The 72,089-nt window shown below is 43.4% G+C and overlaps 1 protein-coding gene across 4 annotated transcripts; it reads right to left on the bottom strand.

The window, feature by feature from the left end:
• Positions 1-35,954: 35,954 nt before the first annotated feature.
• Positions 35,955-69,365, bottom strand: LOC121586855 (KH domain-containing, RNA-binding, signal transduction-associated protein 1). Of its 4 annotated transcripts, none has more exons than XR_006003980.2 (11): positions 68,972-69,365; positions 60,501-60,625; positions 57,772-57,888; positions 53,021-53,167; positions 49,965-50,113; positions 49,543-49,768; positions 43,435-43,502; positions 41,866-41,924; positions 41,297-41,518; positions 38,760-38,863; positions 35,955-36,390 (listed from the first exon to the last, which is right to left on the bottom strand). XR_006003980.2 is itself a non-coding variant. In XM_041903862.2 (9 exons), exons 1-9 carry the CDS (start codon positions 69,066-69,068, stop codon positions 41,412-41,414), a joined length of 1,095 nt encoding a protein of 364 aa, XP_041759796.1. In that variant the 5' UTR covers positions 69,069-69,365; the 3' UTR covers positions 39,840-41,411. The 4 variants fall into 4 exon arrangements, 1 of the variants encoding a protein (XP_041759796.1); XR_006003979.2 differs by having other exon boundaries at positions 35,955-36,381; XR_006003981.2 differs by having other exon boundaries at positions 35,955-36,378.
• Between the last annotated feature and the right edge of the window lie 2,724 nt (positions 69,366-72,089).

The raw sequence follows: 72,089 nt of genomic DNA, 5'->3' as shown, positions 1-72,089 counted from the left end.
CCTATCAGAAGCTTCTAAAGCCATGACATCATTGTCTGGAATTTTCCAAGCTGTTTAAAGGCACCTTCAACTTAGTGTATGTAAACTTCTGATCCACTGGAATTGTGATACAGTGAATTATAAGTGAAATAATCTGTCTGTAAACAATTGTTGGAAAACTTACTTGTGTCATGCACAAAGTAAATGTCCTAACCGACTTACCAAAACTATAGTTTGTTAAGAAGAAATTTGTGGAGTGGTTGAAAAACGAGTTTTAATGACTCCAACCTAAGTGTATGTAAACTTCCGACTTCAACTGTATATTAGAATGCAAAGATGAAATAAATAGATTTTCCTTTTTTTCACTAACCGCAAATGATTGCATCTTGTTATTATATTTAGCTACTTGTTTTTTTTTGTTCTGAATAAGAGTGTCTGTCTTCATACTCCTCATTTTCACAAGGCTACAACTACTTTTGCCATCTTGTAATGCAATACTTCAAGCACAAGCCACTGTGCCTACGCATGAGCTGTGTTCGAATACCCATACCAACATACTGTATACTCAATTCTTAATGAGTATACTGTATACTATATACTATTCGTTTATTTTAGTATACTGTAAACGAACGGTATCATTTCAGTTGAGCGTACTAGTGCTTCGCCTGTCTACCGGAAATTGATGCTGTTGCTATGCAACCCCTTGCTAGCTTGCTAGCGTAACAAATTACTAGCTAGACATTTTACGACTTCGGGTGTGTTCTTAAATTCAATCTGGAGTGCCAGAGTGCACTCAGAGTGCGCTCTGGGCATTCGTAAATTCAGAGCGTTGTCAGATTATTTGTTTGTAAAATTCAGAGTGTTTCGCTCTCAGAGCGCACACTGGACGCTCTGGCTGAGGAGGAGGGTTGATTCGAGCGTTCTGACCACACAACCGCAGTCAAGCACCCACGCTAACTGGCTAACGTTTGCTAGCTTGTTAGCTACTTCCAGACACAAATGAGAGAACACCTCACTGACCATTTTACTCGCCCTAGCAGTGCTGGAAAAGGCTGTTTTCATGTTATCCAGAGCGTTGGTGACTGTAACTGTGCTCCTGGCAACAATTTAATTACGCTTTTTTGCCGACGTTTACTGACACCGGCCATATTCAACGGGTGTTGAGCATTCGTAAATTAATCAGTTATTCTGCGCTCTGGTACACTCAGACGAGAGTGCTCTGAAATCGGAGTAGATAGCCAGAGCGAATGGGCCCTAAAAGTACAGTGTCCACTGCTTGTATACTTCGTATTCTGGCGAATGTAGTACGATATCCGGGAGCTGTTCTCTCTCTATATAGACACACTCACTGTTCTCTCTCTATATAGACACACTCACTGTTCTCTCTCTATATAGACACACTCACTGTTCTCTCTCTATACAGACACACTCACTGTTCTCTCTCTATATAGACACACTCACTGTTCTCTCTATATATAGACACACTCACTGTTCTCTCTCTATATAGACACACTCACTGTTCTCTCTCTATATAGACACACTCACTGTTCTCTCTCTATAGACACACTCACTGTTCTCTCTCTATATAGACACACTCACTGTTCTCTCTCTCTATAGACACACTCACTGTTCTCTCTCTATAGACACACTCACTGTTCTCTCTCTATAGACACACTCACTGTTCTCTCTCTATAGACACACTCACTGTTCTCTCTCTATAGACACACTCACTGTTCTCTCTCTATAGACACACTCACTGTTCTCTCTCTATATATACAAACTCACTGTTCTCTCTCTATATAGACACACTCACTGTTCTCTCTCTATAGACACACTCACTGTTCTCTCTCTATATAGACACACTCACTGTTCTCTCTCTATATAGACACACTCACTGTTCTCTCTCTATAGACACACTCACTGTTCTCTCTCTATATAGACACACTCACTGTTCTCTCTCTATATAGACACACTCACTGTTCTCTCTCTCTATAGACACACTCACTGTTCTCTCTCTATAGACACACTCACTGTTCTCTCTCTATAGACACACTCACTGTTCTCTCTCTATAGACACACTCACTGTTCTCTCTATATATACACACTCACTGTTCTATCTCTCTATAGACACACTCACTGTTCTCTCTCTATAGACACACTCACTGTTCTCTCTCTATAGACACACTCACTGTTCTCTCTCTATAGACACACTCACTGTTCTCTCTCTATAGACACACTCACTGTTCTCTCTCTATAGACACACTCACTGTTCTATCTCTCTATAGACACACTCACTGTTCTCTCTCTCTATAGACACACTCACTGTTCTCTCTTTATATAGACACACTCACTGTTCTCTCTCTATAGACACACTCACTGTTCTCTCTCTCTATAGACACACTCACTGTTCTCTCTCTATTTAGACACACTCAATGTTCTCTCTCTCTATAGACACACTCACTGTTCTCTCTCTATAGACACACTCACTGTTCTCTCTCTATAGACACACTCACTGTTCTCTCTCAATATATACACACTCACTGTTCTCTCTCTCTATAGACACACTCACTGTTCTCTCTCTATAGACACACTCACTGTTCTATCTCTCTATAGACACACTCACTGTTCTCTCTCTATAGACACACTCACTGTTCTCTCTCTATAGACACACTCACTGTTCTCTCTCTATAGACACACTCACTGTTCTCTCTCTATAGACACACTCACTGTTCTCTCTCTATAGACACACTCACTGTTCTATCTCTCTATAGACACACACACTGTTCTCTCTCTATAGACACACTCACTGTTCTCTCTCTATATAGACACACTCACTGTTCTATCTCTCTATAGACACACTCACTGTTCTCTCTCTATAGACACACTCACTGTTCTCTCTCTATAGACACACTCAATGTTCTCTCTCTATAGACACACTCACTGTTCTCTCTCTCTATAGACACACTCACTGTTCTCTCTCTATATAGATACACTCACTGTTCTCTCTCTATATAGACACACTCACTGTTCTCTCTCTCTATAGACACACACACTGTTCTCTCTCTATAGACACACTCACTGTTCTCTCTCTATAGACATGCACTGTTTGCTCACGGTCGCTCTCTCTCTCTCTCTCTCTCTCTCTCTCTCTCTCTCTCTCTCTCTCTCTCTCTCTCTCTCTCTCTCTCTCTCTCTCTCTCTCTCTCTCTCTCTCTCTCTCTCTCTCTCTCTCTCTCTCTCTCTCTCTCTCTCTCTCTCTCTCTCTCTCGCATGCTCAATTCAATTTAAGGGGCTTTTTTGGCAACATATGTTTACATAACCAAAGTAAGTGAAGTAGATAATAAACAAAAGTGAAATAAATATTAAAAAATGTACAGTAAATGTTACACTCACAAAGTTTCCAAATGAAGAAGACATTTCAAATGTCACATGATGTCTACATACAGTGTTGAAATGATGTGCAAATAGTTAAAATACAAATGGGAAAATAAATAAACATAAATATGGGTTGTATTTACAATGGGGTTTGTTCTTCCCTGGCTGCCCTTTTCTTGTGGCAACAGGTCACAAATCTTGCTGCTGTGATGGCACACTGTAGTATTTCACCCAATATATCTGGGAGTTTATCAAAATTGGATTTGTTTTTCGAATTCTTTGTGGGTCTGTGTAATCAAAGGGAAATATGTGTCTCTAATATGCTCATACATTTGGCAGGAGGTTAGGAAGTGCAGCTCAGATTCCACCTCATTTTGTGGGCAGTGTGCACATAGCCTGTCTTCTCTTGAGAGCCAGGTCTACCTACAGCGGCCTTTCTCAATAGCAAGGCTATGCTCACTGAGTCTGTACATAGTCAAAGCTTTCCTTAAGTTTGGGTCAGTCACAGTGGTCAGGTATTCTGCCACTGTGTACTCTCTGTTTAGGGCCAAATAGCATTCTAGTTTGCTCTGTTTTTAATTTTTTTATTCTTTCCCCAATCTGTCAAGTAATTCTCTTTTTGTTTTCTCATGATTTGGTTGGGTCTAATTGTGCTGCTGGCCTGGGGCTCTGTGGGGTCTGTTTGTGAACAGAGCCCCAGGACCAGCTTGCTTAGGGGACTCTTCTCCAGGTTGTATCTTTCTGTAGGTGATGGCTTTGTTATGGAAGGTTTGGGAATCGCTTCCTTTTAGGTGGATGTAGAATTTAATGGCTCTTTTCTGGATTTTGATAATTAGCAGATATCGGCCTAATTCTGCTCTGCATGTGTTATTTGGTGTTTTACATTGTACATGGAGGATGTTTTTGTAGAATTCTGCATGCAGAGTTTCAATTTGGTGTTTGTCCCATTTTGTGAATTCTTGGTGTGTGAGCGGACCCCAGACCTCACAACCATGAAGGGCAATGGGTTCTATAACTGATTCAATTATTTTTAGCCAGATCCTAATTGGTATATCAAATGTTATGTTCCTTTTGATGGCATAGAAGGCCTTTCTTAGCTTGTCTCTCAGATCGTTCACAGCTTGTGGAAGTTACCTGTGGCGCTGATGTTTAGGCCGTGGTACGTATAGTTTCTTCTGTGCTCTAGGGCAATGGTGTGTAAAAGTTATTTGTATTTTTGTTATTGAAAAACTGGACCTTTTTGGAACACCATTATTTTTGTTCTACTGTGATTTACTGTCAGTGCCCAGGTCTTACATAATCTGTGCAGAAGATCTAGGTGCTGCTGTAGGCCCTCCTTGGTTTGGGACAAAAGCACCAGATCATCAGCAAACAGTAGACATTTGACTTCAGATTCTAGTAGGGTGAGGCTAGGTGCTGCAGACTGTTCTAGTGCCCTCGCCAATTCGTTGATAAATAATTTGAAGAGGGTAGGGCTCAAGCTGCATCCCTGTCTCACCCCACGGCCCTGTGGAAAGAAATGTGTTTTTTGCCCATTTTAACCGCACACTTGTTGTTTGTGTACATGGATTATATAATGTCGTATGTTTTTCCCCCAACACCGCTTTCCATCAGTTTGTATAGCAGACCCTGACGCCAAATTGAGTCAAAAGCTTTTTTGAAATAAACAAAGCATGTGAAGAATTTGCCTTTGTTTTGGTTTGTTTGTCAATTAGGGTGTGCAGGGTGAATACATGGTCTGTCGTATGGTAATTTGGTAAAAAGCCAATTTCACATCTGCTCAGTACATTGTTTTCACTGAGGAAATATACAAGTCTGCTGTTAATGATAATGCAGAGGATTTTCTCAAGGTTGCTGTTGACGCATATCCCACGGTAGTTATTGGGGTCAAACTTGTCTCCACTTTTGTGGATTGGGATGATCAGTCCTTGGTTCCAAATATCGGGGAAGATGCTAGAGCTAAGGATGATGTTAAGGAGTTTAAGTATAGCCAATTGGAATTTGTAATTTCATTTATTTTCAATTCTCTGTCTCTCTCTGTCTCTCTCTGTCTCTCTCTGTCTCTCTCTCTGCGTCTCTCTCTCTCTCTCTCTCTCTCTCTCTCTCTCTCTCTCTCTCTGTGTCTCTGTCTCTCGCTCTGCGTGTCTCTCTCTCAGTCTCTCTCTGCGTGTCTCTCTCTCTCTCTCTCTCTCTCTCTGTGTCTCTGTCTCTCTCTCGCTCTCTCTCACTGTGTGTGTCTCTCTCTCTCTCTCTGTGTCTCTGTCTCTCTCTCTGTGTCTCTCTGTCTCTCTCTCTGTCTCTCTCTCTGCGTGTCTCTCTCTCTCTCTCTCTGTGTGTCTCTGTCTCTCTGTCTCTCTCTCTCTCTCGCTCTCTCTCTCTCTCTCTCTCTCTCTCTCTCTCTCTCTCTCTCTCTCTCTCTCTCTCTCTCTCTCTCTCTCTCTCTCTCTCTCTCTCTCTCTCTCTCTCTCACTGTGTGTGTGTCTCTCTCTCTCTCTCTGTCTGATGAAGTCTTCTGGGCTGTGATATGATAAGAATACAGTCTCAGTAGCACAACACACACATAGCTGTAGGGCCAGGTTTTTGACCAGCCCCCAGCTGCACACACACACACACACACACACACACACACACACACACACACACACACACACACACACACACACACACACACACACACACACACACACACCTCTTCATAGGCACCAGTCCTGTCTTTCCATAGAAACAGCCCTTTCTTTCCATAGAAACAACACTGTCCTTCCGTAGAAACAAACCCTGTCCTCCAACGCTTACCTGGTTAAATAAAGGTGAAATAAAAAAATAAAATAAAAAACACCAGTTCGGGCCAAGATCCAACACCTTTATACAGCTGGCCTACTTTTACCGCTGGAGCGTCAATGGAGACTAGGCCTAAGTCCCAAATAGCACCCTATTCCCTAAATGGTGTATATAGGCCCGTAGCCCATGATAAAGGACACATATTCACAGTGTCTCTGACTATGATGAGGACAGATAGGATCAGACCCCCTCTAGCATGTCATCTTATTTATTATGATCTAAAAGAAAAAGAAAGATGATCCTAGATCAGCACTCCTACTCTGATGAGTAGGCAGCCCAACAGAGAGCGCCGTCTTTTACAGTCAATAACAGTAAGTACAGTTGTTTTAACAGTAACGTTCCGTCTTTCGGGCATTACATTGGAGAAGATGTATGTCAGTGTTTGCGCGAACACACGCTCTGTTCTACTTCCTGTCTGCGGCAGCACGGTGCTCATACTGCGAGGCTGAGTAGCTAGGACAGACAGGTGTGAAACACAGACAAAGCGAGAAAACAACATGTAATCCGTGTTTGGTTTTGCTTTGCAGGGGGTTGTGCTTCTAACAATTTGGATTGAATTATTTCCTGGGCACCTCTTGGCGACTCAAACGACAACCTCCTAATCAGAACCATCTACCGATTATGGATATACTGTACCTTGGGAAGTGGGAAAAGGCACGGGACGGCAAATAACTTGGGAAGGTGGGTACCTTTTCACACTTGTCCAATAAGAAAAATATCATTTGAAAACGATTTTTTGCCATTTGCAACAAATGAACACAGCCCTGGCAAGGTGGCACAGCCTAATAGCCATTAAACCACTAAGAAAATAAAGAGCCAAACACCACCCTCTTTGTCTTTCCCTCAGGCAGTGGTTAATCTTCTCAATTGGTAGAGCATGGTGCTTGTAACGCCAGGGTAGTGGGTTCGATCCCCGGGACCACCCATACGTAAAAATGTATGCACGCATGACTGTAAGTCGCTTTGGATAAAAGCGTCTGCTAAATGGCATATTATATTATTATTATATTATGATGTTTCTACATGGCTCTAAGGAGTCAGCGCATAGCATAGCATGGCTCTAAGGAGACAGCGCATAGCATAGCATGGCTCTAAGGAGACAGCGCATAGCATAGCATGGCTCTAAGGAGCCGGCGCATAGCATAGCATGGCTCTAAGGAGACAGCGCATAGCATAGCATGGCTCTAAGGAGACAGCGCATAGCATAGCATGGCTCTAAGGAGACAGCGCATAGCATAGCATGGCTCTAAGGAGACAGCGCATAGCATAGCATGGCTCTAAGGAGACAGCGCATAGCATAGCATGGCTCTAAGGAGACAGCGCATAGCATAGCATGGCTCTAAGGAGACAGCGCATAGCATAGCATGGCTCTAAGGAGACAGCGCATAGCATAGCATGGCTCTAAGGAGACAGCGCATAGCATAGCATGGCTCTAAGGAGCCGGCGCATAGCATAGCATGGCTCTAAGGAGACAGCGCATAGCATAGCATGGCTCTAAGGAGACGGCGCATAGCATAGCATGGCTCTAAGGAGACAGCGCATAGCATAGCATGGCTCTAAGGAGACAGCGCATAGCATAGCATGGCTCTAAGGAGACAGCGCATAGCATAGCATGGCTCTAAGGAGACAGCGCATAGCATAGCATGGCTCTAAGGAGACAGCGCATAGCATAGCATGGCTCTAAGGAGACAGCGCATAGCATAGCATGGCTCTAAGGAGACAGCGCATAGCATAGCATGGCTCTAAGGAGCCGGCGCATAGCATAGCATGGCTCTAAGGAGACAGCGCATAGCATAGCATGGCTCTAAGGAGACGGCGCATAGCATAGCATGGCTCTAAGGAGACGGCGCATAGCATAGCATGGCTCTAAGGAGACAGCGCATAGCATAGCATGGCTCTAAGGAGACAGCGCATAGCATAGCATGGCTCTAAGGAGACAGCGCATAGCATAGCATGGCTCTAAGGAGACTGATGACATGTTTGTGGGCTTTAACAGTAGAACAACAGCAATATTGCCTCTTAAGAGCACTTCATGTGTATACTGAAGAGATGACTTTATGTGTGTATACTGTAGAGATGACTTTATGTGTGTATACAGTAGAGATGACTTTATGTGTGTATACTGTAGAGATGACTTTATGTGTGTATACTGGAGAGAGAACTTTATGTGTGTATACTGTAGAGAGATGACTTTATGTGTGTATACTTTAGTGATGACTTTATGTGTGTATACTTTAGAGATGACGTTATGTGTGTATACTTTAGAGATGACTTTATGTGTGTATACTTTAGAGATGACGTTATGTGTGTATACTGTAGAGATGACTTTATGTGTGTATACTGTAGAGAGATGACTTTATGTGTGTATACTGTAGAGAGATGACTTTATGTGTGTATACTTTAGAGATGACTTTATGTGTGTATACTTTAGAGATGACGTTATGTGTGTATACTGTAGAGATGACTTTATGTGTGTATACTGTAGAGAGATGACTTTATGTGTGTATACTGTAGAGAGATGACTTTATGTGTGTATACTTTAGAGAAGACTTTATGTGTGTATACTTTAGAGATGACGTTATGTGTGTATACTGTAGAGATGACTTTATGTGTGTATACTGTAGAGATGACTTTATGTGTGTATACTGTAGAGAGATGACTTTATGTGTGTATACTGTAGAGAGATGACTTTATGTGTGTATACTTTAGAGATGACTTTATGTGTGTATACTGTAGAGATGACTTTATGTGTGTATACTGTAGAGATGACTTTATGTGTGTATACTGTAGAGATGACTTTATGTGTGTATACTGTAGAGAGATGACTTTATGTGTGTATACTGTAGAGATGACTTTATGTGTGTATACTGTAGAGAGATGACTGTATGTGTGTATACTGTAGAGATGACTTTATGTGTGTATACTGTAGAGAGATGACTTTATGTGTGTATACTGTAGAGAGATGACTTTATGTGTGTATACTGTAGAGATGACTTTATGTGTGTATACTGTAGAGAGATGACTGTATGTGTGTATACTGTAGAGATGACTTTATGTGTGTATACTGAAGAGAGGTGACTTTATGTGTGTATACTGTAGAGATGACTTTATGTGTGTATACTGTAGAGAGATGACTTTATGTGTGTATACTGTAGAGAGATGACTTTATGTGTGTATACTGTAGAGATGACTTTATGTGTGTATACTATAGAGATGACTTTATGTGTGTATACTATAGAGATGACTTTATGTGTGTATACTGTAGAGATGACTTTATGTGTGTATACTGTAGAGAGATGACTTTATGTGTGTATACTTTAGAGATGACTTTATGTGTGTATACTGTAGAGATGACTTTATGTGTGTATACTGTAGAGATGACTTTATGTGTGTATACTGTAGAGATGACTTTATGTGTGTATACTGTAGAGAGATGACTTTATGTGTGTATACTGTAGAGAGATGACTTTATGTGTGTATACATTAGAGATGACTTTATGTGTGTATACTTTAGAGATGACGTTATGTGTGTATACTTTAGAGATGACTTTATGTGTGTATACTTTAGAGATGACGTTATGTGTGTATACTTTAGAGATGACTTTATGTGTGTATACTTTAGAGATGACGTTATGTGTGTATACTGTAGAGATGACGTTATGTGTTTATACTGTAGAGATGACTTTATGTGTGTATACTTTAGAGATGTCTGTGTATATTGTAGAGATGACTTTATGTGTGTATATTGTAGAGATGACTTTATGTGTGTATACTGTAGAGATGACTTTATGTGTGTATACTGTAGAGATGACTTTATGTGTGTACTGTAGAGATGACTTTATGTGTGTATACTGTAGAGATGACTTTATGTGTGTATATTGTAGAGATGACTTTATGTGTGTATACTGTAGAGATGACTTGATGTGTGTACTGTAGAAATGACTTTATGTCTATATACTGTAGAGATGACTTTATGTGTGTATACTGTAGAGATGACTTTATGTGTGTATACTGTAGAGAGATGACTTTATGTGTGTATACTTTAGAGATGACTTTATGTGTGTATACTGTAGAGATGACTTTATGTGTGTATACTGTAGAGATGACTTTATGTGTGTATACTGTAGAGATGACTTTATGTGTGTATACTGTAGAGAGATGACTTTATGTGTGTATACTGTAGAGAGATGACTTTATGTGTGTATACATTAGAGATGACTTTATGTGTGTATACTTTAGAGATGACGTTATGTGTGTATACTTTAGAGATGACTTTATGTGTGTATACTTTAGAGATGACGTTATGTGTGTATACTGTAGAGATGACGTTATGTGTTTATACTGTAGAGATGACTTTATGTGTGTATACTTTAGAGATGTCTGTGTATATTGTAGAGATGACTTTATGTGTGTATATTGTAGAGATGACTTTATGTGTGTATACTGTAGAGATGACTTTATGTGTGTATACTGTAGAGATGACTTTATGTGTGTACTGTAGAGATGACTTTATGTGTGTATACTGTAGAGATGACTTTATGTGTGTATATTGTAGAGATGACTTTATGTGTGTATACTGTAGAGATGACTTGATGTGTGTACTGTAGAAATGACTTTATGTCTATATACTGTAGAGATGACTTTATGTGTGTATACTGTAGAGATGACTTTATGTGTGTATACTGTAGAGATGACTTTATGTGTGTACTGTAGAGATGACTTTATGTGTGTATACTGTAGAGATGACTTTATGTGTGTATACTGTAGAGACGACTTTATGTGTGTATACTGTAGAGATGACTTTATGTGTGTATACTGTAGAGATGACTTTATGTGTTTATACTGTAGAGATGACTTTATGTGTGTATACTGTAGAGATGACTTTATGTGTGTATACTGTAGAGATGACTTTATGTGTGTATACTGTAGAGAAGACTTTATGTGTGTATACTGTTGAGATGACTTTATGTGTGTACACTGTAGAGATGACTTTATGTGTGTATACTGTAGAGATGACTTTATGTGTGTATACTGTAGAGATGACTTTATGTGTGTATACTGTAAAAATTACTTTATGTGTTGTGATGTCACGAGAGGCTACACAGCTTTCAGCGGGATTGCTCAAGTAGTGCAAGGAGACCAGGTTCAACCAAAACAAGGATTTTATTAAAGGTCTTGGGAAACTAACGAAAGTATAACACAATACTGTTCTCTTGTGGCTCTTTAAGGGTTAACAGTTCAGGGATGTCTCTTCCACATCCAAAATCATAACTCTCCCTCGCTCAAATAACTTTTCCCCAGTCTTACTGTATTCCACGTTGCAGCTAGTGGCCAACCCAGCAAAACGTCCTTCCAAATGTCCCACACGTATTTCCACAGGTGCATATATCCAAAGGTGAGTATTTCCCAAAGGTAAGTATCTCCAAATCCTTATATTCCTCCTGGAAGTGGACGTGCAGCACTCTTGTCCTCCAGAGAGCCCAGCTTGGAGACCGTGTCTCTTCCCTTCAACAAACCTTCAGCTCATCAGCTCATTTGTTTCAGCTGCGTGGGAAGATTGGCCATAGAGGGTGGAGTTCCCGACCATACCAGCAGATGGAGCCATAGCTGTCTGGGTTTGCAGCCACCTCAGGGGGGATGTAACGTCCCTCCAGGACACAGCCTCTCGTGACATCACACATCCCCCTCCCTCGGGACCGACGTCCTCGTCGGGGTAAAGGCAGCGAAGAAGGCATCACGCCGGGAGAGGGCGTCCGCATTGCCGTGGTGCTTGCCAGCCCTCGGCTGTTTCCACTCCATCCGGTGAGTTGGTGCTGTGTTGTACAGTGCCGGTCTCTGGGGTCTCTCCTTGAGTTTCTTACTGAACGCATCAGCCTTGGTTTTAGCAGAGTTTAGCTTCTGTTGAGCAGCTTTCAGTTCCTTCTCTCTCTCTGCCTCCGCATTCTTCATCTTGTTCTCCAACACCTTGTACTTCTCCTCTGCCTTCTTCTGGACCTCCTTACTACTGCGCAGGGTCTCCTCACACTCCTCGATGGTCCTGCGCAGCCTCTCCAGCTCCTCCTGTTGCTTATGGAAGGAGCTCTGTTGGAGTTTAGCCTGGAGGATATCTAACTCTTCTGTCTTCATGTCTAACTGTTGCTTTAACAAACGATACCTCTCAGCGGTCCCCTTCAGACCAGACAGTTCTTTGTCCAGATTCTGTAGCTCCGTCTCTGTGTCGGTCTGGGCACCTGCCATCCCTATCAGAGCCCGGGCGGGAGTGAGTAACTCGGAGGATTGCCCCGGAGCCTTCCCAGGATGAGTCTTGCCTCTCCGTTTCCGAGGTACTCGGGTTATCCTCTCCTGAGACTCTCTCCAGAGTGGGTAAAAGGCTGGGCAGTCTCGTCCAATTAGGACAGGGACGGGGAGGGAATCAACCACCCCCGCCGTCGTGTGTATGGTTCCCCGTGTGCTGGTCATTGTAAGTTCAGTAATGGGGTATTCTCTGGTGTCCCCATGGACACAGGAAACTGGGAGGACTTTCCCCGGGGTCAGACACGTTGGGCCCACCAAATCCTTACGCACCAGGGTGGCCCGGCTACCAGAATCCAGTAAGGCCTCCACATCATGGTGATTCACAGTTACCGGGCAGGTGGGGGGTCGATCTGGGCCGCCATCTACGACTCCCAAGAGCGAGGCAAAACGGTGTGTGGGTGCTGAGCTGGAGGACTCCGCAGTGGGCATAGGTTCATCGGCTGGTTTCCCACACTGCCAGGAGATATGTCCCATCTCCCCACACCGGTAACACTGTCGAGTTTCCCCCTCCTGGTGTACTCTTCTTGGACCCGCCTGGTTTCTGGCTCCCCCTGGAGCCGGGATAAGTCCTGACGTGGCTGGGTTCGAGACCTTGGGGTCCTTTGGACGGGTTCTTCCCATTTGTGGTGGGGCCGCACTCCTGGGGTCTTTTCGGGAAGCATTCAGCATCTCCGCTGTGGCCTGGTACTTTTCCACAGCTTCCACGGTCAGATCAGCCGTGGTCAAGGCCTGTTGACTGATGAACCGTTTTGCCTCATAAGGCAGGGCGCGTAGGTAACGATCCACCACAACGGCCTCCACCACCGCCGCTGCTGTATTCCTCTGCGGATCCAGCCATTTCCTTGCGATTCGGACAAGTTCATGCATCTGCGCCCGAGGAGGTTGGTCTGGTTGGAAGGTCCAGCTGTGAAAGCGCTGGGCCATACCAAACTTTGTGAGTCCATATCTGCTGAGGATCTCAGACTTCAGGGCATCATAGTCAGTAACCTGGTCAGGGCCCAGGTCCCGGACAGCATTCAGCGATTCCCGGTTAGAAAGGGGGGCTAACAGACCAACCCACTGTTGCTTGGGCCAGGCTTCCCTAGTGGCCGTGGCCTCAAATGCATGCAGGTATGCCTCAATGTCATCGGTAGCTCCCATCTTAGATATAAAGTCACTTGCCTTTATTGGGCGGGTATTTTGGACAACCCTCTGTCTCTGCAACTGCAATTCCTCTGCCTTCAGAAGGTTGGCTTTCTTTTGCTCCTCCAAGAGAGCCACGTTTGCTTGCATCTGGGCTTGCTGGCCAGCAACAAGGGCTTTCAATATGTCCTCCATTTCAGTCGGCGGGGAGCCTACGGCCAACTTGGAAAACTGGGTGATCAAACCTTCGGTATCCTCCTCTGACATGCACTATTAACGCTTGAGCGTGCCTGTATTCTCCACCATCTGTGATGTCACGAGAGGCTACACAGCTTTCAGCGGGATTGCTCAAGTAGTGCAAGGAGACCAGGTTCAACCAAAACAAGGATTTTATTAAAGGTCTTGGGAAACTAACGAAAGTATAACACAATACTGTTCTCTTGTGGCTCTTTAAGGGTTAACAGTTCAGGGATGTCTCTTCCACATCCAAAATCATAACTCTCCTCGCTCAAATAACTTTTCCCCAGTCTTACTGTATTCCACGTTGCAGCTAGTGGCCAACCCAGCAAAACGTCCTTCCAAATGTCCCACACGTATTTCCACAGGTGCATATATCCAAAGGTGAGTATTTCCCAAAGGTAAGTATCTCCAAATCCTTATATTCCTCCTGGAAGTGGACGTGCAGCACTCTTGTCCTCCAGAGAGCCCAGCTTGGAGACCGTGTCTCTTCCCTTCAACAAACCTTCAGCTCATCAGCTCATTTGTTTCAGCTGCGTGGGAAGATTGGCCATAGAGGGGTGGAGTTCCCGACCATACCAGCAGATGGAGCCATAGCTGTCTGGGTTTGCAGCCACCTCAGGGGGATGTAACGTCCCTCCAGGACACAGCCTCTCGTGACATCACAGTGTGTATATTGTAGAGATGACTTTATGTGTGTATACAGTAGAGATGACTTTATGTGTGTATACTGTAGAGATGACTTTATGTGTGTATACTGTAGAGATGACTTTATGTGTGTATACTGTAGAGATGACTTTATTTGTGTATACTGTAGAGATGACTTTATGTGTGTATAGAGTAGAGATGACTTTATGTGTGTATACTGTAGAGATTACTTTATTTGTGTTTACTGTAGAGATGACTTTATGTGTGTATACTGTAGAGATGACTTTATTTGTGTATACTGTAGAGATGACTTTATGTGTGTATACTGTAGAGATGACTTTATGTGTGTACACTGTAGGGATGACTTTATGTGTGTATACTGTAGAGATGACTTTATGTGTGTATACTGTAGAGATGACTTTATGTGTGTATACTGTAGAGATGACTTTATGTGTGTATATTGTAGAGATGACTTTATGTGTGTATACAGTAGAGATGACTTTATGTGTGTATACTGTAGTGATTACTTTATGTGTGTATACTGTAGAGATGACTTTATGTGTGTATACTGTAGAGATGACTTTATGTGTGTATACTGTAGAGATGACTTTATGTGTGTTTACTGTAGAGATGACTTTATGTGTGTATACTGTAGAGATGACTTTATTTGTGTATACTGTAGAGATGACTTTATGTGTGTATACTGTAGAGATGACTTTATGTGTGTATACTGTAGAGATGACTTTATGTGTGTATATTGTAGAGATGACTTTATGTGTGTATACAGTAGAGATGACTTTATGTGTGTATACTGTAGAGATGACTTTATGTGTGTATACTGTAGAGATGACTTTATGTGTGTATACTGTAGAGATGACTTTATGTGTGTATACTATAGAGATGACTTCATGTGTGTATATTGTAGAGATGACTTTATGTGTGTATACTATAGAGATGACTTCATGTGTGTATATTGTAGAGATGACTTTATGTGTGTATACTGTAGAGATGACTTTATGTGTGTATACTGTAGAGATTACTTTATGTGTGTATATTGTAGAGATGACTTTATGTGTGTATACTGTAGAGATGACTTTGTGTGTGTATATTGTAGAGATGACTTTATGTGTGTATACTGTAGAGATGACTTTATGTGTGGATACTGTAGAGATGACTTTATGTGTGTATACTATAGAGATGACTTCATGTGTGTATATTGTAGAGATGACTTTATGTGTGTATACTGTAGAGATGACTTTATGTGTGTATACAGTAGAGATGACTTTATGTGTGTATATTGTAGAGATGACTTTATGTGTGTATACTGTAGAGATGACTTTATGTGTGTATACTGTAGAGAGATGACTTTTTGTGTATACTGTAGAGAGATGACTTTGTGTATCCTGTAGAGATGACTTTATGTGTATACTGTAGAGATGACTTTATGTGTGTATATTGTAGAGATGACTTTATGTATGTGTTGTAGAAAATTGTCCTCATACTTCTTAAAAAATCAAAGTACTTCCAGAGTTTTTGTAGAATCAAGAGATACTTTACTACATTTATGTCATTTAGCAGACACTCTTATCCAGAGCGATTTACAGTTCGGTAGTGCATACAGTTTCATACTGGCCCCCCAGTGGGAAACGAACCCACAACCCTGGCGTTGCAAACGCCATGCTCTACCAACATCCCTGCCGGCCATTCCCTCCCCTACCCTGGACGAATTGTGCGCCGCCCCATGGGTCTCCCTGTCAGCTACGACAGAGCCTGGATTCGAACCTGGATCTCTAGTGGCACAGCTGGCACTGCCTTAGACCACTGCGCCACTCGGGAGTATTATTACACAAGCAATAGAGCCCTGCTGGTCAGCAGAGTAACTAACTTCCCAACACTCAGCCCTCAGTATATATACAGGTCTATTCTTGCTCATTTTATATACTGTTTAGCTTAATCCCTCCTTCATTGGTTCCTCCACCATTGTTTACAGTTTTCACCTTTTGACCGCTCCGCCCACTTCCTTATTTTATAATAGTGTCAAAATCTGACTTCTCTTCAGTTTCTGGAAACAATATTTGTAGAACGAAGCCCTGTCGTGTATAAAATAACAGAGTGATTCCCTGGCACTGCTCTGTTTATTCTTAAACATATCCATCGATACTTAAACATGATTTAAACATGGCAGATCCATTTTCTGAGCATAATCAATTGTCAACCATATACAGTTATAGTGTATGTTTCCCACACATAGTAGGAATGAGCAGGCCCATTCCCAGGCCCCTTCCCACGTCCATCTCCTGACTCTGTTCCAGGCCTCCACCTTCTGTACCACTCTGTACAACACTCTGTATCACTGTGTATCACACTCTGTATCACATAGTCTTACTGCTTGTCTTTGTGATTAACTATTTTTTAACTTTATAGTCTACAAATATTTAACTATGTTTAACATATAGTTTACTGTAGAGATGACTTTATGTGTGTATACTGTAGAGATGACTTTATGTGTGTATACAGTAGAGATGACTTTATGTGTGTATACTGTAGAGATGACTGTGTGTGTATACTGTAGAGATGACTTTATGTGTGTATACTGTGGAGATGACTTTATGTGTGTGTACAGTAGAGATGACTTTATGTGTGTATACTGTAGAGATGACTTTATATGTGTATATTGTAGAGATGACTTTATGTGTGTATATTGTAGAGATTACTTGATATGTATACTGTAGAGATGACTGTGTGTGTATACTGTAGAGATGACTTTATGTGTGTGTACTGTAGAGATGACTGTGTGTGTATACTGTAGAGAGATGACTTTATGTGTGTATACTGTAGAGATGACTTTATGTGTGTGTATTGTAGAGATGACTTTATGTGTGTGTACTGTAGAGATGACTTTATGTGTGTATACTGTAGAGATGACTTTATGTGTGTATACTGTAGAGATGACTTTATGTGTGTATACTGTAGAGATGACTTTATATGTGTATACTGTAGAGATGACTGTGTGTGTATACAGTAGAGATGACTTTATGTGTGTATACTGTAGAGAGATGACTGTATGTGTGTATACTGTAGAGATGACTTTATGTGTGTATACTGAAGAGAGGTGACTTTATGTGTGTATACTGTAGAGATGACTTTATGTGTGTATACTGTAGAGAGATGACTTTATGTGTGTATACTGTAGAGAGATGACTTTATGTGTGTATACTGTAGAGATGACTTTATGTGTGTATACTATAGAGATGACTTTATGTGTGTATACTATAGAGATGACTTTATGTGTGTATACTGTAGAGATGACTTTATGTGTGTATACTGTAGAGAGATGACTTTATGTGTGTATACTTTAGAGATGACTTTATGTGTGTATACTGTAGAGATGACTTTATGTGTGTATACTGAAGAGATGACTTTATGTGTGTATACTGTAGAGATGACTTTATGTGTGTATACTGTAGAGAGATGACTTTATGTGTGTATACTGTAGAGAGATGACTTTATGTGTGTATACATTAGAGATGACTTTATGTGTGTATACTTTAGAGATGACGTTATGTGTGTATACTTTAGAGATGACTTTATGTGTGTATACTTTAGAGATGACGTTATGTGTGTATACTTTAGAGATGACTTTATGTGTGTATACTTTAGAGATGACGTTATGTGTGTATACTGTAGAGATGACGTTATGTGTTTATACTGTAGAGATGACTTTATGTGTGTATACTTTAGAGATGTCTGTGTATATTGTAGAGATGACTTTATGTGTGTGTATTGTAGAGATGACTTTATGTGTGTATACTGTAGAGATGACTTTATGTGTGTATACTGTAGAGATGACTTTATGTGTGTACTGTAGAGATGACTTTATGTGTGTATACTGTAGAGATGACTTTATGTGTGTATATTGTAGAGATGACTTTATGTGTGTATACTGTAGAGATGACTTGATGTGTGTACTGTAGAAATGACTTTATGTCTATATACTGTAGAGATGACTTTATGTGTGTATACTGTAGAGATGACTTTATGTGTGTATACTGTAGAGATGACTTTATGTGTGTATACTGTAGAGAGATGACTTTATGTGTGTATACTTTAGAGATGACTTTATGTGTGTATACTGTAGAGATGACTTTATGTGTGTATACTGTAGAGATGACTTTATGTGTGTATACTGTAGAGATGACTTTATGTGTGTATACTGTAGAGAGATGACTTTATGAGTGTATACTGTAGAGAGATGACTTTATGTGTGTATACATTAGAGATGACTTTATGTGTGTATACTTTAGAGATGACGTTATGTGTGTATACTTTAGAGATGACTTTATGTGTGTATACTTTAGAGATGACGTTATGTGTGTATACTTTAGAGATGACTTTATGTGTGTATACTTTAGAGATGACGTTATGTGTGTATACTGTAGAGATGACGTTATGTGTTTATACTGTAGAGATGACTTTATGTGTGTATACTTTAGAGATGTCTGTGTATATTGTAGAGATGACTTTATGTGTGTATATTGTAGAGATGACTTTATGTGTGTATACTGTAGAGATGACTTTATGTGTGTATACTGTAGAGATGACTTTATGTGTGTACTGTAGAGATGACTTTATGTGTGTATACTGTAGAGATGACTTTATGTGTGTATATTGTAGAGATGACTTTATGTGTGTATACTGTAGAGATGACTTGATGTGTGTACTGTAGAAATGACTTTATGTCTATATACTGTAGAGATGACTTTATGTGTGTATACTGTAGAGATGACTTTATGTGTGTATACTGTAGAGATGACTTTATGTGTGTACTGTAGAGATGACTTTATGTGTGTATACTGTAGAGATGACTTTATGTGTGTATACTGTAGAGACGACTTTATGTGTGTATACTGTAGAGATGACTTTATGTGTGTATACTGTAGAGATGACTTTATGTGTGTATACTGTAGAGATGACTTTATGTGTGTATACTGTAGAGATGACTTTATGTGTGTATACTGTAGAGATGACTTTATGTGTGTATACTGTAGAGAAGACTTTATGTGTGTATACTGTTGAGATGACTTTATGTGTGTACACTGTAGAGATGACTTTATGTGTGTATACTGTAGAGATGACTTTATGTGTGTATACTGTAGAGATGACTTTATGTGTGTATACTGTAAAAATTACTTTATGTGTGTATATTGTAGAGATGACTTTATGTGTGTATACAGTAGAGATGACTTTATGTGTGTATACTGTAGAGATGACTTTATGTGTGTATACTGTAGAGATGACTTTATGTGTGTATACTGTAGAGATGACTTTATTTGTGTATACTGTAGAGATGACTTTATGTGTGTATAGAGTAGAGATGACTTTATGTGTGTATACTGTAGAGATTACTTTATTTGTGTTTACTGTAGAGATGACTTTATGTGTGTATACTGTAGAGATGACTTTATTTGTGTATACTGTAGAGATGACTTTATGTGTGTATACTGTAGAGATGACTTTATGTGTGTACACTGTAGGGATGACTTTATGTGTGTATACTGTAGAGATGACTTTATGTGTGTATACTGTAGAGATGACTTTATGTGTGTATACTGTAGAGATGACTTTATGTGTGTATATTGTAGAGATGACTTTATGTGTGTATACAGTAGAGATGACTTTATGTGTGTATACTGTAGTGATTACTTTATGTGTGTATACTGTAGAGATGACTTTATGTGTGTATACTGTAGAGATGACTTTATGTGTGTATACTGTAGAGATGACTTTATGTGTGTTTACTGTAGAGATGACTTTATGTGTGTATACTGTAGAGATGACTTTATTTGTGTATACTGTAGAGATGACTTTATGTGTGTATACTGTAGAGATGACTTTATGTGTGTATACTGTAGAGATGACTTTATGTGTGTATATTGTAGAGATGACTTTATGTGTGTATACAGTAGAGATGACTTTATGTGTGTATACTGTAGAGATGACTTTATGTGTGTATACTGTAGAGATGACTTTATGTGTGTATACTGTAGAGATGACTTTATGTGTGTATACTATAGAGATGACTTCATGTGTGTATATTGTAGAGATGACTTTATGTGTGTATACTATAGAGATGACTTCATGTGTGTATATTGTAGAGATGACTTTATGTGTGTATACTGTAGAGATGACTTTATGTGTGTATACTGTAGAGATTACTTTATGTGTGTATATTGTAGAGATGACTTTATGTGTGTATACTGTAGAGATGACTTTGTGTGTGTATATTGTAGAGATGACTTTATGTGTGTATACTGTAGAGATGACTTTATGTGTGGATACTGTAGAGATGACTTTATGTGTGTATACTATAGAGATGACTTCATGTGTGTATATTGTAGAGATGACTTTATGTGTGTATACTGTAGAGATGACTTTATGTGTGTATACAGTAGAGATGACTTTATGTGTGTATATTGTAGAGATGACTTTATGTGTGTATACTGTAGAGATGACTTTATGTGTGTATACTGTAGAGAGATGACTTTTTGTGTATACTGTAGAGAGATGACTTTGTGTATCCTGTAGAGATGACTTTATGTGTATACTGTAGAGATGACTTTATGTGTGTATATTGTAGAGATGACTTTATGTATGTGTTGTAGAAAATTGTCCTCATACTTCTTAAAAAATCAAAGTACTTCCAGAGTTTTTGTAGAATCAAGAGATACTTTACTACATTTATGTCATTTAGCAGACACTCTTATCCAGAGCGATTTACAGTTCAGTAGTGCATACAGTTTCATACTGGCCCCCAGTGGGAAACGAACCCACAACCCTGGCGTTGCAAACGCCATGCTCTACCAACATCCCTGCCGGCCATTCCCTCCCCTACCCTGGACGAATTGTGCGCCGCCCCATGGGTCTCCCTGTCAGCTACGACAGAGCCTGGATTCGAACCTGGATCTCTAGTGGCACAGCTGGCACTGCCTTAGACCACTGCGCCACTCGGGAGTATTATTACACAAGCAATAGAGCCCTGCTGGTCAGCAGAGTAACTAACTTCCCAACACTCAGCCCTCAGTATATATACAGGTCTATTCTTGCTCATTTTATATACTGTTTAGCTTAATCCCTCCTTCATTGGTTCCTCCACCATTGTTTACAGTTTTCACCTTTTGACCGCTCCGCCCACTTCCTTATTTTATAATAGTGTCAAAATCTGACTTCTCTTCAGTTTCTGGAAACAATATTTGTAGAACGAAGCCCTGTCGTGTATAAAATAACAGAGTGATTCCCTGGCACTGCTCTGTTTATTCTTAAACATATCCATCGATACTTAAACATGATTTAAACATGGCAGATCCATTTTCTGAGCATAATCAATTGTCAACCATATACAGTTATAGTGTATGTTTCCCACACATAGTAGGAATGAGCAGGCCCATTCCCAGGCCCCTTCCCACGTCCATCTCCTGACTCTGTTCCAGGCCTCCACCTTCTGTACCACTCTGTACAACACTCTGTATCACTGTGTATCACACTCTGTATCACATAGTCTTACTGCTTGTCTTTGTGATTAACTATTTTTTAACTTTATAGTCTACAAATATTTAACTATGTTTAACATATAGTTTAACTTATGGTCTACTGAAAAATGTGTTTAACTTATAGTCGGAAAATATTTACTATGTTTAACATATAGTTTACTGTAGAGATGACTTTATGTGTGTATACTGTAGAGATGACTTTATGTGTGTATACAGTAGAGATGACTTTATGTGTGTATACTGTAGAGATGACTGTGTGTGTATACTGTAGAGATGACTTTATGTGTGTATACTGTAGAGATGACTTTATGTGTGTATACAGTAGAGATGACTTTATGTGTGTATACTGTAGAGATGACTGTGTGTGTATACTGTAGAGATGACTTTATGTGTGTATACTGTGGAGATGACTTTATGTGTGTGTACAGTAGAGATGACTTTATGTGTGTATACTGTAGAGATGACTTTATATGTGTATATTGTAGAGATGACTTTATGTGTGTATATTGTAGAGATTACTTGATATGTATACTGTAGAGATGACTGTGTGTGTATACTGTAGAGATGACTTTATGTGTGTGTACTGTAGAGATGACTGTGTGTGTATACTGTAGAGAGATGACTTTATGTGTGTATACTGTAGAGATGACTTTATGTGTGTGTATTGTAGAGATGACTTTATGTGTGTGTACTGTAGAGATGACTTTATGTGTGTATACTGTAGAGATGACTTTATGTGTGTATACTGTAGAGATGACTTTATGTGTGTATACTGTAGAGATGACTTTATATGTGTATACTGTAGAGATGACTGTGTGTGTATACAGTAGAGATGACTTTATGTGTGTATACTGTAGAGATGACTTTATATGTGTATACTGTAGAGATGACTGTGTGTGTATACTGTAGAGATGACTGTGTGTATATACTGTAGAGATGACTTTATGTGTGTATACTGTAGAGATGACTTTATATGTGTATACTGTAGAGATGACTTTATGTGTATACAGTAGAGATGACTGTGTGTGTATACTATAGAGATGACTTTATGTGTGTATACAGTAGAGATGACTTTATGTGTGTATACTGTAGAGATGACTTTATGTGTATACAGTAGAGATGACTGTGTGTGTATACTATAGAGATGCCTTTATGTGTGTATACAGTAGAGATGACTATGTGTATACAGTAGAGATGACTTTATGTGTATACAGTAGAGATGACTTTATGTGTGTATACTGTAGAGATGACTTTATGTGTGTACTGTTCAGATGACTTTGTGTCTTCATTGCCTTTATTTGACTTTCCTAATAAAAAGATTACTATAGCTTTAGGGCATGTTCTCATCGCGTTGAGACAGCAGAGAGCGATAACAATGTCATCTTTGGTGTTTATGATTGATAGATATAACTTGGCAAGGTGCTGTTTTTCCTGTTCTGTAATTCACAGACAAGTGATAATAGGCCGAAGACAATACATCATTAAGACAACTATGTCAATGCTTCTCTCTGTACGTATAACTTTGGGTGGAATTAAGTTGATCTTAGATCAGTGCCTAAGGGCAGGTTTTATCTAGAGTAAAAGCATGGGGAAACGGAGTTGAACAGATGTGACACTGAACATCTTCATCGTCATCTTCCTCAGTGCAATATCAGGCTGTGAATGTGTTAGGAATAAAACACACCATCCTATCACCAACCCCAGTGGCGGACTTACCATTATGCAAGACAGGCAATTGCCTCAGGTCTCTCATCATGAAGGGGCCTCGTGAGTTGGTCGTAATAAAAAATATATATACTTGTAATTTTTTGTTCTTCACTTGAGGCCCCCTTACCACTCCCCCGTCAAATGATCTGCTGTCGTTTGCTGCTCGGCTCATCGCTCTCATTCTGTCTTGCTTCAGCAGGTTGGTTCAGCAGCATGCAAAATATGCAGGAAGTTGCAAAGTTGCAAAAGGAAATGAGGCCAGAGGGGGGTTTTGAATAGCCACTGTGTCCAGGTTAATGAGGCCACATTGTTGACAAAAAAAGGCCTCCAAAAACGTAAATGAATCCATATACAGCTGAATAATAATTCATAATAAATCAATTTCATATCAATATTAATATAATCCAAGTGTTTCTCATAATAGTAGAAACAAGTGTCCATAATCACCCATGGACTGGTTCATAAAAATTGACTATTCCACCCTGACAGAGTTTCGTGCGTTGTTTCACGCAAAAAAGGTGACTTTCATTGAAATTAAGCTGCAGCAATTATGCGCTTTCAGAGTGTACCCTGGACGACGCTGGGCCAATTGTGCGCCGCCCATGAGTCTCCCGGTCGCGGCCGGCTGCGACAGAGCCTGCGACAGATGGGCATAATTCCATAACTCTGGATCAGAAGGTTGTGTGTTCTATCCCAGCGGTGGAAACTTGCTTCTAATTATTTTTACCCTTCTAAATGTGACGTTTTTGGATAAATATATCAAAATTCTCCAATGAGACTGTGAGAGCTTGCCACACACACTTGAACACATCCACTCCCTTTAACATACCGTCTGAAGGTGTGGATGATTCCCTCTCTCACCCACTGGTCTCCCTCACAGACACCCTCCAGTTCCAGAACCCATCATCATCACCATCACCAATGACATGGGGGCAGTGCCACTACGAGCTGACAACCAGGGGGCTTAGTGGGTGAAGAGCGTTGTGCCAGTAACCGAAAGGTCGCTGGTTCTAATCCCCGAGCCGACTAGGTGAAAAATCTGTCGATGTGCCCTTAAGCAAGGCACTTAACCCTAATTGCTCATGTAAGTCGCTCTGGATAAAAGCGTCTGCTAAAATGTAAGACAGACAATTCTCCAACCCACAGCAATGAGTTGCCTTACAGCCATAAACTCACAGGAGAGAATACAAGAGGTACAAACTGTGGCTTGTATCAAATGCAGTCATTTTAATATACACTACATGGCCAAAAGTATGTGGACACCCCTTCAAATTAGTGGATTCGGCAATTTCAGCCACACCCGTTGCTAACAGGTTTATGAAGTTGAGCACACCGCCATGCAATCTCCATAGACAAACAGTGGCAGTAGAAAGGCCCTTATTAAAGAGTTTAGTGACAACGTCAGTTCGTCAAATTTCTGCCCTGCTAGAGCTGCCCCGGTCAACTGTAAAGCGCTGTTATTGTGAAGTGGAAACGTCTAGGAGCAACAACGGCTCAGCCGCGAAGTGATAGGCCACACAAGCTCACAGAACAGGACCGCGTAGCGCGTAAACATAGTCTGTCCTTGGCTGCAACACTCACTACAGAGTTCCAAACTGCCTCTGGAAGCAACCTCAGCACAATAAATGTTCCTCGGGAGCTTCATGAAAGGGGTTTCCATGGCTGAGCAGCCGCACACAAGCCTAAGATCACCATGCGCTATGCCAAGCGTCAGCTGGAGTGGTGTAAAGCTCGCCGCCATTGGACTCTGGAGCAGTGGAAACGCGTTCTCTGGGGTGATGGATCACGCTTCGTCATCTGGCAGTCCGACAGACGAATCTGGGTTTGGTGGATGCCAGGAGAACGCTACCTGCCCCAATGCACAGTGTCAACTGTAAAGTTTGGTGGATGAGGAATAATGGTCTGGGGCTGTTTTTCCATGGTTCGGGCTAGGCCCCTTAGTTCCAGTGAAGGGAAATCTTAACGCTACAACATACAATGACATTCTAGACGATTCTGTGCTTTCAACTTTGTGGCAACTGTTTGGGGAAGGCCCTTTCCTGTTTCAGCATGACAATGCCCCCGTGCACAAAGTGAGGTCCATACAGAAATGGTTTGTTGAGATCGATGTGGAAGAAGTTGACTGGCCTTCACAAAGCCCTGACCTCAACCCAAACACCTTTGGGATGAATTGGAACACCGATTGCAAGCCAGGCCTAATCGCCCAACATCAGTGCCGACCTCACAAATGCTCTTGTGGCTGAATGGAAGCAAGTCCACGCAGCAATGTCCCAACATCTAGTGGAAAGCCTTCCCAGAAGAGTGGAGGCTGTTATAGCAGCAAATGGGGGACCAATTCCATATTAATGCCCACAATTTTGGAATGAGATGTTTGACGAGCAGGTCTCCACATACTTTTAGTATGTTAGAAAACATTCAGTCTTTATGAAAATGCTCAAAATAAATATCAGACACAGCACTTCATAGTCTTTCAGCACAGTTTACAGGGCATCTCATCATAAACGTATGTTTTTCGTTTTGGCTTTACATACGAAGACAATGCACAAATCTATGCAATTCATCCCACATGAAATAAATATATCTGACAACCTGGCTGCTACAAGACATTAGTGGAATGTTTCCATTATAAGCTTTGGGAGACGGTTTCCTTATATTTTATGCATGTGCCTCCCCCACTCCTCCCCTCCCCACCCCTCCTCCTGTTTTCCAATTGTTAAATGGAGACGCGGAGGACAGCTGTGTATCATCTGTCAGCCTATTCCCTATACAGTGCACAACCTTATGGGTCCTGTTCTAAAGTAGTGCACTACAAATGGAATAGGGTATCATTTAGGATGCACAGTTGGCTAATGCTGATTAAGCCTCAGTGGGGACAGAGAGAATTGTGTTCTGCGTTTAATACAGTAATGCATGGTTACTGTACTGAGTGTCGCCACTAATACACACACACACACACACACACACACACACACACACACACACACACACACACACACACACACACACACACACACACACACACACACACACACACACACACACACACACACACACACACACACACACACACACACACACACACACACACACACACACACACACACACACACACACACACACACACACACACACACACACACACACACACACACACACACACACACACACACACACACACACACACACACACACACACACACTACACTAGGGAGTTGACAGAAGGCCATTAGTAGTAATTGGTAGAACTGACTGAATGTAGTCAATAGAATAAGTAGGAGACACAGGAGGTAGGGAGGCAGTCAGGGAGAGGAGGGGGGGAGACAGGAGGTAGGGAGGCAGTCAGGGAGAGGAGGGGGGGAGACAGGAGGTAGGGAGGCAGTCAGGGAGGGGGGAGACAGGAGGTAGGGAGGCAGTCAGGGAGGGGAGGGGGGAGACAGGAGGTAGGGAGGCAGTCAGGGAGGGGGGGAGACAGGAGGTAGGGAGGCAGTCAGGGAGAGGAGGGGGAGACAGGAGGTAGGGAGGCAGTCAGGGAGAGGAGGGGGGAGACAGGAGGTAGGGAGGCAGTCAGGGAGGGGGGGGGAGACAGGAGGTAGGGAGGCAGTCAGGGAGAGGGGGGGGGAGACAGGAGGTAGGGAGGCAGTCAGGGAGAGGGGGAGACAGGAGGTAGGGAGGCAGTCAGGGAGGGGGAGACAGGAGGTAGGGAGGCAGTCAGGGGGGAGACAGGAGGTAGGGAGGCAGTCAGGGAGAGGGGGGAGACAGGAGGTAGGGAGGCAGTCAGGGAGGGGAGACAGGAGGTAGGGAGGCAGTCAGGGAGAGGAGGGGGAGACAGGAGGTAGGGAGGCAGTCAGGGAGAGGAGGGGGGGGAGACAGGAGGTAGGGAGGCAGTCAGGGAGAGGAGGGGGGAGGGGAGACAGGAGGTAGGGGGAGGCAGTCAGGGAGGGGGGGAGACAGGAGGTAGGGAGGCAGTCAGGGAGAGGAGGGGGAGACAGGAGGTAGGGAGGCAGTCAGGGGGAGACAGGAGGTAGGGAGGCAGTCAGGGGGGAGACAGGAGGTAGGGAGGCAGTCAGGGGGAGAGCAGGAGGTAGGGAGGCAGTCAGGGGGGAGACAGGAGGTAGGGAGGCAGTCAGGGGGGGAGACAGGAGGTAGGGAGGCAGTCAGGGAGGGGGGGAGACAGGAGGTAGGGAGGCAGTCAGGGAGGGGGGGAGACAGGAGGTAGGAGGCAGTCAGGGAGGGGGGGAGACAGGAGGTAGGGAGGCAGTCAGGGAGGGAGACAGGAGGTAGGAGGCAGTCAGGGAGAGGGGGGAGACAGGAGGTAGGGAGGCAGTCAGGGAGAGGGGGGAGACAGGAGGTAGGGAGGCAGTCAGGAGGGGGAGACAGGAGGTAGGGAGGCAGTCAGGGAGGGGGGGAGACAGGAGGTAGGGAGGCAGTCAGGGAGGGGGAGACAGGAGGTAGGAGGCAGTCAGGGAGAGGGGGAGACAGGAGGTAGGGAGGCAGTCAGGGAGGGGGGAGACAGGAGGTAGGGAGGCAGTCAGGGAGGGGGAGACAGGAGGTAGGGAGGCAGTCAGGGGGGGAGACAGGAGGTAGGGAGGCAGTCAGGGAGGGGGGAGACAGGAGGTAGGGAGGCAGTCAGGGAGAGGGGGGAGACAGGAGGTAGGGAGGCAGTCAGGGAGAGGAGGGGGGAGACAGGAGGTAGGGAGGCAGTCAGGGAGAGGAGGGGGGGGGGAGACAGGAGGAGGGGAGGCAGTCAGGGAGGGGGAGACAGGAGGTAGGGGAGGCAGTCAGGGAGGGGGGGAGACAGGAGGTAGGGAGGCAGTCAGGGAGAGGAGGGGGGGAGACAGGAGGTAGGGAGGCAGTCAGGGAGAGGAGGGGGAGACAGGAGGTAGGAGGCAGTCAGGGAGAGGAGGGGGGAGACAGGAGGTAGGGAGGCAGTCAGGGGGGAGACAGGAGGTAGGGAGGCAGTCAGGGGGGAGACAGGAGGTAGGGAGGCAGTCAGGGAGGGGGGGAGACAGGAGGTAGGGAGGCAGTCAGGGAGGGGGGGAGAGACAGGAGGTAGGGAGGCAGTCAGGGGAGGGGGGAGACAGGAGGTAGGGAGGCAGTCAGGGAGGGGGGAGACAGGAGGTAGGGAGGCAGTCAGGGAGGGGGGAGACAGGAGGTAGGGAGGCAGTCAGGGGGAGACAGGAGGTAGGGAGGCAGTCAGGGAGGGGGGGAGACAGGAGGTAGGGAGGCAGTCAGGGAGGGGGAGACAGGAGGTAGGGAGGCAGTCAGGGGGGAGAGACAGGAGGTAGGGAGGCAGTCAGGGGGAGACAGGAGGTAGGGAGGCAGTCAGGGGGGGAGACAGGAGGTAGGGAGGCAGTCAGGGGGGGAGACAGGAGGTAGGGAGGCAGTCAGGGGGAGACAGGAGGTAGGAGGCAGTCAGGGGGAGACAGGAGGTAGGGAGGCAGTCAGGGGGGAGAGACAGGAGGTAGGGAGGCAGTCAGGGGGAGACAGGAGGTAGGGAGGCAGTCAGGGAGGGGGGAGACAGGAGGTAGGGAGGCAGTCAGGGAGGGGGGAGACAGGAGGTAGGGGAGGCAGTCAGGGAGGGGGGAGACAGGAGGTAGGGAGGCAGTCAGGGGGGAGACAGGAGGTAGGGAGGCAGTCAGGGAGGGGGGAGACAGGAGGTAGGAGGCAGTCAGGGAGGGGGGGAGACAGGAGGTAGGGAGGCAGTCAGGGGAGGGGGAGACAGGAGGTAGGAGGCAGTCAGGGAGGGGGGGAGACAGGAGGTAGGGAGGCAGTCAGGGGGAGACAGGAGGTAGGGAGGCAGTCAGGGAGGGGGAGACAGGAGGTAGGGAGGCAGTCAGGGGGAGACAGGAGGTAGGGAGGCAGTCAGGGAGGGGGGAGACAGGAGGTAGGGAGGCAGTCAGGGAGGGGGAGACAGGAGGTAGGGAGGCAGTCAGGGAGGGGCAGGAGGTAGGGAGGCAGTCAGGGGGGGGGAGACAGGAGGTAGGGAGGCAGTCAGGGAGGGGGGGAGACAGGAGGTAGGGAGGCAGTCAGGGGGGGGGAGACAGGAGGTAGGGAGGCAGTCAGGGGGAGTAGGAGAGACAGGAGGTAGGGAGGCAGTCAGGGAGGGGGGGAGAGACAGGAGGTAGGGAGGCAGTCAGGGAGGGGGAGACAGGAGGTAGGGGAGGCAGTCAGGGAGGGGGCAGGAGGTAGGGGAGGCAGTCAGGGAGGGGGGCAGGAGGTAGGGAGGCAGTCAGGGAGGGGGAGACAGGAGGTAGGGAGGCAGTCAGGGGGGAGACAGGAGGTAGGGAGGCAGTCAGGGAGGGGGGGCAGGAGGTAGGGAGGCAGTCAGGGAGGGGAGACAGGAGGTAGGGAGGCAGTCAGGGAGGGGGACAGGAGGTAGGGAGGCAGTCAGGGAGGGGGGGCAGGAGGTAGGGAGGCAGTCAGGGAGGGGGGAGACAGGAGGTAGGGAGGCAGTCAGGGGGGGAGACAGGAGGTAGGGAGGCAGTCAGGGGGGAGACAGGAGGTAGGGAGGCAGTCAGGGAGGGGGAGACAGGAGGTAGGGAGGCAGTCAGGGAGGGGGGCAGGAGGGAGGGAGGCAGTCAGGGAGGGGGGAGACAGGAGGGAGGGAGGCAGTCAGGGAGGGGGGGCAGGAGGTAGGGAGGCAGTCAGGGAGGGGGGCAGGAGGTAGGGAGGCAGTCAGGGAGGGGGAGACAGGAGGTAGGGAGGCAGTCAGGGGGGAGACAGGAGGTAGGGAGGCAGTCAGGGGGGGGAGTAGGAGAGACAGGAGTCGGGGGGAGCAGGTGAGGCAGGGAGGGAGTCGGGGCGGGGGCGAGGGGGGGGGGGGGAAGAGACAGGAGGGAGCAAATGCTGGCACTATCTCCCTCACAGCCAGATCTCACAGCATTATCATACTTGGACGTTAAACTGAGGTGAGCTAGCCAACATTTGTTGTGAAAGCTTTGCACAGTCGGGGGTGGGGGGGGGGGGGGGGTAGTACACGCAAGCACATGCAAATGCATTTAACATTAACATTTCATCTCCTCAGGGCAACATAGGCTGGGTTATGCCAGGGTGTGTGTGTGTGTGATACTCAGTGTGTTAACAATGTGGCGAGCAGCAGAGGACTCTAGCAGAACAGATACAGATTCACTCTTACCATGGTAATAAACCATGAAAACAAAGGTAATTTACCATGGTAATAAACCATGAAAACAAAGGTAATTTACTATGGTAATAAACCATGAAAACAAAGGTAATTTACCATGGTAATAAACCATGAAAACAAAGGTAATTTACTATGGTAATAAACCATGAAAACAAAGGTAATTTACTATGGTAATAAACCATGAAAACAAAGGTAATTTACCATGGTAATAAACCATGAAAACAAAGGTAATTTACCATGGTAATAAACCATGAAAACAAAGGTAATTTACTATGGTAATAAACCATGAAAACAAAGGTAATTTACCATGGTAATAAACCATGAAAACAAAGGTAATTTACCATGGTAATAAACCATGAAAACAAAGGTAATTTACTATGGTAATAAACCATGAAAACAAAGGTCATTTACCATGGTAATAAACCATGAAAACAAAGGTCATTTACCATGGTAATAAACAATGAAAACAAAGGTAATCTACCATGGTAATAAACCATGAAAACAAAGGTAATTTACCATGGTAATAAACCATGAAAACAAAGGTAATTTACCATGGTAATAAACCATGAAAACAAAGGAACAGACATGGACACAGGCCGTATCTGTTAAAGTGTATAATGAACATTCTGTAGACTACATGAACCAATCTGTCTATGAGGGAGTGAATAAATACTGCTTGCCTTGTAGAAAGTAAAAATGTGCTCAACCCCTCAAAGAAACGATGACACGTAAATAAAGGGAAATTAAAACCAATTTCACAGCTCCTTACAGCCGGTGGTCATTTTCAAAACTGTGAAGTTTCACTTACTAGAAACTAACGTTTCCTGGGAAACTTCGTTCACATTAGAAACCAATACAAAAGATCTAGTAGATATATGGAGGCTTAAATATCCTGATCTAGTGAGATATACAGTGGGGGGAAAAAGTATTTAGTCAGCCACCAATTGTGCAAGTTCTCCCACTTAAAAAGATGAGAGAGGCCTGTAATTTTCATCATAGGTACACGTCAACTATGACAGACAAATTGAGAATGTATTTTCCTGTAAATCACATTGTAGGATTTTTAATGAATTTATTTGCAAATGATGGTGGAAAATAAGTATTTGGTCACCTACAAACAAGCAAGATTTCTGGCTCTCACAGACCTGTAACTTCTTCTTTAAGAGGCTCCTCTGTCCTCCACTCGTTACCTGTATTAATGGCACCTGTTTGAACTTGTTATCAGTATAAAAGACACCTGTCCACAACCTCAAACAGTCACACTCCAAACTCCACTATGGCCAAGACCAAAGAGCTGTCAAAGGACACCAGAAACAAAATTGTAGACCTGCACCAGGCTGGGAAGACTGAATCTGCAATAGGTAAGCAACTTGGTTTGAAGAAATCAACTGTGGGAGCAATTATTAGGAAATGGAAGACATAAAAGACCACTGATAATCTCCCTCGATCTGGGGCTCCACGCAAGATCTCACCCCGTGGGGTCAAAATGATCACAAGATCGGTGAGCAAAAATCCCAGAACCACACGGGGGGACCTAGTGAATGACCTGCAGAGAGCTGGGACCAAAGTAACAAAGCCTACCATCAGTAACACACTACGCCGCCAGGGACTCAAATCCTGCAGTGCCAGACGTGTCCCCCTGCTTAAGCCAGTACATGTCCAGGCCCGTCTGAAGTTTGCTAGAGTGCATTTGGATGATCCAGAAGAGGATTGGGAGAATGTCATATGGTCAGATGAAACCAAAATAGAACTTTTTGGTCAAAACTCAACTCGTCGTGTTTGGAGGACAAAGAATGATGAGTTGCATCCAAAGAACACCATACCTACTGTGAAGCATGGGGGTGGAAACATCATGCTTTGGGGCTGTTTTTCTGCAAAGGGACCAGGACGACTGATCCGTGTAAAGGAAAGAATGAATGGGGCCATGTATCGTGAGATTTTGAGTGAAAACCTCCTTCCATCAGCAAGGGCATTGATGATGAAACGTGGCTGGGTCTTTCAGCATGACAATGATCCCAAACACACCGCCCGGGCAACGAAGGAGTGGCTTCGTAAGAAGCATTTCAAGGTCCTGGAGTGGCCTAGCCAGTCTCCAGATCTCAACCCCATAGAAAATCTTTGGCGGGAGTTGAAAGTCCGTGTTGCCCAGCGACAGCCCCAAAACATCACTGCTCTAGAGGAGATCTGCATGGAGGAATGGGCCAAAATACCAGCAACAGTGTGTGAAAACCTTGTGAAGACTTACGGAAAATGTTTGACCTGTGTCATTGCCAACAAAGGGTATATAACAAAGTATTGAGAAACTTTTGTTATTGACCAAATACTTATTTTCCACCATAATTTGCTAATAAATTCATTAAAAATCCTACAATGTGATTTTCTGGAGAAAAAAATTCTCATTTTGTCTGTCATAGTTGACGTGTACCTATGATGAAAATTACAGGCCTCTCTCATCTTTTTAAGTGGGAGAACTTGCACAATTGGTGGCTGACTAAATACTTTTTTCCCCCACTGTATCTATGTATTGTGGCCATCGAGATGTTAGCTATTAAAATCAGATCCAACAATAATATCAGGGGATTAGAAATCCAGGGCTTACAAACAAAGGTGTCATTGTACGCTGATGATTCATGTTTTCTTTTAAATCCACAACTAGAATCCCTCCACAGCCTCATAGAGGATCTAGATACATTTTCTAACCTTTCTGGATTACAACCAAATTATGACAAATGTACTATATTATGTATTGGATCCCTAAAAAATACAATTTTTACATTACCATGTAGTTTACCAATAAAATGGTCTGATGGTGATGTGGATATACTCGGAATACATATCCCAAAGGAAATAAATGATCTCACTTCAATACATTTTAATAGAAAGTTAGCAAAAATAGATAAGATCTTGCTACCATGGAAAGGTAAATACCTGTCAATTTGTGTAAAAATCACCCTGATTAACTCTTTAGTATTATCCCAGTTTACCTATTTGCTTATGGTCTTGCCTACGCCTAGCGAACAGTTTTTAAATTATATGAGAAAAATATATTCCATTTTATTTGGAATGGCAAGCCAGACAAAATTAAACGGGCCTATTTATATAATGAATATGAATACGGAGGACAGAAATTATTAGATATTAAAGCATTGGACCTATCACTAAAAGCTTCAGTCATACAAAAGTTATACTTAAATCCAAACGGGTTCTCTAGCAAATTAGTAAGATTGTCTCACCCAATGTTCAAGAATGGCCTTTTTTCCTTTATTCAGATTACAACCTCTCACTTTCAGTTATTTGAAAAGGAAATAATCTCCCAAATATCACTATTTCTAAAACAAGCCATAGAATGTTGGTTGCAATTTCAATTTAATCCTCCAGAAACGACATAACAAATAATGCAACAAATATTGTGGTTGAACTCAAATATACAAATTGACAAAAAAACTTTTATTGGGGACAAAATGCTTAAAAAAGGTATAATCTTCATAAATGATATCATCGGTAGGACTGGTGGAGTTATGTCGCACATGCAGCTAACAAAAACATATGGAAATGTCTGCTCTACCCAAAATTACAACCAAATAATTGCAGCCTTACCGCAAAAATGGAAGAGGAAAGTGGAAGGGGGAGAAAGTAAGGAACTTGTCTGTCGGCCTTGCATTAAAGAACATAATTGGTTAAGGAAAACTGTAATAAATAAAAAAGTATATCAGTTTCATTTAAGGACCAAAGGATTGACAGCCGTCCCATATAGATTGCAAAATAGTTGGGAAGAGATTTTTGACGTACTGATCCCATTGCATAGTGTTTATGAACTGATACGCAAAACAACACCGGATTCAAAAATTAGAATCTTTCAATTTAAATTATTATATAAAATTCTTGCTACCAATAGAATGTTATTTATATGGGGGATACAATCTTCCCAGCTCTGCAGATTTTGCTGCGAAGAGACAGAATCATTAGATCATTTGTTTTGGTACTGTCCATTTGTAGCTTGTTTTTGGACACAGGTCCAGGAATGGCTAAAGGATTGCAATATTTACCTGGAGCTAACCTTGCAGATAGCATTACTGGGTGATCTGAAAAGTCAGTCAGTCAATCGATCAATAATATAATAATACTTTTAGCAAAAATGTTTATTTTCAATTCACAATCTGTAGAAACAATGAGAACAGAAAAAAACATCACAGTAAAGTTGAAAAATATATTGCAAATAGAAATCCAATATGGATGGTGTTAGGAGATAGATGGGTGGTGTTGAATGAAATTGAAGGATGGGACTAATAACAACTAACAACAACTAATAACAAGATAACTGATAATGTAAAGCATACTGTGTCCATAATAAGTATATAGGTTGCAGGTTGGGAGCTTTTGTGAAAGAGCACAGTTAGAAAGATATGGCATATAGAAGCAAACCGGATGGACATCATGAAAATGATCGGAGAGGTTGAGAGTAGAAGAAATTCAGGAGAAAAAACTAACAAAATATAATTATTGTAAAATTGACTGTGTCCATATAATGTATATAGTATGTATAAGCTGAAAGTAGAGGCCTAAGCATTGTTGTTCACTAGTTTACTCCAATTAGGGAAGGGGTGGTGGGGTTGGAAAGTAATAAAGGGGAATATATATATATTTTTAAAGGATATGTATGTATGTATGTATGTATGTATGTATGTATGTATGTATGTATGTGCGTATATAAATATGTGTATATATATATATATATATAAATATAAATATGTGTATATATATATATATATATATATATATATATATATATATATAATATGTGTATATATATATATATATATATATGTATATGGGGCGGCAGGTAGCTTAGTGGTTAAGAACGTTGTGCCAGTAATCGAAAGGTCGCTGGTTCTAATCCCCGAGCCGACTAGGTGAAAAATCTGTCGATGTGCCCTTGAGCAAGGCACTTAACCTTAATTGCTCCTGTAAGTCGCTTTGGATAAGAGCGTCTGCTAAATGACTAAAATATATATATATATATATATATAAAACATGGGGGATTGGAAGTGATGCAGACAATTACATTGATTGAAGTTACAATCTATCTGCAATATTAAGCTGATCTACCCCCCAAAAAAATTTTTAAATACAAAAGTTCTAGCAGTGAATAAGCAGCACAGTATCAAAATGCCACATGGTCAGACATACAAATAATAGAAAGCCTTTTTGCATAGTTTCACAGTTAGTCCACATTCCAGTCAGTTGAGCCAGAATCCTCTCCCCTCATCCAGAGCCTCACAGCTTGGCTTGGCCTGTAGCTCGAATCCCCCCTCTTCCTCTAGCAGGGCCTAGGCAACTTCTCTCTCTCCCCCCTGTAGGCTACGTCTGCTCTCTGGTCCTCTTGGCAGCCTGCCCTCCTTCCAGACTGCCCTCCCCCAGGATTGGTGCTCTCCACTGGGTCGGTCCTTCACTGTAGAGCCTAATGGAGCTCCATCATGTAGAACCCTGCTGCTGCACCACCTCACAGAGAGCACAACCAATCAATCATGATAGCATTCATTTTTTACAAGCACCAATCTACATTGATATATTCAACCTGCTTTGAGGAAGGAGAACAAGAACCAATTGATATATTCAACATGCTTTGAAGAAGGAGTTAGCTCCAAAACACATCAGCAATAAATATAATTGAAGGGAATTAAACTGCTGTCCTGAACCTTCCTTTATAATTTCAACTTGATATATTCAACATTCCCTCCACTCAAGTATTAAACTATTAGCTGACCAGGATCTTTGTTAGCAGAATAAATGAGCATTGGATCAGGGCTGGTAGGGAAGCCTTCATCTCTCCAGGAGGACGGTGGTCTCTCCTTCCCTACTTTAACAACAGCCATCTATCTGGCTAGACTAGGAAGGACTGAAGAACAGCTCATTTAAATCACCAACCCCAATTAAGAAAAATTAGCTTCTCAACATAGTTCTGATGTAATCGTCAATTGTCATTTTTAGACCTAGCAGCTGTTACCTTCCCTTCCTGCAGGTTCCATTTCACAACCGACCAGGGCTCCATGGTTACTGTCCTGTCACAACCGACCAGGGCTCCATGGTTACTGTCCTGTCACAACCCTCTGGGCTCCATGGTTACTGTCCTGTCACAACCAACCAGGGCTCCATGGTTACTGTCCTGTCACAACCGACCAGGGCTCCATGGTTACTGTCCTGTCACAACCCTCAGGGCTCCATGGTTACTGTCCTGTCACAACCGACCAGGGCTCCATGGTTACTGTCCTGTCACAACCCTCAGGGCTCCATGGTTACTGTCCTGTCACAACCCTCAGGGCTCCATGGTTACTGTCCTGTCACAACCCTCAGGGCTCCATGGTTACTGTCCTGTCACAACCCTCATGGCTCCATGGTTACTGTCCTGTCACAACCCTCATGGCTCCATGGTTACTGTCCTGTCACAACCCTCTGGGCTCCATGGTTACTGTCCTGTCACAACCCTCAGGGCTCCATGGTTACTGTCCTGTCACAACCCCTCAGGGCTCCATGGTTACTGTCCTGTCACAACCCTCAGGGCTCCATGGTTACTGTCCTGTCACAACCCTCTGGGCTCCATGGTTACTGTCCTGTCACAACCCTCTGGGCTCCATGGTTACTGTCCTGTCACAACCGACCAGGGCTCCATGGTTACTGTCCTGTCACAACCCTCAGGGCTCCATGGTTACTGTCCTGTCACAACCGACCAGGGCTCCATGGTTACTGTCCTGTCACAACCCTCAGGGCTCCATGGTTACTGTCCTGTCACAACCGACCAGGGCTCCATGGTTACTGTCCTGTCACAACCCTCAGGGCTCCATGGTTACTGTCCTGTCACAACCCTCATGGCTCCATGGTTACTGTCCTGTCACAACCCTCATGGCTCCATGGTTACTGTCCTGTCACAACACTCTGGGCTCCATGGTTACTGTCCTGTCACAACCCTCAGGGCTCCATGGTTACTGTCCTGTCACAACCCCTCAGGGCTCCATGGTTACTGTCCTGTCACAACCCTCAGGGCTCCATGGTTACTGTCCTGTCACAACCCTCATGGCTCCATGGTTACTGTCCTGTCACAACCCTCATGGCTCCATGGTTACTGTCCTGTCACAACCCCCAGGGCTCCATGGTTACTGTCCTGTCACAACCCTCAGGGCTCCATGGTTACTGTCCTGTCACAACCCTCAGGGCTCCATGGTTACTGTCCTGTCACAACCCTCATGGCTCCATGGTTACTGTCCTGTCACAACCAACCAGGGCTCCATGGTTACTGTCCTGTCACAACCCACAGGGCTCCATGGTTACTGTCCTGTCACAACCTCACAACTCTGGAATCTGTACATTCCACCAAATTAGCATTATTGCTGACTGGGACTGGCTATTGGGGGAAGAGTCTACGTCTAAGCAGGTCTACAGTATGTCAAAGCAGGGCTATGACATAAACCTGCTTTGACAGATTGCAGCATGATCCTTGGCTCTAAAGGGTGGCTTGCTTCGAATTGTACCAAAAGGCCGGACTATAGTATAAATGCTAAATTTGCTGTGACAGCGTGGAACCTAACCCCCACAAGAGCCTTATAAAAGAGAGACTTACAGCCAGTGTATATGGTTCTGGCCAGTGTATATGGTTCTGGCCAGTGTATATGGTTCTGGCCAGTGTATATGGTTCTGGCCAGTGTATATGGTTCTGGCCAGTGTGTATGGTTCTGGCCAGTGTGTATGGTTCTGGCCAGTGTGTATGGTTCTGGCCAGTGTGTATGGTTCTGGCCAGTGTGTATGGTTCTGGCCAGTGTGTATGGTTCTACATCAGAAGTAACTTTGCTATTAGTTTCTCAGCCACACACTCCTACCTGAGGTACGCATGGTCTCATCTCTCCAGCAATCCGACCTTCTGACTGGTCATCTCTCCAGTAAGCCTACCTCTGATTGGTCCTTCACTGACTAATAGCTGGACCTGAGGGAAGATATATTAAATCAATAACCAATGAAAAAACACTAGTGGACAGTTCAGTTAAAATCATGCAAAGTCTACAGAGTAGTTGTAGTCATGCAACCCAAGCTTTTGTCCATTACTTTCTACGAGTTGTGTCGAACATGTTAACCATTACAGTAATATGAAACCATTACAAACACATTGCAAAGAAAAAGTAGCAGCAGCTCTGGTTCAGAAGATATTAACATAGATTCGGCTTCGCAGATTTTCATTTTAGCAAGAGTTGCATTAATAAAACTATTATAGGATATTTTGTAAGAACACAGCAAAGTTATTTTAGTAAATTAAATCTTACAACTGCAATAATATTGGAAGTTATGTTTTTCGTACTTTTGATTGGTCTTTTTCTTTTTTTTTACATGACTAGAATTCTTCTTTTACTAAATTGCACGCATTTACCAGCAGTTTAATTCAATGTATAAACACACTATCAAATGACTCATTTAGGGTTAGGGTTACCTTTATAGTGGAGTGATTACGGTTAAAACCATCCTCTCCATTTCACTGCCATTACTCTCTTTACTAAAAGTAGCCACCGCGTCGGCCTCTACACATGACATGAACATCGGGTCAAACCTAAGAATTAAATGGTTGGAGTTCAGTTAATTTACTAACAAGAGTCTAGCAATGCATTTCTCATTACCGTCTACGACCACAGGTAAGATGGATTGAAAAAGTATTTATACATACCCAGGCATTCAATGCTTTAGAGCGCTAAACACATTAGGAAGCTATCCAGCTTATTTTAGAGGTCTTACCTCTGGGCTCCTTTTTAAAAGTATAGAAAGAGAGAGAAAGAATAAGTCTTTTTTTAAATAATCAAATCAAGACATCATTTAGTAAGGGTTAACGTCTTCAGACTACAATACAATACATTTAAATTTAAAAAAGAAATGTGTTTTTAAAGATAAATAACAAAGACAAACACCTCTAACTACCAGGCTGTTAAATGCTATTTAAAAATGGCATTTCAAATGTTACTAGGACAGGAAAAAAATAAATAAACCAAGTTACGGAAGTTTCATAGAAAAACAAACTAGTCTTTATTGACAAACTGCTGCAAAACATTTTATTTTTTTTGGGACAGATTTAGTAGTTACCTATTTAGGCAAGCTTTACACATGGAGCATAATGCATTTTAATGTGGAGGGTACATATACCAGTGGCAGAATAGTGGATGTGCAGTTTGGACGAGAGATCAGATTTGAAAAGCTGCAGGATCCCTCCATGTGAAGATTTTTTTTGGTCCCAATCCTTCATTGCGTCGTTATTTTTTTTTACATGCAGTTTATAGATTCAGATTCAACCAATAAGATCCTGTACTGACACGTGATACTATTTATCATGACATGAGGCCGATCTGAGGCCATATTCTACTTATAAAAAGACATCGACTGTAGAGACATAATAAAAATGAACTTACTGTTGAACACCTTTAATAAAACAAAATGAAGTATGTGAGGACAGTCCATCTCAACAGTGGCTATTAGGGCTATATTTCAAAACTCTAAAATGTACAATGACAAAATATCATTATATAAAATCGCTGCTGCTTAAGTCTAAATTGACAACTTTTAATTAAAGACTATTTAAAACAAATGGGAATACTAAATCAAATTCCATTAACATTTGTTTGTTTTTACTGTTTCCTTTGACTTTGTTTTTGTTTGGTTTATATTACATAATTGAAACAGCGTTTAAGTTTATTTTACTTCGCTATATTAAAACAGAATTTTGAAATGTAGCCAAAATGGGAATCTGCAACTGTCCCTCAAATTAGATTTTTTAAACAAAATAATTAAATGGTTTTCTTAAAAATAAAAATTTGAAAATGTTCTACTTCACATTCCTCATCTGCAGCACCACCAAAACATCAATATGTGAAAATGGAGCGTTTCTATGTTTTGTATTAACAAAGATAAGTGTTTTCCAATTACATCATAATTGGTTAAAAAAATCACATGATGCACACCGATGATGTCATCAGAAACGCTCATCTCCCTCTTATCTTTTTTTACTACAAAACATAGAAACGCTCCATTTTCACATGTTGATGTTGTGCTGGAGATTATGAATATGAAGTTGAACATTTTTGAAATTTCCCTTTAAGACGATAACAATTTGATAAGCAGTCTAACTACACTAGAAGTGAGTTTAAATCCAAACAATTAAGAAAATGTTTACGGTCAACAGTGCAAAAAAAGCAGAGGGAGAGACAGGGTCAGAGAGAAAAACAGAAATCAACTAAAACTTCAAACCCCCCAAAAAAAACGCTTTAAGGTTGCTCTGAATTAAATATCAAATCAGCTTCGATCAGTTAAGATCCTGATTTTCTGCTCGTAAAAGTCCAGCGTAGTAGAAAATTCCAAAAACAAAAACAAAACGGACAATTACTTTTGTCGAGGGTTGCTTAGAGCGAGAGCTGGCGTGGTAGACAGGTTGGTGGTTGGTTGTCGGGGCAACGCGTTAACGGTGGTAGCGTTGGTCGCTAGGCGTTGTCATGGTGAGTTCAGTATTGTCTATAGGGGTGTTCTCGGTAAGGGCCCTTAGCCGTCCTGGCAGGAGGGGCCTTTCCCTCCGGTGCCGCTCTCTGGGTCCCGTTCCAGTCGTCCTGTTCTAGAGGGGTAAACACACACACACACGACAGAGACGGACAGAACAGATCAGACAAACATAAATGTCATTACAAAATGAGTTTGGATGACAAGTAGAAATGTCCAACCAACACCATATCCTTTTGAAACTCAGAAATTCTGGTTCCCCAAGCGCATTTCAAACAAGGACGTATTGAACACGTGTCGCTGTCAGCATCATTCATGTGATTTACCAACCTACAGAACCACACCACACGTTGGCACATGCTGAGAGCAACAATCAAGACAGGAAAAACACATTTCCCACTCCATAAAGGGTGAGCGCTAGGACGAGAGGTTTGGCTTGAGAGTGGAGTAGTGATGTCTTACCGTAGGGCTCATATGCTCCCTGTTCCTCTCTATGGCCATAGTCATAGTACTCTGGTTCTCTAAGAGAAGAACAGAGGAGAAATAACATTTAAAATAGAAGCAGAACAAGCTAACCAGGTAGGAAAATAAGTATGAAAATGTATGCATTCACTACTGTTAGTCGCTCTGGATAAGAGCATCTGCTAAAATGACTGAAATATACACTGAACAAAAATTTAAAAACGCAACATGTAAAGTGTGTTTCATGAGCTGAAATAAAAGATCCCAGAAATGTTCCATAAGCACAAAAAAAGCGTATTTCTCTCAAATGTTGTGCACAAATTTGTTTGAGGGAGCGTGCAATTGGCATGCTGACTGCAGGAATGTCCACCAGAGTTGTTGCCAGAGAATTTAATGTTTATTTCTCTCCAACGTCATTTTAGAGAATTTGGCAGTGCGTCCAACTGCAGACCACACCATCCGGCTTCTTCACATGTGGGATCGTCTGAGACCAGCAACCTTTTATTTTTATTTTACCTTTATTTAACTAGGCAAGTCAGTTAAGAACAAATTCTTATTTACAATGACAGACTACACCGGCCAAACCCGGACGACGCTTGGCCAATTGTGCGCCGCCCTATGGGACTCCCAATCACTGCCGGTTGTGATACAACCTGGAATCGAACCAGGGGGTCTGTAGTGACGCCTCAAGCACTGAGATGCAGTCCCTTAGACCGCTGCGCCACTCGGGAGCCCTGGACAGCTGATGAAACTGAAGAGTATTTCTGTCTGTAATAAAGCCCTTTTGTGGGGAAATACACATTATTGATTGGCTGGGCCTGGCTCCCACAGTGGGTGGGCCTGGCTCCCAAGTGGGTGGGCCTATGACCTCCCAGACTTGCGCCCCTGGCCAGTCATGTGAAATCCATAGATTAGGGTCTAATGAATTTGTTGAAATTGACTGATTTCCTTATATGAACTGTAACTCAGTAAAATTGTTGAAATTGTTGCACGGTGCGTTTGATATTTTTGTTAATATAAATGTTAATGTTGCTAACTAGCTTATCAAGCTAACCAGAAAAGCAACCTAGTCAGCAAACCAAGCTAACCAGCTGTCATGTTCAAGTTACATTCCATTCATAAAATATGCACTCACTTAGTAGATCAGATATAAAAGCAAATGCATCATAAACAGATATAAAACTATAGCTTTAATAACTGATGTCAGCCAATTGCTAACCTAGCGAAGGTTAGCTGAACTAACCAACTAAAAAACATGTAGACTCAAAACAATCCTACCACAGTCCCAACATTCCCCATAATTCGATACTCCAGTTAGTAAGTAGGGTATGTGTAACCGTGAAGAGCTGTGGTCCTCTGTAGCTCAGCTGGTAGAGCACGGCGCTTGTAACGCCAAGGTAGTGGGTTCGATCCCCGGGACCACCCATGCACAAAAATGTATGCACGCATGACTGTAAGTCGCTTTGGATAAAAGCGTCTGCTAAATGGCATATTATTATTATTAAGAGCAAGGAGGTGAGAGCCAATGTGTGGTTTGTTGCCAAGAGATGGAGAGATGGGAGAACTCACGCCTGTGGCTGACTGTAGTAACTGTCGTACGACTCATACGCTGGCTCAGTGTAGCTCTCATCATAGGCCTAGTAAGAAAGAAAGAAAGAAAGAAGTGGGATAAGAGTAGCATAGAGAGAGAGAACAAAATAAACTTGTGAGAAAAGCATTCCTTCAGGTCATCCTTGGCCTGTGAACTGAATTTCATTCACCTGTTGATGTGTGAGATCTCGACTGTAAATAAGTTGGCAAAGATTAAGCTTCCATTAACTAAGGACTCAGTCTGTCAATGGAGCATTGTTTTACTGCAATGCTGTGTACCATGAGCTGCCATTACCAAACCTTAACCCTGAGGTACTGAGCTGCCATTACCAAACCTTAACCCTGAGGTACTGAGTAGGGCTGTGGCGGTCATGAAATGTTGTCCGCCTGTGATTGTCATGCAAATAACTGCCGGTCTCACGGTAATCCACCGCTAACATAAACACGTTTAGCATCTCCTCGCTTCCAAGCATAGCCTATAAGCCACTGATGCGGACCTTTAGAACATCTACATTTAAAAAAGCCTAAAATCTATTTAATATAGCCTAGAGTAAACCATCACAATAATTCCATAATTTATTTTAGACAGGTCTAAAGAAACACGATGTGAAGAAAACGTAGCCTATTTCAGAAGAACAGAATAGCATACTCTGAGTTGTCCTTATGTTAGGCACTGATCTGGCTATGCCATATGGCTGTGGGCTACACTAGTTCATTTAGCAGACAAGATTTGCTTAGAATTCCATGGCATTATTTTATATTATAGAGAATACAATTGAACATCGCTGAATAAAATAGAATGGATATTTTTCCCCAAACGATTTCTGAGGGAGTGCGCACATGCGGCTATTCTGTGTGGAGCTGTTAACAAAGAAACAGATCCTACAATATATACTTAATTAAGAGTTATTTACGCACCTTTAGTTGTGATACAAACGGTAGGCTATATGTTTGGATTTCTAATACATTCTAAGGCTTACCTGGTTAAATAAAGGTGAAATAAAATAAAAAATAAAATAAAAAATGTGACGAATGATGATTTGAAAAAAGTCTCATGAAAGGGAAGCGCTCTGCTCTGTTTCTTACGCAGGCTGCACACACTTCATCAGTCTCTCATTCACAATTTGACAAGCACTTGATAATATTCTCACCCCATCAGACTATTCTCAGTTTAATCTGGTCTTTACATATTTACTAATATAATTTGTGGAATTATTTAGATTTAGAATGGCCCCCCCAAAAAAAAAAAAAGGTTATCCATAGCCTGCACTGGAATGGAGGTTACGTGTGTTATGCTTTTAACATGTAAGCATAGGCGGTGTGTCCATAAGGATAGGGGAGGTTCAGCTTTAAATTAAACATATTCACTATTTCTCATTGTTGGGTCAGTGCTACTTAGAGTTTGCTTTAGGACAATAACTTCCTCCTCCAGTTTAGATGGACATATCATTCTATTTGCGTCTCCTCTTCTCATAAGCGTATTATATTGACAACATTTTTATTAAAATCAGTTTGTCAGCGTCAGCAGAGTAAGACTACCCTGTAATTTGTCGTATTAAAAAAGATTCTGCTAATGTCTCCAGTCATATAAAGTGTAGTAGAATCGCGTGATGTGTTAATAAAAGGCCAGATTTTTCCCGTGCAAAGAAAGAAGAAACGTATATGATGTAGCCTATAGCCCTACTCTACACTATAAACGCTCAGCCAGGCATTGAACTGACTTTTTTTTGTGAGTTATATTATTAGCCTGAATTATGACTATCCAATCTACATCACATTACGAATAGTAGGTTCTCTTACAAAAGTCTGCAAATGCTATGATGCATGGAATGCTTTATTATAAAGGTGCATTTTTATGGTGAAAATTAGCTTCCCCAAAACTTGAAACTTATGCGCCACTAAGCTGATTAAGCAGATTAATGTACTCCATTTTTTTTTTTTTATTGAGCAACAAATATAGCAGCACGAGAAAGATGGGATCCTCTTTTAAATAGTGGCCAGTCGGAAATCTTTTCACACGTGATTGAGCAAAGACTGGGCTTATAAGAACACATTTCAATAATAATAATAATAATAATAATATGCCATTTAGCATAATAATACCATTTCACTAGGCTATGTAGGCTATGTGCTCTCCAACCGTGTTCCAGTGGTACTAGCCATAGGCTATCGGCTATGTCTGGAGTTATTATGAAAAAAATATAGGGCTAAGCTACATGATGTGTGTGACTATGAGTTTAAAAAGTCGCAAAGAAAAGGCATGCAGTGTTTCTTGCCTTAAGACTGCACACACTGGGCATAATTCACAAATGATAATACATCATTCAACTGATAATATTGTCACCCATCAGACTATTCTCAATGTAATCTTGTCTTTACATACAGCATACTAAATAATATACAGTACCAGTCAAAAGTTGCGACACACCTACTCATTCAAGGGTTTTTCTTAATTTTTTACTATTTTCTACATTGTAGAATAATAATGAAGACATCAAAACTATGAAAGAACACATATGGAATCATGTAGCAACCAAAAACGTGTTAAACAAATCAAAATATATTTTATAATTGATTTTTATAATTGATAACAGCTTTGAACACGCTTGGCATTCACTCAACCAGGTAGTCACCTGGAATGCATTTCAATTAACAGATGTGCCTTGTTAAAAGTTAATTTGTGGAATTTCTTTCCTTCTTAATGAATTTGAGCCAATTAGTTGTGTTGTGGTAGGGGGAAGTATTCACCCCCCTTGGCATTTTTCCTATTTTGCTGCCTTACAACCTGGAATTAAAATGGATTTTTTGGGGTTTGTATCATTTCATTTACACAACATGCCTGCCACTTTGAAGATGCAAAATATTTGTGTGTGTGAAACAAACAAGAAATAAGACAAAAAAACAGAAAACTTGAGCGTGCATAACTATTCACCCCCAATTTTAGTCTCATCTGACCAGAGTACCTTCTTCCATATGTTTGGGGAGTCTCCCACATGGCTTTTGGCGAACACCACACTTGTTTTCTTATATTTTTCTTTAAGCAATGGCTTTTTTTTCTGGCCCAGCTCTGTGGAGTGTATGGCTTAAAGTGGTCCTATGGACTGATATTCCAATCTCCGCTGTGGAACTTTGCAGCTCCTTCAGGGTAATCTTTGCTCTCTTTGTTGCCTCTCTGATTAATGCCCTCCTTGCCTGGTCCGTAAGTTTTGGTGGGCGGCCCTCTCTTGGCAGGTTTGTTGTGGTGCCATATTCTTTCAATTTTTTAATAATGGATTTAATGATGCTCCGTGGGATGTTCAAAGTTTCAGATATTTTTTATATCCCAACCCTGATCTGTACTTCTCCACAACTTTGTCCCTGACCTGTTTGGAGAGCTCCTTGGTCTTCATGGTGCCGCTTGCTTGGTGGTGACCCTTGCTTAGTGGTGTTGCAGACTCTGGGGCCTTTCAGAACAGGTGTATATATACTGAGATCATGTGACACTTAGATTGCACACAGGTGGACGTTTTTTAACTAATTATGTGACTTCTGAAGGTAATTGGTTGCACCAGATCTTATTTAGGGTCTTCATAGCAAAGGGGGTGAATACATATGGACGCACAACTTTTCCATTATTAATTTTTTTGAATTTTTTGAAACAAGTTATTTTTTTCATTTCACTTGGGCAATTTGGACTATTTTGTGTATGTCCACTACATGAAATCCAAATCCAAATCCATTTATATTACAGGTTGTAATGCAACAAAATAGGAAAAACGCCAAGGGGGATGAATACTTTTGCAAGGCACTCTATTTGGTAAAAGACCAAGTCCATATTATGCAAGAACAGCTCAAAAAAGCAAAGACAAACGACAGTCCATAATTACTTTAAGACATGAAGGTCAGTCAATACGGAACATTTCAAGAACTTTGAAAGTTTCTTCAAGTGCAGTTGTAAAAACCATCAAGCGCTATGATGAAACTGGCTCTCATGAGGACCGCCACAGGAATGGAAGACCCAGTTACCTCTGCAGCGGCGGATAAGTTCATTAGAGTTACCAGCCTCAGAAATTGCAGCCCAAATAAATGCTACACAGAGTTCAAGTAACAGACACATCTCAACATCAACTGTTCAGAGGAGACTGCGTGAATCAGGCCTTCATGGTCGAATTGCTGCAAAGAAACCACTACTAAAGGACACCAATAATAAGAAGAGACTTGCTTGGGCCAAGAAACACGAGCAATGGACATTAGACCGGTGGAAATCTGTCCTTTGGACTGGAGTCCAAATTAGAGATTTTTGGTTCCAACCGCAGTGTCTTTGTGAGACACAGAGTAGGTGAACGGATGATCTCCGCATGTGTATTTCCCACCGTAAAGCATGGATGTGGTGGTGTTATGGTGTGGGGGTGCTTTACTGGTGACACTGTCTGTGATTTATTTAGAATTCAAGGCAAAATTAATCAGCTTGGCTACCACAGCATTCTGCAGCGATACACCATCCCATCTAGTTTGGGCTTAGTGGGATTATCACCTTTTTTTTTCAACAAAGCAATGACCAAACACACCTCCAGGCTGTGTAAGAGATATTTTACCAAGAAGGAGAGTGATGGAGTGCTGCATCAGATGACCTGGCCTCCACAATCACCCGACCTCTAACCAATTGAGATGGTTTGGGATGAGTTGGACCTTAGAGTGAAGGAAAAGCAGCCAACGATTGCTCAGCATATGTGGGAACTCCTTAAAGACTGTTGGAAAAGCATCCCAGGTGAAGCTAGTTGAGAGAATGCCAAGAGTGTGCAAAGCTGTCATCAAGGCAAAGGGTGGCTAGTTTGAAGAATATAAAGTATATTTAGATTTATTTAACACTTTTTTGGTTAACACATGATTCCATATGTGTTATTTCATAGTTTTGATGTCTTTACTATTATTCTACAAGGTAGAAAATAGTAAAAAATTAAGAAAAATCCTTAATATTAGGAAAGTTGAGAAATAAATATAGTAGGCTTATCCCGAGTGGCACAGTGGTCTAAGGCACTGCATCGCAGTGCTAGCTGTGCCACTAGAGATCCTGGTTCGAATCCAGGCTCCGTCGTAGCCGGCCGAGACCGGGAAACCCATGGGGCGGCGCACAATTGGCCCAGCGTCGTCCAGGGTAGGGGAGGGAATGGCCGCCAGGGTTGTGGGTTTGATTCCCACGGGGGGCCAGTATGAAAAAAAAAAATGTATGCACTCACTAACTGTAAGTCGCTCTGGATAAGAGCGCCTGCTAAATGATGCAAATGTAGGCCTAGCCTATAGAAAGCTGATGGGATCCTCCTCTTTTTAATAGAGGCCATGTCAATTATTTTTTCACGCAATTGCATAGCCTGTAGAAATGTTGCACAACACGAGCTCATGGGCTCTCATGAAGATGTTTGATGTCAGTGATTAGAGGGACAATAGAGTGCTGAGTATCAGGCCATTAGTGACTGGCAGTTAAACATTGGCTACTAATGAACATCAGAGCACAGTTTTGGAGAAGCCTAGTTACCATGACTAAACAGTCACATTGAGTTTGACTACGGTCACGGGTCGTGACCGCCGGTGTGGCGGTAATACGGTCACCGTAACAACTGAGCTGCCATTACCAAACCTTAACCCAGAGGTACATAAAATAAAGGTGAATCCAAATATAACAAGGGTAGTTCTTAAAATGTCATTCATTTGCCATTGTACCAACGTCTTATAAAAAGGTAGACCTGGCAAGGCTGTCTCTACAATAACACATTACTAGTCGGTTCCCGCTATTACTGCTGTCTTGGCCTAGATCTGATCTCCCTGGTGAAATTGAGTTCAACTCAGCATGGGAATAACCTGGATACATTTAGGTTAAATAAATAACCGGATTAAACTCTTAATTGTTCATTACAGGCTTCAAACCGTTACACGGTGAAGGGTTGACCATACGTGTTCTCTGAATTGTAGTATGGGCATTGTTACAATGTAACTTCATCATTATAAACAATTTTTTTTTTTTTAACTAAAATCAGCTAGATAATATTAAACATGTAAGAGATGTTAAGACCCTAAAAAGGTTGTGTTAAACGTCATGGAATAATAACTCACATATTCCTCATATTGTTCAGGTGCTGGGGCATGTTGGTGTTGGTGGGGGGGTGGAGGGGGCATCCTCGGTGGCCCCCCAGGGGCAGGGGGTCTGGTTCGTGGCGCTGCTGCCCCTCTGGCGGGGGTTGCTGGATGTCCCCCTCTTCCTGCTGGTGCCCCCCTCGCTACCCCGCCTCTGGCTGGACCTCCCCTGGTGGCACCTCCACGTTGGGGCATACCCCTACCCCTGGAGAGATGGAGGGAGAAAGAGAGAGAGACAGAGCAAGCAAGCGAGAGTGAGTGGAGAAGGAGAATGCAGAGAGAGGAAGAAGGAAAAGAGACAGAGGGAGAAGTGATATTTGATCAAACATACGGTAGATAGACCAGACAATCACTTCTCATCAGCCACCTTGATTAATATCATCCCGAGTCTGTCTGGTTACCTGGGTGCCCCTTGTTGTCCCGGTGGCCCTCCTCGGCCCCTAGGGCCCGGTGGTCCTCTGCCTCGTGGGGCCCCTGGCCCGTGCTCCTGGCCCCCATTCAGATAACCCATCTCCATGAACTGTTCCTGACAGATGTCATCCATCATGTCCTGCACGGAGAGAGAGAAAAGAGGGGGGAGAAAGAGGGCAGACAAAGGAAGAGGGTTGGTAGTAAAAACGGAAGGAGGGAAGATGAGGGAGGAAAGGTAATTATACTGAACAAAAATAAAAATGCAACATGCAACTATTTTACTGAGTTACAATTCACATAAGGAAATGAGTCAATTGAAATAAATTCATTAGGCCCTAATCTATGTATTTCACATGACTGAGCAGGGGTGCAGCCATGGGTGGGGCCTGGGAGGGCATAGGGGAGCAAGGCCCAGCCAATCAGAATGAGTTTTTCCCCCACAAAAGGGCTTTATTACAGACAGAAATTACGCCTCAGTTTCATCAGCTGTCGGCGTGGCTGGTCTGAGACGATCCCGCAGGTGAAGAAGCCGGATGTGGAGGTCCTGGGCTGGCGTGGTTACACATGGTCTGTGGTTGTCAGTGGGTCCTCATTTAAAAGGTGCGTCATACCTCAGCACGTTACAGTGCATGACGTCAGAGTATTTTACTGTCAGCCATTGTTGCCGTTAATGCTCGTTCAACAACCACACATCTGAGCTAGTAGAGCAATAAGAGCAATTCCCCGGTTGGAGAATTACGCGGGCTCAAATATTTCACTTTAAAAAAATGTATGCCAAACAAAAAACCATTGATTTCAAAGTTTTACAAATCATACAACTCTATGTCCAATGACTAATTTTAACAATTTACACAGTAAATAAAACAAAAATAAAACATTTACTGGAAAAACTGTGAAGATGTAAAGTTTGGTAACAGAATTACGGTAAAATTCCCCTCAGTTTTATTAATTTACAAACTTTGTATGCGCACAGTTCTTCCTGTAAATGTGTTTTTGTACTTGTGCAGAGTTCTATGGTTTTTTAAAACTTTGAAATCAATGTTTTTTTGTTTGGTACACATTCTATAGTGAAAAACGCAACAATACAATTTTTTGCCTTAGTATGGTTGCACGTCAGAACTAAGTGATGGGCCGGAAACAAAAACCTGCACATTCTCTAGGTCCCCTGGACCAGGGATGGACAACACTACCTCCATTTGCAGACCTGACTTGTGTTCATGCTGAGCTGGAACAAAAACCTGCACGCTCTATAGGTCCCCTGTCCCAGGGTAGAAGAACAACAGGCCTTGTAACCTGGTTGTAGGAAGCACAGCTTCACGAGCGGTTCGCACTGCTGAGTGGAAAATTACGCTCTATTCTATTTTCAAGAATTCTTCTCATGCTGGCATAGTTACGCATCCAGTGAAGCAGTTAACCTACTGTTTTTACGATGCCCCAGGTGTACCTCGGCAGTTGGATGAGTGTCTGGTGGCAGCACCGCTCCTCCTCCTCATCCTCTTCTAACGCAGGAGGCTTACGGACATTTAGAGCCATATGGGGCCGTCCTGCTGGCACGGTGAAAGTGACCCACTTCCTGTTAAGCTGATTGCTTATAGGCTTAGGCTCGCTGCCCTATCAAAGCTGGTTATTCCAGGTAAACAGACACACTGTCGGCCAGTCCATCTACTGATGTGGTGCTTGCTCGGTGTATTGTGTTGTATTGCTCAAACAGACCAATCAATACCATATGATAACTCTAGGTATCAAAACCATTTCATACAAAGAATGACAATTTCTTTGTGTCCTGAAAAGTAACCTGCAGTTGTCTACTAAAAATACTAGACACGGTACACTGAAAAAAATAAAGGTTCTTCTCTTAAGGTTTCCTGGTTCCCTGGAGAACTCTTGCCCGATAAAGAACCTTTGAGTTAAGTGTGGGGTTCTTGACGTGGCATCAACGGTTCTTCAGAATTCTGCAGATGTGTCCCTTTCATAGCACACAGCACATTGGCAAGCGTTAACTAGTGTTGCTTTTTCAGTGTAACATTTCTAGTGTGGATTCAACAGTTAAATTAACACTGTTATGAGTTACATTAACCACTCAGTGGTGTAAAATAACCCCAGTATTGGTGTTAATAACCACTGTTCAAACAAAACCACACACATCATTATTATATTTCCCAGCATGCTCTATTGCAGGTAGATTTTTTAGAATTGTTTGTTTTAATATCTATGTTTTTGCATGGAAATTGATTGATTCATTAATCTTATGCTACTCAAATATAAATAACATACGTTTTCTGTAAACCATCCCAAAATCGGTTACTTGGACTTATTGCACCCGTTACTGAAATGGTTTGTTCCAGATGATATGGTTTAGGTAGTCTCACTTATTAGTTACTTCCTAACCCTGGCAGTCATTTTGAATGCAGGTTGCGGGTGAATACAAAATTCCAAATGTTGGATATCCCCACTCTGGCTGGATTCCAATAGGAATTACAGGGTCACTGCAAGCCAGCATAATGTGACATGCAGTTTGATGTGGCCTGTAAATGATCAGTTTTAGCCCACAGTATTAGGGTAAAACTAGGCCCTTAAAAGAAGACCTTATGAAATATGTATTGGATCATATTAAAGAATGTAATTTGTAATGATAACATATTCACTTAGGATCTCACTTGGTGAAGATCCACAGGACTGAAAATGAATGAATGTTACAAACATGTCTCTGTCACTAGCAAACAGTCATGGGGTGGTACTGGTAACTCTAAAATTCACTCGAAAGGCACCCTGGGAAATATGCAAATAAGGCTTAAAACCCTACAGCAGGGCTATTCAATTCTGGTCCCGATAGGGCCGAAACATTTCTTGTATGGTTCTTCAAAAGAACCATCCCATTTATGGTTCTTCAGAGAGCCTAAAAATTGTTCCCCTGTGGCATCGCTCTCAAAAAACCTTATTTTGTTCCAACTTGCACCTTTCTTTTTTAGAGTGTACTGCAGACAAATAAAGGGATAAAATACTGCATCTTACAGAACGACCACACTTCAGAGGATATTTCACTCACAGGAAAGAGGAACTTCTTGACTTCCTCCATGGCGTGTGCCATGCGTAGGTAGGCCTCGGGCACGGGGGCGAACACCTCGATGAAGACATGCAGCTCCATAGACAGGTGCGCGTACTTGGGCTCGCCACCTTTCCTCAGGCCCTCCTCCTGAAACACAACACAGGGACAGTTCAAGAGGTTATTGAGGAAGACAAGCAACCTCGGTCTGGGTCTATGTAACCTATGACAGTCTTTTAGACAACATGCCCTTTATCAGGTGACCATGGACAGTTCAAAATCTAAAAAAGGTGTTAACCTCTTAAGGATCGGACCCTTTTTTTGTTGTTGCCTAAAATGACATCCCCAAATCTAACTGCCTGTAGCTCAGGACCTGAAGCAAGGATATGCATATTCTTGATACCATTTGAAAGGAAACACTTTGCAGTTTGTGGAAATGTGAAATGAATGTAGGAGAATTTAACACATTAGATCTGGTAAAAGATAATACAAACAAAAAAACATGCGTTTTCTATTATATATATTTTTCTCCATCATCTTTGAAATGCAAGAGAAAGGCCACAATATAACGTTGCAGTTTAGGCGCAATTTAGATTTTGGCCACTAGATGGCAGCAGTGTGTGTGCAAAGTTTTAGATTGATCCAGTGAAGCGTTGCAATACTGGACTATTTTGTAACAAGTCTGCCATAAATGTGCCAAATTGGTCAATTGATACATTTTCAAGTACATAACTATAGAGAACATACAAACATGATATGGTAATACAAAATGTAAGTTTACACACTCCCAGGAATGTCATACATGATGGATCATTAGCTTATACACTAACTTTCACACATCTAGATGGCCGGGCGTGGTGGGTGTGGAGCCAGAGACAGCAGGGGTTCAAAATGTACAACCCAGTTCCTACATTTGAATATAAAAACTTTATCAAACAGAACTATGCTACATTGTATCTCTGGGACCCTTAGGATGACAAATCAGAGCAAGTTGGTAGAGCATGTAGCTCAGTTGGTAGAGCATGGCGCTTGCAACGCCAGGGTTGTGGGTTCGATTCCCACGGGGGGCCAGTATGAAAAAATGTATGCACTCACTAACTGTAAGTCGCTCTGGATAAGAGTGTCTGCTAAATGACTAAAATTTAATTATTTACCTTCAGAGGTGAATGTATCAAACCAGTTGCTGTGATATGTTTTAGTTGTTGTTGTGCACTCTCCTCAAACAATAGCATGGTATTTTTTCACTGTAATAGCTACTGTAAATTGGACAGTGCAGTTAGATTAACAATAATTTAAGCTTTCTGCCCATATAAGAGATGTCTATGTCCTGGAAAGTTTGCTGTTACTTACAACAGTCACGCTAATCACATTAGCGCACGTTAGCTCAACCGTCCCGTATACGGGACACCGATCCCGTAGAGGTTAACCAGGTGAGATACATCTACCCTCACTTTCAGGACTAGGCAGGTGCATCTCACCATCCCTTCATACAGGTGTAAAACAGCAGTCTCCAGATTCCCTCCCTCAGGTGTAAAGACAGCTGTGGCCAGATTCTCTCCCTCAGGTGTAAAGGCAGCTGTGGCCAGATTCCCTCCCTCAGGTGTAAAGACAGCTGTGGCCAGATTCCCTCCCTCGGGTGTAAAGACAGCTGTGGTCAGATTCCCTCCCTCAGGTGTAAAGACAGCTGTGGCCAGATTCCCTCCCTCAGGTGTAAAGGCAGCTGTGGCCAGATTCCCTCCCTCAGGTGTAAAGACAGCTGTGGCCAGATTCCCTCCCTCAGGTGTAAAGACAGCTGTGGCCAGATTCCCTCCCTCAGGTGTAAAGACAGCTGTGGCCAGATTCCCTCCCTCAGGTGTAAAGACAGCTGTGGCCAGATTCCCCTCCCTCAGGTGTAAAGACAGCTGTGGTCAGATTCCCTCCCTCAGGTGTAAAGACAGCTGTGGCCAGATTCCCTCCCTCAGGTGTAAAGACAGCTGTGGCCAGATTCCCTCCCTCAGGTGTAAAGACAGCTGTGGCCAGATTCCCTCCCTCAGGTGTAAAGACAGCTGTGGCCAGATTCCCTCCCTCAGGTGTAAAGACAGCTGTGGCCAGATTCCCTCCCTCAGGTGTAAAGACAGCTGTGGCCAGATTCCCTCCCTCAGGTGTAAAGGCAGCTGTGGCCAGATTCCCTCCCTCAGGTGTAAAGACAGCTGTGGCCAGATTCCCTCCCTCAGGTGTAAAGACAGCTGTGGCCAGATTCCCTCCCTCAGGTGTAAAGACAGCTGTGGCCAGATTCCCTCCCTCAGGTGTAAAGACAGCTGTGGCCAGATTCCCTCCCTCAGGTGTAAAGGCAGCTGTGGCCAGATTCCCTCCCTCAGGTGTAAAGACAGCTGTGGCCAGATTCCCTCCCTCAGGTGTAAAGACAGCTGTGGCCAGATTCCCTCCCTCAGGTGTAAAGACAGCTGTGGCCAGATTCCCTCCCTCAGGTGTAAAGACAGCTGTGGCCAGATTCCCTCCCTCAGGTGTAAAGACAGCTGTGGCCAGATTCCCTCCCTCAGGTGTAAAGACAGCTGTGGCCAGATTCCCTCCCTCAGGTGTAAAGACAGCTGTGGCCAGATACTGGTGTGTGGTAGAGGTTATCCCTCTTCCCACAGGTGTGTAACAGATTGCTTTACATACAATACCAGTCAAAAGTTTGGCTACTTTGAAGAATCTCAAATATAAAATATATTTTGATTTGTTTAACACTTTTTTGGGGGTACTACATGATTCCATATGTGTTATTTCATAGTTTTGATGTCTTCACTATTATTCTACAATGTAGAAAATAGTAAAAAATAAAGAAAAACCCTGGAATGAGTAGGTGTGTCCAAACTTTTGACTGGTAGTGTATGTACGTCATTATCATACAGCATATACAGTGGGGAGAACAAGTATTTGATACACTGCCGATTTTGCAGGTTTTCCTACTTACAAAGCATGTAGAGGTCTGTAATTTTTATCATATGTACACTTCAACTGTGAGAGACGGAATCTAAAACAAAAATCCAGAAAATCACATTATATGATTTTTAAGTAATTAATTTGCATTTTATTGCATGACATAAGTATTTGATACATCAGAAAAGCAGAACTTAATATTTGGTACAGAAACCTTTGTTTGCAATTACAGAGATCATATGTTTCCTGTAGGTCTTGACCAGGTTTGCACACACTGCAGCAGGGATTTTGGCCCACTCCTCCATTCAGACCTTCTCCAGATCCTTCAGGTTTCGGGGCTATCGCTGGGCAACACGGACTTTCAGCTCCCTCCAAAGATTTTCTATTGGGTTCAGGTCTGGAGACTGGCTAGGCCACTCCAGGACCTTGAGATGCTTCTTACAGAGCCACTCCTTAGTTGCCCTGGCTGTGTGTTTCGGGTCGTTGTCATGCTGGAAGACCCAGCCACGACCCATCTTCAATGCTCTTACTGAGGGAAGGATGTTGTTGGCCAAGATCTCGCGATACATGGCCCCATCCATCCTCCCCTCAATACGGTGCAGTCGTCCTGTCCCCTTTGCAGAAAAGCATCCCCAAAGAATGATGTTTCCACCTCCATGCTTCATGGTTGGGATGGTGTTCTTGGGGTTGTACTCATCCTTCTTCTTCCTCCAAACACGGCGAGTGGAGTTTAGACCAAAAAGCTCAATTTTTGTCTCATCAGACCACATGACCTTATCCCATTCCTCCTCTGGATCATCCAGATGGACATTGGTAAACTTCAGACGGGCCTGCACATGCGCTGGCTTGAGCAGGGGGACCTTGCGTGCGCTGCAGGATTTTAATCCATGACGGCGTAGTGTGTTACTAATGGGTTTCTTTGAGACTGTGTTCCCAGCTCTCATCAGGTCATTGACCAGGTCCTGCCGTGTAGTTCTGGGCTGATCCCTCACCTTCCTCATGATCATTGATGCCCCACGAGGTGAGATCTTGCATGGAGCCCCAGACAGAGGGTAATTGACCGTCATCTTGAACTTCTTCCATTTTCTAATAATTGTGCCAGCAGTTGTTGCCTTCTCACCAAGCTGCTTGCCTATTGTCCTGTAGCCCATCCCAGCCTTGTGCAGGTCTACAATTTTATCCCTGATGTCCTTACACAGCTCTCTGGTCTTGGCCATTGTGGAGAGGTTGGAGTCTGTTTGATTGAGTGTGTGGACAGGTGTCTTTTATACAGGTAACGAGTTCAAACAGGTGCAGTTAATACAGGTAATGAGTGGAGAACAGGAGGGCTTCTTAAAGAAAAACTAACAGGTCTGTGAGAGCCGGAATTGTTACTGGTTGGTAGGTGATCAAATACTTATGTCATGCAATAAAATGCAAATTAATTACTTAAAAATCATACAATGTGATTTTCTGGATTTTTGTTTTAGATTCCGTCTCTCACAGTTGAAGTGTACCTATGAAAAAAATTACAGACCTCTACATGCTTTGTAAGTAGGAAAACCTGCAAAATCGGCAGTGTATCAAATACTTGTTCTCCCCACTGTACCTAGGTATCTCCCCTCATCAAGGGTATGACGAGTGTCTGACAGATGCCTGATACAGCTATATGATACGTGTACGATAGATAGCTAGATGTGACATGTCAGGTGTACAGCTTTATATGACAGGTGTAAAACAAGCATGATAACAGGTTGCATAATGATGTCATCTACTGGCTTTGTCTCGCACCTATACACAGGTGGGTGTGAAACAGGTGGGTAGCAGGTGTGCGAAGTACACATCAGCTCTCTCACCTTGGCTTTGTCCCTCATGGAACCTTTGCCCAGTACAGAGATCTTGGCCCCAGTCTCCTCCTGAAGGCGTTTGATTGTGTTGCCCTGAGGGCCAAGAATCTTTCCCACAAAGTTGAACTGGAAACAGGACAAAACAAGACAGGTTTAGACTACAGAATATCTCCATGGTTCCTTGTGTAACAGCGTGCAGGGAAGCATATGGCTTCAAAAGTCTGGAGGTGTTGGTATGTTACTTGGGAAAGGACAAACAAGACCGGGTCAGCCGACAAATGAAACCTGTTTAAACATTACAGGATATCTATAAAATAATCATAGCCTAACAATTCAATTTCTACATCCCACTGGGCACAGACGTAATTTTAACGTCTAGTTTTTAATTTACATTTGGTTGAGTTGTCAACTAATGTGAATTTGAACGTGAAATCAAAAGATTTTAGTTAAAAGTTGGGTGAAAAAAAGACGTTGATGACTTCTTTCTAATCTAATCAGTTTTCCACCTTGATTCAATGTCAGCACATTGAATGTTTTTGTTGAAATGACGTGGAAACAACATTCATTCAACCGGTTTTTGCCCAGTGGATGGTTAATTGTGTATATCAGGGTGCAGGGAGGCATAAGACTTCTAGAGTGTTGAGAAGGTGCTGCGTGTTCTGTACTTGTCGCTTCTAGAGTGTTGAGGAGGTGCTGTGTGTTCTGTACTTGTTGCTTCTAGAGTGTTGTGAAGGTGCTGTGTGTTCTGTACTTGTTGCTTCTAGAGTGTTGTGAAGGTGCTGTGTGTTCTGTACTTGTTGCTTCTAGAGTGTTGTGAAGGTGCTGTGTGTTCTGTACTTGTTGCTTCTAGAGTGTTGAGAAGGTGCTGTGTGTTCTGTACTTGTGTTGCTTCTAGAGTGTTGAGAAGGTGCTGTGTGTTCTGTACTTGTTGCTTCTAGAGTGTTGAGAAGGTGCTGTGTGTTCTGTACTTGTCACTTCTAGAGTGTTGAGAAGGTGCTGCGTGTTCTGTACTTGTTGCTTCTAGAGTGTTGAGGAGGTGCTGTGTGTTCTGTACTTGTTGCTTCTAGAGTGTTGAGAAGGTGCTGTGTGTTCTGTACTTGTTGCTTCTAGAGTGTTGAGAAGGTGCTGCGTGTTCTGTACTTGTTGCTTCTAGAGTGTTGAGGAGGTGCTGTGTGTTCTGTACTTGTTGCTTCTAGAGTGTTGAGAAGGTGCTGCGTGTTCTGTACTTGTTACTTCTAGAGTGTTGAGGAGGTGCTGTGTGTTCTGTACTTGTTGCTTCTAGAGTGTTGAGAAGGTGCTGTGTGTTCTGTACTTGTTGCTTCTAGAGTGTTGTGAAGGTGCTGCGTGTTCTGTACTTGTTGCTTCTAGAGTGTTGAGAAGGTGCTGCGTGTTCTGTACTTGTTGCTTCTAGAGTGTTGAGAAGGTGCTGCGTGTTCTGTACTTGTCGCTTCTAGAGTGTTGAGGAGGTGCTGTGTGTTCTGTACTTGTTGCTTCTAGAGTGTTGAGAAGGTGCTGCGTGTTCTGTACTTGTTGCTTCTAGAGTGTTGAGGAGGTGCTGTGTGTTCTGTACTTGTCGCTTCTAGAGTGTTGAGGTGCTGTGTGTTCTGTACTTGTTGCTTCTAGAGTGTTGAGGAGGTGCTGTGTGTTCTGTGCTTGTTGCTTCTAGAGTGTTGAGAAGGTGCTGTGTGTTCTGTACATGTTGCTTCTAGAGTGTTGAGGTGCTGCGTGTTCTGTACTTGTTGCTTCTAGAGTGTTGAGAAGGTGCTGTGTGTTCTGTACTTGTCGCTTCTAGAGTGTTGAGGAGGTGCTGTGTGTTCTGTACTTGTTGCTTCTAGAGTGTTGAGAAGGTGCTGTGTGTTCTGTACTTATCACTTCTAGAGTGTTGAGAAGGTGCTGTGTGTTCTGTACTTGTTGCTTCTAGAGTGTTGAGAAGGTGCTGTGTGTTCTGTACTTGTTGCTTCTAGAGTGTTGAGAAGGTGCTGTGTGTTCTGTACTTGTTGCTTCTAGAGTGTTGAGGAGGTGCTGTGTGTTCTGTACTTGTTGCTTCTAGAGTGTTGAGAAGGTGCTGTGTGTTCTGTACTTGTCACTTCTAGAGTGTTGAGAAGGTGCTGTGTGTTCTGTACTTGTCACTTCTAGAGTGTTGAGGAGGTGCTGTGTGTTCTGTACTTGTCACTTCTAGAGTGTTGAGGAGGTGCTATGTGTTCTGTACTTGTTGCTTAAAGCACAGTGTTTCAGTGTGGGTCACATCGCCTTTTCCAATACAAATGTGGAAGACCTTCACTAGTGTAAGGAACTAGGCAACGGAACAATTGTGCAAGCCGTAGACTAGTAGAATGGTTGTACACACACACACACACACACACACACACACACACACACACACACACACACACACACACACACACACACACACACACACACACACACACACACACACACACACACACACACACACACACACACACACTGTGGTTACACTGTGCAAAGTAATGCCAACCATGTAATCACCATGTAAATACAGAGTTTTAGTGCCACTTACAATAATGACGGACCAGGAAATCTATTAAAAGCTGATCGTTGTCCCTCGGGGGAAGCATATTACTGTGAAATGTGTTACCTCCCTCCGAGTCCCTAAAGCATGGTTGAGAGCCAGCATACTCCCAGACGCCCAGGTAATTCAAGCTGCTGAATGAAAGAGAGGACAAAAGAGGAGATGTTTGAGGAGGGAGAAGGCTTACCCTTGGATACTGTTTGACAGGTATGAGCACACGTTCCTTCAGTTTGATATTCTTGACAGTGAAGAGGTCCAGGTACGTGTCTCCTCCCTCCTTTTTGGGCTCACCTTTCTGGATTCTCTCGATTTCTACAAAGGGAGAATTTAATTGATTCAAACACTACATTTTAGTATGTCATATCAATGTAGTTACCATGTAATGTAATTACTTTCAAAACATGAATTGCCAGACCATTGACTGGTTAGAAGTCATACACATGAAAGAGCCTTAAGTCTATAGTATGTTACAACACTGTTCATTCCAGACCACCGCCTCACCTCTCTGCCATGACACCGTCTCAGCATGCCACGTGCAAACATGTCAACTACACTACCAGCTGGGAACCAGAGGTTTGCTAGCAGCTGGGAACCAGAGGTTTGCTAGCAGCTGGGAACCAGAGGTTTGCTAGCAGCTGGGAACCAGAGGGATGCTAGAGGCTGGGAACCAGAGGGATGCTAGCAGCTGGGAACCAGAGGGATGCTAGCGGCTGGGAACCAGAGGGATGCTAGCGGCTGGGAACCAGAGGGATGCTAGAGGCTGGGAACCAGAGGGATGCTAGCGGCTGGGAACCAGAGGGATGCTAGCGGCTGGGAACCAGAGGGATGCTAGCAGCTGGGAACCAGAGGGATGCTAGAGGCTGGGAACCAGAGGGATGCTAGCAGCTGGGAACCAGAGGGATGCTAGCAGCTTAGCAGCTGGGAACCAGAGGTTTGCTAGCAGCTGGGAACCAGAGGTTTGCTAGCGGCTGGGAACCAGAGGGTTTGCTAGAGGCTGGGAACCAGAGGGATGCTAGAGGCTGGGAACCAGAGGTTTGCTAGCAGCTGGGGACCAGAGGGATGCTAGCGGCTGGGAACCAGAGGTTTGCTAGCAGCTGGGAACCAGAGGGATGCTAGCAGCTGGGAACCAGAGGTTTGCTAGCAGCTGGGAACCAGAGGTTTGCTAGCGGCTGGGAACCAGAGGTTTGCTAGATGCTGGGAACCAGAGGGATGCTAGCGGCTGGGAACCAGAGGTTTGCTAGCAGCTGGGGACCAGAGGGATGCTAGCGGCTGGGAACCAGAGGTTTGCTAGCAGCTGGGAACCAGAGGGATGCTAGCGGCTGGGAACCAGGGGATTGCTAGCAGCTGGGAACCAGAGGTTTGCAAGCAGCTGGGAACCAGAAGTTCCCTAGCAGCCTAGCAGTGGTGTCTGCTGTACTAATCTACAGTGGCTTGGAAAGTATTCACCCCCCTTGTCATTTTTCCTATTTTGTTTCCTTACAACCTGGAATTAAAATGGATTTTTGGGGGGTTTGTATCATTTGATTTACACAACATGCCTACCAATTTGAAGATGCAAAATATTTTTTCTTGTGAAAAAAACAAGAAATAAGACAAAAAAAACTGAAAACCTGAGCGTGCATAACTATTTACCCCCCCAAAGTCAATACTTTGTAGAGCCACCTTTTGCAGCAATTACAGCTGCAAGTCTCTTAGGGTATGTCTCTATAAGCTTGGCACATCTAGCCACTGGGATTTTTGCCCATTCTTCAAGGCAAAACTGCTCCAGCTCCTTCAAGTTGGATGGGTTCTGCTGGTGTACAGCAATCTTTAAGTCATACCACAGATTCTCCATTGGATTGAGGTCTGAGCTTTGACTAGGCCTTTCCAAGATATTTAAATGTTTCCCCTTAAACCACTCGAGTGTTGCTTTAGCAGTATGCTTAGGGTCATTGTCCTGCTGGAAGGTGAACCTCCGTCCCAGTCTCAAATCTCTGGAACACTGAAACAGGTTTCCCTCAAGAATTTCCCTGTATTTAGCGCCATCCATCATTCCTTCAATTCTGACCAGTTTCCCAGTCCCTGCCGATGAAAAAACATCCCCACAGCAGGATGGTGTTCTCGGGGTGATGAGAGGTGTTGGGTTTGCGCCAGACATAGCGTTTTCCTTGATGGCCAAAAAGCTCAATTTTAGTCTACTAATCTGACCAGAGTACCTTCTCTCACATGGCTTTTGGCGAACACCAAACGTGTTTGCTTATTTTTTTCTTTAAGCAATGGCTTTTTTCTGGTCACTCTTCCGTAAAGCCCATCTCTGAGGAGTGTACGGCTTAAAGTGGTCCTATGGATAGATACTCCAATCTCCGCTGTGGAGCTTTGCAGCTCCTTCAGGGGTATCTTTGGTCTCTTTGTTGCCTCTCTGATTAATGCCCTCCTTTTGGTGGGCGGCCCTCTCTTGGCAGGTTTGTTGTGTTGCCATATTCTTTCCATTTTTTAATAATGGATTTAATGGTGCTCCGTGGGATGTTCAAAGTTTCTGATATTTGCTTATAACCTAACCCTGATCTGTACTTCTCCACAACTTTGTCCCTGACCTGTTTGGAGAGCTCCTTGGTCTTCATGGTGCCGCTTGCTTGGTGGTGCCACTTGCTTAGTGGTGTTGCAGACTCTGGGGCCTTTCAGAACAGGTGTATATATACTGAGATCATGTGACAGATCATGTGACACTTAAATAATGGTCCTCTGTAGCTCAGCTGGTAGAGCACGGCGCTTGTAACGCCAAGGTAGTGGGTTCGATCCCCGGGACCACCCATACACAAAAAAAAATGTATGCACGCACGACTGTAAGTCGCTTTGGATAAAAGCGTCTGCTAAATGGCATATTATATTATATATTATATATTATTATATTATATAAAGTCCACCTGTGTGCAATCTAACTAATTATGTGACTTCTGAAGGTAATTGGTTGCACCAGATCTTATTTAGGGGCTTCATAGCAAAGGGGGTGAATACATATGCACGCACCACTTTTCCGTTATTTATTTTTTAGAATTCTTTGAAACAAGTTATTTTTTTAAAATTTCACTTCACCAATTTTGACTATTTTGTGTATGTCCATTACATGAAATCCAAATAAAAATCCATTTAAAATTACAAGTTTTAATGCAACAAAATAGGAAAAACGCCAAGGGGGATAAATACTTTTGCAAGGCACTGTACACTTCATCGACCAGCCACACACACACTGACACAAAGGCACTGTACCACTCAAAGGCATGTATTTGTCACGCCCTGGCTCTAGGGACTCTTTTAAGTTGAGCCAGGATGTGTAGAGTTTATGTTTTGTGTTCTTTGTTTTCCATTCTAGGTCTTGTATTTCTATGTTGGCCAGAGTGGTTCCCAATCAGAGGCAACGAGTGTCAGCTGTTGCTGGTTGTCTCTGATTGGGAACCATATTTAAACAGTCTGTTTTCCCTCAGTGTTTGTGGGATCTTGTTCCGTGTTCCTAGTAGGTTGTGTTTGAGCTAAGGACGTCACGTTATCGTTTTGTTGTTTTGTTCGTGTTATCGTTCAGATTAAATAAATATGTTTGCATTCAACGCTGCGCATTGGTCCTCTGTTCCCGACGATCGTGACAGAAGATCCCACCAAAACTGGACCAAGCAGCGTGTCCAGGAGCCATCGCCAGGGGAATCGCTAGCGGATCTCCGTGGCAACCTCGACTGGGTCAAGCCTAGTGAAGAGCAGAGAGGGTGGACTTGGGAGCAGTGGAGGAAGAGTCTCGACTGGGTCAAGCCATGTGAGGAGGAGAGAGGCTGGAGTTGGAAACAGAAGAGCGAGAGTTGGGCGAGAACTATAGAGGCCTGGCCCACGGGGAGGAGAGACCCCCAGAATTTTTTTAGGGGGGGGGGCTCACGCCGTGGACGACGGGGCAGCAGGAGGCCGCGATGGAGCGGTCCAGCGGGTTTGCAGAGGAGGCCGCCAGGTTAAGGGGGCCACTGGTCACACAGAGGAGAGGGAAAGTGTGGAGGCACGGTGAGAGGTACTGGGGTGTGTTACCAGTCCGGTCCGGCCCGTTCCTGATCCCTGCATAGGGCCAGTGGTGTGTGTCCCCAGTACGGTCCGGCCTGTTCCTGTTCCTCGCATTGAGCCTGTGGTGCGTGTCGTCAGCCCGGCCCGGCCTGTTCCTGCTCCCCGCACCGAGCCTATGGTGCGCGTCGCCAGCCCGGCCCGGCCTGTTCCTGCTCCCCGCACCGAGCCTATGGTGCGCGTCGCCAGCCCGGTCCGGCCTGTTCCTGCTCCCCGCACCAAGCCGATGGTGCGCGTCGCCAGTCCGGCCCGGTCTGTTCCTGCTCCCCGCACCAAGTCAGTGGAGTGCGTCGCCAGCCCGGCCCGGTCCATTCCTGCTCTCCGCACCAAGTCAGTGGTGCGCTTCGTCAGCCCGGCTCGGCCTGTTCCTGCTCCCCACACCAAGCCAGTGGTGTGTGTCGTCAGTCCGACACGGCCCGTGCCTGTTCCACTGGTGCCTGGTCCGGTACCGATCAGCTGCTCCACGTCGGAGCTAGAGCAATCCGCTCCACCAGTGTTCAGTCCAGCTCCGGCCAGCAGGGCCAGACCGGACCAGGGGTACTGTGGGGGGTTAGAGAGGGAGTGGGGATCATGCCCAGAGCCGGATCCGCCACCAAGGCGGAGTGCCCACCCGGTCCCTCCCCTGTGGTGTTCTGTTGGCGCGGTCGGAGTCCGCGCCTTTGGGGGAGGGTACTGTCACGCCCTGGCTCTAGGGACTCTTTTATGTTGAGCCAGGGTGTGTAGAGTCTATGTTTTGTGTTCTTTGTTTTCCATTCTAGGTCTTGTATTTCTATGTTGGCCAGAGTGGTTCCCAATCAGAGGCAACGAGTGTCAGCTGTTGCTGGTTATCTCTGATTGGGAACCATATTTAAACAGTCTGTTTTCCCTCAGTGTTTGTGGGATCTTGTTCCGTGTTCCTAGTAGGTTGTGTTTGAGCTAAGGACGTCACGTTATCGTTTTGTTCGTGTTATCGTTCAGATTAAATAAATATGTTTGCATTCAACGCTGCGCATTGGTCCTCTGTTCCCGACGATCGTGACAGTATTGTTTTGTACTGTCCTTTGCCCAGCCAGTCGCACACTGACACACGTTGTATTGTCCCATTACAGGCGCTATAGCAGTCAAGCCATATCTACAATCTGCAGTATTATCAGTACTGGACAAAGGCTCCATGAGGGACAAAGCCAAGGTGAGATAATACAGTAGCTAACTTATGCAACCTGTTTTACACCTTGTCAAACACGCCTGTGTAGTAGGCATGTATAGCCCACCGCTTCAGCCAGCTTTGATGACATTTAAAAGGTGACAGACAAAGTCCCAGCCGGGTGCCAGTCTGGGTCTCTAGGATGAGCTAACGACAGGCAACCTTTATGTCATCCCCCTCATAAGTCAAGGTCAGTAGAAATCAGAAATCACACCATGAGGATTTCATGTATTTCCAAGTCATGTTTTTGCATTGTGACTCACTGATAGGCCTAGTGGCAACCCACCTGAAGCATTTTAGAATATACAGTATCTCATGAGACACAATAAACCAAGACACTTTTCTAGCAACAATGAACCATCATGCCTTCATCTGTGATCTCCAAAGACACTGACTGACTGTCAGCCACCAGAGGGTCTTGATAAAGTCATCCGGTTACACCATTTTCTATAAGCTACCTCCACCAAACGGTAGGTTACGGTACTGTACTAGATTTCCATTCCAGAAGGTCTGTATTATAATGCAAAACACATGGGTGGAAAGGGCAGAGGAAGAACACATTTCCCAACCAAAAAGAAAAAGTTCCAGCTGGAATAGTAGGCAACACACGTTTCAGAAATGTTTAACAACTCATTGCTGTGCTTCGCTGGATATCAGCCTTTCAACATACAGTGCCTTGCAAAAGTATTCACCCCCCCCTTGGCGTTTTTCCTATTTTGTTGCATTACAACCTGTACTTTAAATGGATTTTTATTTGGATTTCATGTAATGGACATTCAAAAAAGAGTCAAAATTGGTGAAGTGAAATGAAAAAAATAACTTGTTTCAAAAAATGCTAAAAAAAAAAAATTACGGAAAAGTGGTGCGTGCATATGTATTCACCCCCTTTGCTATGAAGCCCCTAAATAAGATCTGGTGCAACCAATTACCTTCAGAAGTCACATATTTAGTTAAATAAAGTCCACCTGTGTGGAATCTAAGTGTCACATGATCTGTCACATGATCTCAGCATATTTACACCTGTTCTGAAAGGCCCCAGAGTCTGCAACACCACTAAGCAAGGGCCACCACCAAGCAAGCAGCACCATGAAGACCAAGGACCTCTCCAAACAGGTCAGGGACAAAGTTGTGGAGAAGTACAGATCAGGGTTGGGTTATAAAAAAATATCAGAAACATCCCACAGAGCACCATTAAATCCATTATTAAAAGATGGAAAGCATATGTCACCACAACAAACCTGCCAAGAGAGAGCTGCAAAGCTCCACAGCGGAGATTGGAGTGTCTGTCCATAGGACCACTTTAAGCCGTACACTCCACAGAGCTGGGCTTTACGGAAGAGTGGCCAGAGAAAAGCCATTGCTTGAAGAAAAAAATAAGCAAACACGTTTGGTGTCCGCCAAAAGGCATGTGGGAGACTCCCCAAACATATGGAATAAGGTACTCTGGTCAGATGAGACTAAAATTTAGCTTTTTGGCCATCAAGGAAAACGCTATGTCTGGCGCAAACACAACACCTCTCATCACCCCGAGAAGACCATCCCCACAGTGAAGCATGGTGGTGGCAGCATTATGCTCTGAGGATGTTTTTCATCGGCAGGGACTGGGAAACTGGAATGATGGATGGCGCTAAATACAGGGAAATTATTGAGGGAAACCTGTTTCAGTCTTCCAGAGATTTGAGACTGGGACGGAGGTTCAACCTCCAGCAGGACAATGACCCTAAGCATACTGCTAAAGCAACACTCGAGTTGTTTAAGGGGTAACATTTAAAAGTCTTGGAATGGCCTAGTCAAAGCCCAGACCTCAATCCAATTGAGAATCTGTGGTATGACTTAAAGATTGCTGTACACCAGCGGAACCCATCCAACTTGAAGGAGCTGGAGAAGTTTTGCCTTGAAGAATGGGCAAAAATCCCAGTGGCTAGATGTGCCAAGCGTATAGAGACATACCCCAAGAGACTTGCAGCTGTAATTGCTGCAAAAGGTGGCTCTAAAAAATATTGACTTTGGGGGGGGGGTGAATAGTTATGCACGCTCAAGTTCTGTTTTTTCGTCTTATTTCTTGTTTGTTTCACAATAAAACATATTTTACATCTTCAAAGTGGTAGGCATGTTGTGTAAATCAAATGATACAAACCCCACCAAAAACAATTCTAATTCCAGGTTGTAAGGCAACAAAATAGGAAAAATGCCAAGGGGGGTGAATACTTTCGCAAGCCACTGTAGATCTTAGCTGTAATATTTTACACATCTGACTGAACTGAAAGGGCCTGTTTCACGGACACAGATTAAGCGATTAAACCGATATTTCCATGGAGAATCCCCACTTAGTCCAGGACTAGGCATAAAATGTGTCCGGGAAACCAGCTCAAAAAAAACACACAGATAGTAGCATCTCTCACTGACCGAATAACTACAGTAACCGTGTTTAGGCAGACAAACGCTTCCTTCTTACACTGGTAATGTCAAACACACTATTACACCGCGTCGACGCTGTTACACTGTATTAAGTTCACCTCGAACCCTTGCTGTTTTAAAATGGTCCAAATAATATATTGTATTCCAAATACATTTACAAACGTCACGTATTAACATACATTTGAAAATGCATAAAAATATATATTTGGCAAATGTAGAATGCACCCCAAAAATATATTTTAAAAAGCACTTTTTGTTTCGTATGGGTAAACTTCAATAATCTGCCCTTCTGCGGGTGTTGCTAGTCAAACAATAGGTCAAAACAAAACGTGGTAGTCTCTCCACACCCACAACTTTTGCTTCAATAGTAGGCTTCTCAAAATAAACCACCACAATTGGTAATAGATGAGAACCTTGTAAACGTTTTAAAGCGACCTACATGCAACTCTGAATAGCCTTCTCTCTGTGCAATCACCCACATCGGAAATACAAAGGGTTTCTGGATAACCTGCCAGGGGACAGAAAACATGGTATTTTGTGCATTGGTAATTTTGGTGGTTTGCTGTGGGTAACGACCACACACACGAGGGAGATATCTGCCACACAAAGACGCCAGAACATCCCATCATTCTCTCTCTCTCCGGTTTGCAGACACAGAAAACCCATTATGGAAATAGAGGGGTTGCAGCTTTGAGAATGCGATCGGGAAATCCACAAACTCGATAATGAAAAGCTATTTTTCACGGTTTCATTCAACCGGTTGTTAAACCGTGTCTAGACAGTGTCACTAAGTAAGTGCAGTGGGGTGACGGGTCGTAGCACAGGCTATGAAAGGGTTTACTGTTTTCCAGACCCACTATACCCGTCCCGTCTAGCCACAGTGCGTCTTTTTCAAAACGCACGATTTAAAAAATCTTATCGCAATGGATAAAATATCAATCCTTTTGGTAGAGGCAGGACATTTTGCAAATCAAATGTGTTTTTACCTGCAGATAAAAGTTTCATCGCGTGCGTAAACGAAACATCCATACTGTCCTTCTCTGCGAGAAGCTCGGGGAGATACTTGCTTTCTTGATTCTCCATTTTGAGTTTAAATCAGTTAGTAATGCAAAATGTGAACAAACGTGCAATTAAAAACAAGCTTTGAGTGGCTAGAAAAAGAAAAAAATAACAGAAGTAGAAATAGTCCCAGTTATGTAAGCAGTGTGTAAATATCCACTTCTTCGCGCAGATAAATGTCGCTGCTTCGCATGTAGCGCTCTCGCTGCTATACCGCACAGCCACTGACGAGGGCGGATGAGCGCTGCGCGTTGCCTGGTCAAAATGAAGACGGGAAGCATGCGACCCATCGAATAAAGAATACACGGAAGTGAGCTCAGTTCGATATGAACCCTGGATTGAATATTCTGGAGGCTGGATGCTAAACACATCGGTCGGCCATATAGACACTCCTCAGAAAAGCAGTCCCATAGGAATGAATGGACTTCTACAGTATTTCATTTCAATGTTTCAAGGACAAAGGACTATATAGTCTATATAGTTCATGGTGGGTGGGAAGAAGAGTCTCTCTCAATTTCAATTTAAGGGCTTTATTGGCATGGGAAACGTATGTTAACAGTGCCAAAGCAAGTGAAGTAGATTTTTACATTTTAGTCATTTAGCAGACGCTCTTATCCAGAGCGACTTACAGTTAGTGAGTGCATACATTTTCATACTGTCCCCTCGTGGGAAATGAACCCACAACCCTGGCATTGCAAGCACCATGCTCTACCAACTGTAAACAAAAGTGAAATAAACAATAAATATTAACAGTAAACATTACACTCAGAAGTTCCAAAAGAATAAAGACATTTCAAATATCATATTATGTCTATATACCGTGTTGTAACAATGTGCAAATAGTTAAAGTACAAATGGGAAAATATTTTGCTGCTGTGATGGCACACTGTGGTTTTTCACCCAGTAGATAAGGGAGTTTATTAAAATTGGCCTCCTCATCATAAGGCTCCAGCTTCACTCCCTCGGCTCTGACGAAGGCCCGTCTTCATCATCAGACTCATGCTTGTGATGATCTCCATCTTCTTCCTCATTGTCATCATCATCATCGTCTCTCTTAGCCTTCAAAGGTTCTGTCTCAGGTTTGTTCCTGGTCGGCTCAGTCTTCTCCTCCTTGTAGATGTTAGGCTGAGTGCTGCTGGTCTCTGAGCCCTGCTGAGGGGTTCTCAGAGACGTTCTGCTTCTGTTCCTCTCCACAGCTGGAGGGAACAGCTACAAGGGGAACAGTGGTGGCTCCCCCTGCCCATGCCTCCCCCCTCTACCCCTCCACCTTGGGCTGCTTCAGGGGTAGGTCCATACGGAAGGTGATGGTGCAGGAGGTGCAGTATTCCTCAAACCCATACAGGTACTTGCGGTAAGCACATTTAACGTTGCAGCCTGCGGCAGAGCCTGGTAGACAGTCTTCCATGCCTTTCTCCTGTCTCGCACATCTCTCTCTCTCTCTCTCTCTCTCTCTCTCTCTCTCTCTCTCTCTCTCTCTCTCTCTCTCTCTCTCTCTCTCTCTCTCTCTCTCTCTCTCTCTCTCTCTCTCTCTCTCTCTCTCTCTCTATAGTATGTGATGTACATAGCTGACAAGATTGCATGTTCTACACAGTTTTATATGTGCCTTTCAATACACTTTTATCTGAATGATCTGTAATGTTGCACCCCATCTGAATATGCTCCTGATATGTAACGCCAATATCCAACAACCCTGTGTGCCCCCAGAAATCAACAAAGCATGAGAAGACTTTGCCTTTGTTTTGGTTTGTTTGTTTGTCAATTAGGGTATGCACGGTGAATACGTGGTCTGTCGTACGGTAATTTGGTAAAAAGCCAATTTGACATTTGCTCAGTACATTGTTTTCACTGAGGAAATGAACTAGTCTGCTGTTAATGATAATACAGAGGATTTTCCCAAAGTTGCTGTTGAAGCATATCCCACGGTACTTATTGGGGTCCATTTCTCTCCACTTTTGTGGGTTGGGGTGATCAGTCCTTGGTTCCAAATATTGGGGAAGATCCCAGAGCTAAGGATGATGTTAAAGAGTTTAAGTATAGCCAATTGGAATTTGTGGTCTGTATATTTTATCATTTCATTGAGGATACCATCAACACCACAGGACTTTTTGGGTTGGAGGGTTTGTATTTTGTCCTGTAGTTCATTCAATGTAATTGGAGAATCCAGTGGGTTCTGGTAGTCTTTAATTGTTGATTCTAAGATTTGCATTTGATCAAGTATATTGTTTTGCTGTTTTTTTCTTTGTCATAGGGGGGGTGTTAATGTGGGCTGGTGGTGCTGTGGTTCCTCTCAGCAGGGGTCCTCTATGTGTAGGCCGGGGGGTGATCCCGCAGGTCTGGGAGAGAGCCTCGCTGGTCTGGGCAGGTTGTCTGTTGATCCTGTGTGAGGTGTTGGGGCTGCAGTTGAGGGTGATATCCTTTAGGGTCCGGGTGAAGGTGCTGCCTTATATAGGTGGACCTGGTCGTAAAGGCTGTTCAAGTCCAGGGCCAGATAGACATTTGGTTTTGAGGCACAGTCACGGGAAATACTTGCGCTTACATTTAAAAAAACATTTTAGTAATTTAGCAGACGCTCTTATCCGGAGCAACTTACAATTAGTGAGTGCATACATTTTTCATACTTGCCCCCCCCCCGTGGGAATTGAACCCACAACCCTGGCATTGCAAGCACCATGCTCTATCCAACTGAGCTACACGGGAGGCTTTTTTGTGGTCGCAGGGTTGAGATAACCACTTGTTTGTTGGGGAAAGCAGAAGAAGCTTTTTCTATCACTCCCTTGAGTGCTGTGGCCACCCTTTCCTGCTGTGTTCTCAGGTCGTTTGTGCCTGTGTGTATTATTATGTGGCTGGGTGATCCTAGTTGGTCCTCAGACAGAAGGTCTAGGGCGCGCTGGGTGTTGGGACACCAGAGTTTAGACACTGTGTGTTTGGGAAAATATTATTTTCTTGTATGTATTTCCGTTTGAGTCCATAAGGTGTACAATCTGTGGCTTGTGTATGTCCTCAGTGGGTGAGGGGGGGTCGTCATGAGGGCTATCAGGGTGGCTG

This window comes from Coregonus clupeaformis, chromosome 17 (assembly GCF_020615455.1).
Source record: "Coregonus clupeaformis isolate EN_2021a chromosome 17, ASM2061545v1, whole genome shotgun sequence".
Taxonomy (NCBI): domain Eukaryota; kingdom Metazoa; phylum Chordata; class Actinopteri; order Salmoniformes; family Salmonidae; genus Coregonus; species Coregonus clupeaformis.
The sequence above is the reverse complement of the archived record's forward strand: the minus strand, read 5'-3'. Positions and strand labels throughout refer to the sequence as shown.

What these genes read in the sequence shown, in the direction of transcription:
- LOC121586855 (XM_041903862.2), bottom strand. Translation starts at nt 69,068, where the DNA reads ATGGAGAATCAAGAAAGCAAGTATCTCCCCGAGCTTCTCGCAGAGAAG. An exon ending in CTGTCAAACAGTATCCAAGG is followed by an intron (nt 57,889 to 60,500) that starts GTAAGCCTTCTC and finishes TCCTGTTTCCAG; the next exon opens with TTCAACTTTGTGGGAAAGAT. An exon ending in GGACAACAAGGGGCACCCAG is followed by an intron (nt 49,769 to 49,964) that starts GTAACCAGACAG and finishes CCATCTCTCCAG; the next exon opens with GGGTAGGGGTATGCCCCAAC.